The 53871-nt window shown below is 39.9% G+C and overlaps 2 protein-coding genes across 7 annotated transcripts; both read left to right on the forward strand.

The window, feature by feature from the left end:
• Positions 1-21764: 21764 nt before the first annotated feature.
• On the forward strand, positions 21765-28899 carry CNEP1R1 (CTD nuclear envelope phosphatase 1 regulatory subunit 1). Of its 3 annotated transcripts, none has more exons than XR_008825690.1 (7): positions 21785-21894; positions 24175-24246; positions 26477-26550; positions 26913-27022; positions 27144-27198; positions 27449-27549; positions 28771-28899. XR_008825690.1 is itself a non-coding variant. In XM_056360785.1 (6 exons), exons 1-6 carry the CDS (start codon positions 21870-21872, stop codon positions 27488-27490), a joined length of 378 nt encoding a protein of 125 aa, XP_056216760.1. In that variant the 5' UTR covers positions 21765-21869; the 3' UTR covers positions 27491-28739. The 3 variants fall into 3 exon arrangements, 1 of the variants encoding a protein (XP_056216760.1); XR_008825691.1 differs by lacking the exon at positions 28771-28899 and adding an exon at positions 27978-28219; XM_056360785.1 differs by lacking the exon at positions 28771-28899 and having other exon boundaries at positions 21765-21894; positions 27449-28739.
• Positions 28799-51671, forward strand: HEATR3 (HEAT repeat containing 3). 4 transcript variants are annotated; one of them, XM_056360781.1, is made up of 15 exons: positions 28799-28936; positions 30876-31048; positions 31848-31935; positions 32898-33010; positions 34797-34906; positions 35264-35404; positions 36167-36450; positions 37109-37199; positions 40274-40431; positions 41466-41548; positions 41799-41935; positions 44371-44459; positions 45294-45437; positions 45540-45716; positions 46659-51671. In XM_056360781.1, the coding sequence occupies exons 2-15, from the start codon at positions 31002-31004 to the stop codon at positions 46776-46778; spliced, it is 1782 nt and encodes a 593-aa protein (XP_056216756.1). In that variant the 5' UTR covers positions 28799-28936; positions 30876-31001; the 3' UTR covers positions 46779-51671. The 4 variants fall into 4 exon arrangements, with proteins under 4 accessions (XP_056216756.1, XP_056216755.1, XP_056216757.1 ...); XM_056360780.1 differs by lacking the exon at positions 28799-28936 and adding an exon at positions 29241-29401; XM_056360782.1 differs by lacking the exons at positions 28799-28936; positions 30876-31048 and adding exons at positions 32096-32290; positions 32391-32476.
• The last annotated feature ends 2200 nt before the right edge of the window (positions 51672-53871 follow it).

The following is a 53871-nucleotide window of genomic DNA, read 5'->3' on the forward strand; positions in this document are numbered from 1 at the left end:
GTGTGGCACCTGGGAAGTATCAGACAAACGCAGCCCTGACATTGGTATGCTGCAAAAATAAGTTTATGCCCCCAAACACCCATTTTAAATGAGAAAGTCACTTTCTCTTTCCTTGGTTACTCAAACTTTGCCAGACCTCGGCAGAACAACTCCAGCTCAAAAACAATGTTCTTGCTTACTCCAGTTACAACATTTAAGTCCAAAAGCAGGTCAGAATAGCACTGGGGTTTGTCTGAAAAATACTTTAAATACAAGTTTTCTGTCAGAAAAGTAAATCCAGCTGAAGATGTAAAAGCACAAGATGAAAAATACAGTGCCTTTAAAATATATCACCACATGAGCCCTGAGGACATCTAAATCAACGGTAGTACTGGCAATATGAAAAGCATTCAATAATTCAAGCACTCCGGGCCATATGTCAGCCTTAACTACAGATGAAAGTTATCTTTCCTTTCACTGGAGCAGGAATCTGCTTAAAATCTCAACTGATACACTTTCTTCTTAGTAAGATACAACATAGGCCTTGAGTGACTACAGTGCAGCTACGCAGTTCGGAAGATAAACAGCAGATTGATCAAAGGATGCGTTGAGAGTGATTTGGTGTCCACAACACACCTCCTGCAGGCCTCTGATGTGGCCACACTTTGTATTTATTCCCATCCTCAGGTGTAACATGAAGTTTTGAAGACCAGGAGACAGACAGCTGAAGTTTGCCTCCTCCACCCCTGTCCTCAGCAAGCTGGCTGTTTCACACAGGCCTGCACGCCACGCGCAGCCCATAGCTCTGAGGAGAGCAGAGACACCTCCAGAAACTCACAGGCAACTAAAAAATGAGCAGTGAACATAGGTAAATAGGAATTTGATCTATTTGCTTCTCACAACCAGCAGCCTGACTGTATTTGTGTGACAGCGTGCGCCCTGCCAGGCCCGAAGCGCCGCCTGCCCCCAGCCGCGCCTCAGCGACCTGCTGCTTGCTCCTTCAGGGAAGCGCTGCCAGCCAGGTTAAATATTTACCTGTCCAAGTTCCAGTTTGCCTTATTTTTTTTCTTTACTCACCTATATGGTTCTGCATATCGCTCTTCTTGCACACACGCCAGTACCGTGAATATTTAAGGGCCATCAGCCTTCTTAACAGATTTAAAATTGAACATACTCCACCCAAGCACCTCACTGAAGGAGAAACAAACGGTTTTGTTTGTCTGTAATACAGTTTAAGACCAGAGGGTCAATGAAAAAAAAAAAGTATCTAAACTACTCTCAGCTGCTCAGAGGTTTCCTCAGGGAAGCAAATTCAAAGTTCACAATTCATTTAGCTTGGGTCTGGGGGTTGTGTTTCAGGGGCTTTTTGGTTTTGTTGTTTGTTTCAGGTTGATTTGGGGTTTTTGTGCTGTATTTAAATGATGTTTCAAACATTACTTACTTTGTGTACAAGTGTGCTGAGTTTAGAACTTTTGAGTTTTATTTTTCCTCTAATTTCACAGCAGTAAGGCTACCACCTTAAACCTAATTGCCTTGAAAAGTAAACACGCACAGAAATGCCCCACTGTTGTAACACAGGTGTAAACTGGCTCGGCCTTGGTTAGTCCCCTTCAATGTCCTTTTCACAGGTGAAGTCAGAGACTCAAGCTGACTCCTCAAATGGCAACAAAACACCCCTTTTCACTTTTTTTACATGTCTCATTTCTGTTCACATTCACTCTTCCTTCCCTTAGGTTATTTAGTTTTAGCACCTTCTCACAACACAGAGCGCCAGCTCCCTGGTCAGGGCTGGAGCCCGCTGCGGGGCCAGCAGGACCTGATCCATCCCTGCACATGCCGGAGCAGCACCACAGCTTCCCGCTCCCTGCCTTTCAATAGAGAGATTTTTACACCATGACAGGTAATTTGTTAGCAAAGTTCACCTCAAACCCTCAACCTCAAGTGTTAAAAAAGAAAAACCCTTAAATGATACAAGTTATTACATTTAATCCCTTTGGGGGAAGTGGGGAATGATTTTGTGATTAAGGACCTACTGCGGGGCTCAAGAGAATTAGTTCAATTCCAGGCTCGAAAGAAGCTTCCAGGTTCCCCTGGGAAAGCCTATGCAATCTCCTCTCTCACATGGACACCGGCAGGGTAATTTGTAAGTGTGCACAACCCTCAGATATTGTAGTATCAACAGACAAATAAATGCATAGGTAGGAGTTAGGTGGGCTGCAATCATTCTGAGGATTAGTTAGCTATCCCAAGAGGGCACTGCCATTAGACTATCACCACAAAAGTCATATATACATTTTTAAAAACCAGGTATTAGGGGCAGTCTTGAAAAATAGTAAGTTATTGGGCTGACAGTTCCTAATGGTTTTAGCTAATGCATTAAATGAATGAAAAAAGCTGGAAAAAAGCTGCAGGATAAAAATAAGTTTGTAGGTCTTGCAGAAAGACATTACTTAGTTCTGAAGCACGGGACTATTTTCCACAGTTTGCACTGCAGGGAAATTTTGCTCAATTAAGGTCTATAGTTGGTATTGTTTCTTGACAAAATTAAATTTATGAGTTGATTTCATTTATAGAATGAACAAATTCAATAATTAAAACACATCTGACAACATAAGTTATGACAGAGCAAATTAAGCAAGCAGTATCAGAAAAACACAATGCTGAAGTCTCTGTGTAACCACCTAGACCGCAAAGTGCTCCACTACATAATCCATAGTGAAAGCATTGGACAGCCTGTCTTGCAAAAAGAACATGATTTAATTACTCTGATATACTGATGAGTACACATATTATTCAGTACTTCACTATTCACTACCAGCAAAAATTTCCCCCAACAATTATGAAAAGCAGCTGTCATACATACCAGAAATGTAAAAAATAAGAATGACTTCCCATCTCTAAAGACATTGCAATTGTTTAAAAATTTGGCTCATTTTCTGAAATAGTACTGCGCTTATTATGGTTACAGGTAGTACCTATGATCTATTTAATGCATTACAGAATTTACTCTCAGTAATTTAATGTGTGTTTCATAGGCATATAAACTACTTTCTCTATGAAAGTAATTGTCTCTTTCAGAAGGTGGAAAAATCTACATAAAATTTCAAGATCAGTGTTGGATCAGCGTTTCTGGCATTGTTTCTTTATGTTCACTCTATAAGCAATAATTTAACCTTGATATCAGGTATTTATTTTTGTATTTATTAAATACAAGTATACTTGATATTTCAGTAGTATGGCTGTTAAATAATTTTTAAATCCGGTATTCGACTGGCTTGTATGTAACTGTATTAAGGTGGCTTTTCACATTAGTCTACTTGACTGCTTTTTAAACTACAATTATTTCAATATTTCCTTAAATTTTTCACTTCAAGTCATAAAGGAAGTGAACACATTTGAAAATACAGGATCCCAAGCAAATTTTATATTCAAGAGATCTATATAAAACTGTTTCAAAACTGTCTGTTATTAGGCAAGTAACACCAACAATTCTAGTTGAGTCTAAATCCTGTTCTTTCACCTTCATCTCTAAGGTAAAATGCAAAAACAACTGACGGAACTTCCATGAGTTTAGAGAAATTCCATCCATCCCATCCAACATGCACTGAAAGCTAGGTCTGACGGGACCTGCCCTTTCTAACTTGAATAGTCAGATGAAATTCAACAGAGTGAAACTGGTGACAACTGTGTAAAACAGGTAACTTTATTTTGTGACTGTTTAGCAGCTTCTAATTTAGTATTACAAACGTACAACCCTGACATTCATGAACATTTGTTTTAATAGAAAAGCCTTCTTAAAATTTTCAGAAGTTCTCACAGGCTGGAGCGCAACAGAAGGGGCAAGGCATGTGTGGTTACAGGACTTCCACTATTGCCAATGGTGTCAGCAGTGTCTTAGTTAAGCTCTTCATTGGTGCTGTACTGGTTTAACATGAATAGCTGTGACAAAACACAACAAATAGCGTAAGACAGTTGTAGTTTCTGTATCTCGTCACCCTCCCCCACATCTGCTTTACCTAAACAATTCCCCTCATCCGTAAGTGAAAGGCTAATTGCCATCTCAATGTTTCATTTTACTGTATTAAACCTGCTATAAACTTTTGACTGTTCCATCTCCTCAAGCAGGTAATCTAACATCTAACTTTGCACTTCAATGCAAAATAGTCCAATATGCTATTCCTTTCAAGTATCCTGCATACCTGAATCAGGTTTCAGGCAAGGGACCACTGCAAAGCTACCATACTCCTTCAGCTGACATTGTGCTGCAGAACATCATTAAAATTAAAAGCTATGTGCTATCCTACATCCAATGCGGAATTGTGTATACCCATTTTACCACTGATGGGTGTGTGTCTCACCAATTCCTGTTCCTGTCCAGGCAATGTGTTTCAGTATGAATTGGTCACACGCTTCTTCACTTTTAAGTAACCTTTGTTACAGATTAAACCAATTACTTATTCTGTCTACAATGACCACAGAGAAAAGTTACCTCCTCTTTATGACCTTGAAAGAATCAACCCATGCCAAGAGGACGAACTCTGAAAAACCCCCACACAATTCCTGTAATAATCTTTTATAGTTCTGATAACGCCTTCCAGATTATGTCAGCTCACAGCTACCGTGCTCTCTCAGATAACCCCACAGCACTGCATGCCTAACAAGCAGTAGAAACAGCCACTTCCATTCCACAACTACAGAAAGCACATCAGCAGATTTTTTTAAGATTGTATTTTATATATCTATTAAATACAGGGATGGCAAATTACTCAAACATTTAACCATCACACTTGGCTATTACTATGACTCCTACCAAGGAGGAAAACCTTCACTCCTTAAGGAGGCCAAAAAATATACTCAAAGCAACAATCAGCTTGCCCTGCTGCAAATCAAATCAATGCAGCGTCACTTGTCTGCTCCTCTCTAAGCACTGGCCTTCACTGAGTAGAAGCTCAAGCTGACTCTAAGCCTCTTCCCTCCTCTCCCTCCCCTTGTGATCGTGGCTGCTGCAAAACCTCTGTTCTAACACATCCAAATTATTGACCAACACCAAGAAGCCTGCAAGTACTGAGAGCAGATCTGACGGGCACAGTAGCTAAACTACCAGAAACAGTTACCTGCAAGATAGTCAGCATAGGTCTAATCCCTTTTTAAATTAGTAGAGAAAATAGTGTTCAGTGTCTCATTTTTCTTTCTCCATCCCACACTTGTCTACAAAACCAAAGGCAAAACCCTACAGAAAAGCTAGCCAACCTTCCTGCAGGCCAGAAGGCATTTCCTCTTGAGGTCTGCAACTCTGCAAGCAAGGACACATGTCTGCTTAGGGTCATCAAGTACTTAAAGTTGATTGTGATCTACTTTTTCAGATCTACTGTCAGTGAATTATGGACATCCAGAAAATTATTTTCCCCCCCACTATGGAAAAGTTTACACTAAGAACTTTAAACTCAAGTAGCGATGTAAGAAAATTATTTATTTACAGTTTAGCACTCATTTGTTTCTGCAGCTGTCTTAAAAATCGAGCCTTCTTCCTCTCTCCCAGTAAAAAAAATACTGAAATCAGGAAATATGCATTATTATTTTTATATTACATCTACAGCAATATCTGGGTTTTTTTCTACCTCTTTTAAATCCTAAATACAATAATATGATTTATAATAAGAGTATTTCTACTGTGAATAACATTTCATTTTGCTTGGATGACATCAGTAACAACCACACAAGCATCTATGTGGTAAGTACACTGGTTATTATGACAAAGCTAAAGAAACCCACTGGACTTGCATGTTTAGAAAGCGGTATCTAATTATCTCAATTTAGAAACAGCATCCTTCAGGCTGAGACTGGCTTGGAGATGACCATTGTTTTCATTATTTAAATGAAATAAAGTTCTCCAGTTAGAATAGATTTATGGCTGTCAGCATTGTGAAGGTTTTAACTAGAAACGATTCACAGTCAAGCCAAACCACTACAGAGCTTTGTCACTCTCACCTGGCATTGGCAAAAGACCAGGTGTCCCTCCAGGCAGTGGCCATTTTGCAGGTTGATGTTAAGAGTATCCGAGAAGTCCAAATCCTTTAGCAGGTGCTAAAACAAGAGGTGGAAGATTAGCCTTTGCATCTGACAGTCCTGTTTGGAAATGTTTTTTGGTTTTTTTTCGTTGTCAACTGTTTAAAAACAAACCATATAATCTGCTTTTGTTTGCACAGGACACTCATTAACTGTACAGGTCTAAACTCACTAGGCTTAAGAAATGCCAGTTACCTGCCTGAAAATAGGTAGACAAACTAGCACTGCAGACAAAGCAGTGACACGCCACGCCAAATGCCACAGCCTTTATCATTCAAAACACTTTAAAAGATGTAGCACCACTGAGCTACAAGTATAACCTCCCTGTACATATTTAACAACAGAGCACGCTGACCTGCAGTGTTACTAATCTTAGCATGAACACACTACAAAGTAAAACTCCCCCTGATACTAATGTTAACCTGCACACACAAGTTAAAACACAAACCAACAGATGAAGTACAGTTGGTATGGGAAGTGAAAGCTGTATTTTATTTCTGAGTGATTTTGTCATAACAAACATGTTAGGTTTCATCTGAGGCTGGTTTTAAGTGAGGATTTAATCATGACCATAAGGTAGGTCACTAGTTTTGATAGTGTGCGCCTAGTATTCATTCTAAGGAATCGGACTCAGCACTAACATCAATAGCTGTCAAGAGTGTACCTGTGGTTTCTTTTTACACTACCATTTAATAAAAGAAAGCCAATTAAGCAGATGGCACAATATTTTTTGCCGACTTACTTCAATCATTAAAGCAGTATTTAATTTACAACAAAGCACCATACTCCAATCCTATGCATCCAAGCATATTCACATTTAAAACCTGAACCGCCCTCACTGTTTCTACTGTCCTTTTGGTTTTCAATGAGCTTCAGTAACTCAAAAGAATTGCAACCAACTTGGAAACTAAAAAAGAATCCTTTGAAGAATGGGAAAAGTTCACGACAGGAGAGGGAAAAAAAGCCTAAAATAGCCAGGTGTGTTCACCTCAATCCATACCAACTTCAAACAGATGCAAGGACAGTAAATGAATCCGATTTCAGACTAAGGACATGAAAAATAAGCTTTATAAAAGTGTAAGAATATAATGTTAGAAGAAATTCATTTTTAAATAAAGAATAGTATACTCCCCTACTCTCTTATTCTTTCACATAAAGTTTGCTCTGAAAATAGCATGGCTGAGTTCCAGTCTATTAACTATTATTTCATCACTACCAAATATTTGCCAGTTTGGTTTTCTATATCCCACCCATCTACTTGATTGTACCTCATATAGTATCTACTACGTTTTGTTCTACTTTTATGAGTAAATGTACTATGGGAAGTGATCAAGCCAGTCATGAAAACAGAATTAATTACTTTAAAATCCAGAACTGAAATAGTATCGGAAGAAGAGCCCCTGACAGTCAATCACCCAAGTGAAGGTTTAACCTGAGGAAGGGGTGACTGGCCTAAGGCAGCGATCCTGCTTGGCAGTGGAAGAGGTGGAAGTTTACTTAACGTATGGGTGACAATGCTTGTACATGGCCTCACAAGCTCATGACGTGTCTTCAACTGAAGTTGAAGGATCAGTTTGTTCAATAAGACTTAGTCCAAGTGAAGTGGTAAGCAATTCTTCCAAAGACATTAAGAGCACATGTAGAAGCCTGCAAGAATCCCACTATCCCCTTATCACAAGGGAATCCAAGAATTTTCTGTAGAGTAGCTCTTAAAATCAAAAAGGCACAGATATTCCAAGTCTATAATTTAGATTTGTGGCGGGGTTTTTTAATTTTCTTTTAGAGATGTTCTGCTGGATTTTAGACTTTAATTAAAAAGTTTATACAACAATATATTATGAATTCTGTTAAATCAAAAGTTGCATTCTGCTTAATGGACTGATGGATATCACTACCTTAAATGCATTTACATGTACAGTGTTACTAAAACTTAAATACTCATCAGTATTAGAAGATAATCAAATACTCACCTTGCAACCACAACTTGCAGAGAGCAACTGCCCGTTAGGAGACTTGCGTATATGTCCTTATAACATGTCTAGTTCTGTGAAAAATATATGCACCCTGCTTCAGGACATATGTGCCCATTAATACACAGACTGGCATTTTCTACACAAACTTTTGATCTCTAGTGCCTATCATTTATTTACACATTATTTATGTGGAATGTACACAAGCTTATTTCTATCAGATTTAAAAAGATGCTTGAAGTTGTATTTCAGCCAGAAAAATATTAATGCCTTCAAGCGTATCTTCTCTGGTCTTGCATAGTCACTCACTGAGTTCAACTCCATCCAATCCAAGTATTCGCTCACACTTAACAGAAGTGTGTCCGATGCCCAGAGGCACACCTTACATCTCACAGCTCCTGCACTCAGCAGGCATCTACCAGGTCAGCAGTCTTGCATGAAACCCTGGTACACTCCTGTTGCTCATGCTCAGCAACTACATTCCTAAAAGCTTTAACTATGAAAGCCACGGGCATGTTACGATGCACTACAGAGAAGTGATAGCTGGCTTTATCAAGCTTGTGTTTTCATCTACTTCACACATTTACAATAAATAGAAAAATATAGCTATTAAGTCTACGCCATGTAACTATGCAAGATTTTTAAAGCCTTCAGTTCAGTACTGATACAGCTGTCCTGCAGCTGCAGAGGTTAGTTCTCATTCAGCACCAGTATGTGAACTTCATTTGAAATATAAATGAAAAGTTGTAATTTCTCCTTCCCACTGTCAAAACATTATTGACCTTTCATGATCTAAAGCCAGAACTAAGAGAGATTCCCAGTTTCATAGAAAGACTTTCAAACATCTACACCTAAAATAATGGTATTAGTACAGATTTTATTGTTTTCTTAATCTCAGAATATTTTTTACTCAAGTGCAAATGAGGGCAGTTACTTTCCCTCCAAGAGAAACTGACTTTTACTATTGTGCTCTTGATACAAGAAAAGATGCGAAATTTGTATACTTCCAATAAAAAGTTCTTAACAAATACAGATAAAAACTTTAAGAAGGACGTTGATTCATTTACACAGAATCAGTGCAAGAAAGTGAAATTTTAATTAAGCAATTTCTATATAATAATAATGATAAGAAGTTATATGTAACAGTATTGCATGCATTTTATACCATTTAAGCAGCAATCCCAGACAGATATTTAATCACTCCATGGGTTATGAATCATGAGAAATTCAGTGAACTATTTCAAAGCTGTCTCATATTAACTAAGTCAAATTCTGTTACCCAGAAGTGCAATGAAACAGAATTTAAAATTTTAATGGATTGAAAGACATTTAAACTGCGGTTCTGAATGGGGACTATTTTAAGTGACATCTCTCAAACAAGCTAAACTTTCTCTTGATAGAATAATGAAGCATGACAATAGCCCAAGAGGAAATTGAAAGCTGTTCCAGATTACAAAACTATAATTTTTAACTTCTTGGAAAGCAGGTGTGAGATCTGACTTATGTAAGGTATATTATTTCCACCACAAGCCCAGGTTCTTTTAACTGATTGCCTGTAACACTAGCATATTCCCCTGAAGAGAAGTTGGTTATATGTAAATAAAATTCTGTGTCATTGTTTCTCATTGCTGTGCTGTTACCATCGTGTATGTGCCAGAAGCCACAAGTATCAAGTCAGTGTTGTGAGGTGTAGAAAAAAAACTACAAAACTGTGTCCATTAATCAGATACTTCCTGATGTTGTAGAAAGTGTAACTGTGCTCTCTATTTTAAGCCACACAAAAAACTTGGAATTTGTCCAAGCATAGTAGGAAGCTGTAATATATATAAAAGGAAGTTTAGGTAGCGATTCCTGCTTGACCATGTTTTAGTGCTAGATTTGAGTGTGAAATACAGTAATTATTGGTATTATTTATATTTAGCATTTGATTCTTTTTTCATCCTGGTATACCAGAAAACATTCAACTGAAAAGAGTAGTCTGTAATAGACCATTACTCTGATATTAGTGTGATTGTTAGTAATCTGTTTTTTGAAAAAATACTGATGATTGAAGGCATAAAAATTAAGAGGTTCTGTTCTGAGATGTTAAACACTATCCTCTAAGAATTTTACTAATTTCTTGATTTTAGTCTTTTAGACTTGGAAGATTAATATCTATATTGCTATCAGTAAGAAAAGTTAAGTCAAACACTCCATTTGCTTTGGCAATTAAAAAAAGCTAACATTGATCCTGAAATCACTAATGGGACAGTAGATAGTCAATGAAGAACTATGACTTTTCATATACTGTAGTACACCTACTTTTTTAAACAGTTCTAAAAGTGTTTCATTTATATATTAAAGCAACATGTTTGGGCTTAAACCAACTGAAAACTGATTGATTTGTCAGCTTCAATTATTTTTAATAGTTTCAAAAAATTAGAAGTCAATTTACAACCTGCTCTGATTACCCCACAAGATCTTTGCATTTCAGGCACGTTAACCAATCCAGCTGCAGCAGCCGTAGTTCTTCCTACTTGGATTTCAAGTCTCTCTACTAAACATTTCAATAGACCATTAAACCATGATGGTGGCAGAGAATTTCCAGTTCACATTTGAAGGGATTACCATTACATTTCTGCAACACTCCATGAATTGAAACAGAAAGTCTCTGGTGCACTCCCAATCACATGAGTATCCGAAAGGGACATGTCAAATATGGAGGTCAGTGAGGAGAAAGGGAATTAAATACTGCATTTACAGCACCAGATTTCAATACAAAGAAAAGCAACTGTCTCGGCTTAAAATAATTTTTTTGATTCTGTTATTAGAAGATGTGTGAAGGCGGAATATATAGTTAAATTTCCTATACATTTCAGGTGTATTAAATACATAGGACAGTGACACCAATAACAAATTTGATAGCAAAGTATTTGCTATGGGGAAGAAGAGAAATGATAGTTAGAATATCAAAGCAGCAACAGCTTAGATTTCTAGTTCTCTAGATAGTCCTCTTACAAGAGCAACGAATTACGTGCATTTGAGTGGTTAAGATCTCCGTATTCAAGTTGACCCAGCTCACCTCCAGAAGCTAAACAGCAGTATAAAGAAAACTAACTCTTTTCTAGGAGTAGACACACTTGTGATAGAAGTTTGTCTTCTGTTTAAGAATGTTACTCCAAGAATTCATTTTTTCAAAGTGTTCTTCTAGTTTCGCTTCAAGTACTAAGAACTAGAGACTAGGCGAAAAAGTTCTGTGCACTTGAAAGTCCTTTTTATATAGCAAGCTTCCATTTTTCCTTCTGTTGGCAACTGTGAAAGGAATCTTTCAGATTAGAAAGGTACCTGACATACATCAAAACCTGCAGAGGTTTTTATTCAGGCAAAAACAGTAATCAAAACTACTTCTAGTATATCTAGGTTAAGAGACAAAAAAATCCAACCAAATGCAAGGTGGTCTTTAAAACAGAAAAGGGAAATTACGGTTGGATTAAGATCAGACAATTCTCAAGTCAGTTTTGTTTGTTTTTTTAAAAACCTAGACAGGTCCCTCACAGCTGTCATACTGCGAAGCATGGGAGATGCTTAAGAAATTTTAGGACTAACTAGAAGTATTAAGGAGATCCTGAAACATTAAATAGGCATGATCTTCAAACATTATCTACATATTTGCAGGGTCACATTTCTGAACTGGGTTACACTTACCTGTGTAATTACCATCTCTGTAACAGAATTAGCTGAAAAGATCTTAATAGAAACCTACTTTTACTGTTGCCGTCAGCAAGGAGCGATAGTCGGAAGGCGTCTCATTCTTTCTGCATCTGTGGTAAAACTGCAGGTATAGCTTCTTTCTACAATCATCCCTTGTGCAGTCATCTGCAACCAAGTGAAAAATCAATTAAGCAACAACATAGACTGCAACACTATATTAGAACATCACTAAGTCTCCACTACTTTACCGTATAACAATACTGTCAAAAATAATAAAAACAGTTCTTTGAAGAAAGGGTCTCCCCCCCGCCCCCCCTTGTCTTTTTCACTGAGGAAATTGTTACACACACGCAAGAAGGTATAAGAAAACATGGTTAAACTTGCCTGCAGACTTCTCAGAATTAATCTACTGAGAATAGCCTATTCATATATTCCAATCCACAGAGGAATATTTTTGTCCGATTCTCTCCTGAACTTTCTTCCATTTTGATGCTGGGACTCAAATCTCACTCCAAAGGAAAGGAGCATGAGACCAGAAAAAGCCAGACTACTGGTTTTTTGGGGTTTTTTTTGCACTATTGCCAGACACTAGGAGCTACACAGGAACATTTCTCACCTTTTACAGAACGCTTTTGCTAAATACTTTAAGAGCCACGGTGAAAGAATTCCCACACTGGACACATACCATGTAGAAGCCACCAGAAATGAGCTTGCTTGCGTATCCCCAACATATAGCCACCTTCCAACTTTTTTTGATCTGCAAAATACACACAGTTCTTCCTCACAGGACGTTTTGCAATCCCTAAGTGACTCAAAAGATTTCTGGGGGAAAGCATTCATTCTCCTCTTGAGCTGAGTGTAGTATGCTGACACTACTAACTCGCAACCATAAACCACTTCTAGCTCCTAGTTCCCAGCCACGTATCACATCTCACAGCCCCACCCCAAATAAATGGACACTCACAAGCTGGAGCCCTGAGAAGTAAGCCCTGCTGTCACCGCTTGCTTTACAGCCCCAGTGCCAGATAAACCCACCAACTGCCAGAAAAAGATGATACTGTAAAGAAATCTTTCAGAATTTTGCTTTGGTGCAAGGTGAAACTAATATAGACTATCTACTACTGCCTATTGTAATCCACACCTTCCACTTCTAGTCATTTCAACAACTGGTTGAATTCTTCAAGTGCTGAACACTGACATATAGCATTTCATTTGCACGACCTTGTCAAAACAAATTAAGAGGCAAAACCACCAGGAAAAACAGTGATTGTCACATTCTGCTCAACATTTCTCTGGAACTAATCTTCAATCTTCCTAGCAGTCTTAAAGCAGAAATTAAGCAACGAATCTAATTTCAGATCTGTTGCTCGCTGACCTGCCTGTGCAAAAAAGCAGGTAGTTAATCACACAATATCCCTCTTGTACCTTCTTGGAAGAGCTTGGACTGAGCATAGGTAAATCCATAAGCAACCCTGCAATTCAACTAGCGATTATTCCTCACACAGGTCTTCCCACACGCTACAATATTCACACCATTCATTAACTTGTCCTAGGTACCGTGGGATTAGCACCTTCTTTAGATAGTGGCAGAAAACTTTCATAAATGTTCTTCTCTACCTTGAAGAGAAGTACCTATGCATTTTTGCCATTGAGTTCTATCATAGATTAAACTTATATCTCACATTCCTACACTCAGCTGTTTTCTATTATCACAGTTCCCTTTTATTGGGCAGATTTCCCCCTACAGCTAACATAAATATGGGTCTTATTGTCAAAGCCTTTTTCCCCCTCCACCACAGGAATCTATGGTAGGCAACAGGAGTTCTTCAAGTATCTGCCTTCCTTATGGTTCCAGCATAATGGCCTGCAATAAACATCCACCTGGACTGCTGGGAACCCAAGAAACAAAAATGCTGCAGCAGAAAAACAGACCAGAATTTTTTTCACTTAATCCTAGTGTAGCCTGTAAGTGCAAGCTCCTCAGTAACAGGTTCCTGCCATACTCCCACATTTCAGAAATTTGCTGGGTTGCATCCAACTATTCAAATACAACTCATATTCCCAAGTGTGCTGCTATACCTGGATGTACCTGCCAGCTTCCCCTGGGACATGGTACTCTTTGTCCTACTGGTCATGACAGCTTTTTGCATCATAAAGGATGAGTTGCTTTCAGCGGCCACAAAACAGAAACATGCTTATTTAATAATTTTTGTGGTCATCATTCAGCAATTCAAGCCTCAACATGTATTCCAGATCCAAAGAGTGATGCCTCCTGAAGGTAAAAAAGCATTACAATTTTTCTATAATGATTTAAGGCTACTACTCACCTTGAGGAGAGACTGATGGATATTATGAACTTCTCTGTCAACTGCAGACAAAAGTGCATGCTCTAAGAAGGCGCAGGAGCTAGTTAGAATTCTTAGCTTGCTAAGAGCGCTGGTATCTCGTATTAATCTTCTTCCCCTGTTGAATGCTCATACGGCCGCCCAAATAACTCTTCAAAGCTAAGGAGAAAACATATTTTGAATGCATTCTTCACCAAGTTAAAATAAAAGGCCAGTTCATGCAAAATATTTTTCCATGCTTATGGGGGATTTAAATAAATCAGACATATGCATTTTCAAAATATTAAGTGTAAGTGAATGCTGTGAATTATATGATTCACTAAGACTGAACTGATGCAGAAGACTGTTCCCCACAACTCACACAAGCTCACTTTGCATTAGCTGCTAGTTGCTTGTCTTGCTGTTCTGCATTTTCTGTTTCTCCCACCACCTTCAGTTATCTTGCCACATAGGTTCTCTGCATTTTCTGGGTATAGAAAGCATCCTTTCACTAAACATAGGCCAGGCTAATAAAGTGAGTTTTTTGGAATCTGTTTTCTGCTTTCCTAGAAAGGTAAGAGACACATAAGCCTGGCATAATGTTGCAACCCCAAACTTTAAATAATTTGGCCTTTACAAGGCTATCATCTTCAGCACTGACACTCTTCTTTTAGCTTACAAATTCAAAGACTTAATCAAAACAAGAATATTTAAAACAATGGCAAAATAATGAGCTGCATTTCTAGAAAACATTTTGGCAAGAGATTACACCAACACATCACCTACATCAGATCCACGGACTAGCCAGTTAAAAAGTTAAAGGAGTTTATCTTAGTAAGGTCCTTTTGCTTTTGAGATTAAGTATCCCATTTTGAAAGCCACTCTCATGCGCTGAATTGCAAGCACTTGCAAGATCTTTGGTAAATAGACAAGACCGAATGGGTGAAATAAAGCCTTATATTATATCCCTAATTTTTATATCCATGTATTTTATTGTTATTCTGTAAGTTGGAAAATAACCAGTAGTAATTGATGGTTGTCTTAACTATTTATAATAGTCACAAAAATGGACATTTATAAATGGTATTTAATTTAATATGTTTTTTCTTACATTTAAAGTTAGATTTTGAGCAACAATTTAAGCCAAGAAAACCCACTTAGAGATGTAAAAGTTCAAAGAAAAATACTTTATATCACAGGTGAGAGACCAAGTTGCAAATAGAAGGCCAATCTGTTAAAATTAGGCCAAATGCAAGTTACTTTTGTGCTCAGTACAATGATATTCCTGTCAAGCTGTGCATCTCATTCTTACAAATAACTCCCTAGCAGATCATTAAGAACCTGTGTTATAGCGACTCCTGGAAAAAGCTGAGGCATTTTTAGAGGACTACATCACCTAATCCTATTCCAACATTGTTCTAAATTGTATGAACAAGAAATTAACATGAAATTTACTTAATCATAGCTCAACCCAAGTTATATGTTAAAACTTGTAAAGAAATTTACAAGCTTTTTTTAGAAGCACGAACTAGGAAAACCAAAAACTTAGAAGACTATTTCCAGACAATTAGATTATGCACTCAGCATCTTTCGTATAGCTAGATTTAGTGTCTAGTGAAGAATCATTTTCTTTTACCACTAATAGAAAGAAGAAAATTATTTAAGAAAGCGGTAATTACAAAACCCTCAAAAATTGCAGGCTGACTCCAGAACTGATAAAGTATGCATACATGCACTCTGAAAAATGAACAGGAGAAAGTCTTGTTTGCTCTTGAAAAAAGGATAATATGAGGCAAACTTTTCAAAAAATAAATACCTAGAATCAAGCTTGTACACCATAAAAGTTGTCAATTCACACCACAACAAGAACATCTACTCTTTTTGCCAAACTCAGTAACCAATTACTGATAACAGGCAGCACTTTGGAATCCAGTCTCCAAGAGCAGAGTCTAGAATTTGGTGGGCTTCAAGGCATGAGATACTCTTCTTGGGTATTTATTTATACGACTAGATTACTATTAAAATTAATGTATATTCCTGCTATAACATTACAAATATTTTTCTGTTAACACACAGGATGTTCAAAGGCTTAGAATAATTTCTATTTATGCTACTGGAAGTTTCTTACCAATTCAGATCTTCAAAATCCTTTAAATAATCATCTTGGGAAGAATGACTAACATGATTTGTAAGGATTTATATCAGAAGAGGTAAGAATACAAGGCTATGTATATGTTACCAGGCGAGTCTTTCAAAAGCTAAAATGATCCAAAATGTTAAACAATGATAAAATAAGCATATTAAATAGATTTTTATACTACATTTTTTAAAAAGGGTGTCATTACATCAAATAAAAGTGATGTACTATTTCTCCCTCACCACTCTTTCATTGACAAACTCTAGGGAGATATGAAAGAGTCTTGTTTCCTTGCTTGGGTTTGCCTAACCTACAGAATACCTTATGATACAGTATATAGCGGCTCAGTCAGTTTCTCCTGACATTGTTTAAAGAAAGCCTAAAGCAGTACACTGACATCACAGTCATTGCAAAAATTCACAGCCACAGTGGGACATCTTAAGCCAAGATTTCTGCTTATACAAGATCCTTCTACAGCTTTCTGCTTCATCCATTTTCCCTTGAGTAAAGGGGTACTGAACAGTTTACAGTAGGATGTGCCTTCATTAAGCATCAGCAACCTACAGGATCTAAAGCAACTTATATTAATATCCCATTTATTTGCTCCCCATAATAAAATCTGCACTTGTACATCACTTCCACATTCTAAACTAAGCTTTTTTTTGATTACAGTATCAAATACAGACCTTACTGAAAAGCTACATTCTAAACCCGCTGTAAGACAAGCTTGTATATATTTGCTTTCTTTGCCTGCACCAAGAGGCCTTTCATCAAGTACAGCCTTCTAAAAGAGGTCACAGGGTTCGTTTGTCCATCTGTTTGTGTCGTGTCCCCCCCTCTTTTTTTTAAATATATTTCTATTGCAGTGGTTATAAGAATCCTCCAAAACAGTGCTGGGATATGTGCTATTTGATAGCTCTGTTTGCAATAATTGCTGTACTTCCCAAAGATCCTATATTCTAAGACAAGAGACATACAGAGGAAGATTATCTAATGCATGTATTAACGCAAACAAACACCTGATAGCCCTAGGGCTATATGTTTTGGTTTTGTTTTTTGGTTTTGTTTTTCAGTTTTGTTATCAGTACCTAACCAAGCACAAATAAAGACAAACAATCAATTTAGATTCTGTATTTTACTTAGAGCATTGTGGTTTTCCTCAAAAGACTATTACTCAAAAGCCTCAAGAGAAACTATCTCCCATAACTTCGATACAATAGAGAGAAGAGCAAGGAAAGCTCACTTAACAGAGCAATCGTCGTATTTCATAATAAGCTCTTTTGGAAGTAGGTATGGGATGGAGCAATGCAAGGGATAAAAACCGTAACCAGACTTGCATGCTTGTGGTTATGTTTGTTTTTGATAAGGAGCGCTTATGCTTGGAAGTAATCACTGTTCTACAAAAGTAGTATCAAACATTAACCACACAGGACAAGCAGACAGCTGAATGCAAACAACCCTCAAAGCAGCTGCTGTGAATAGGATCTCAGGCTGAACAAAAAACCCACCCAAAACCACAGCTGGAAACAAGAAATAGGGCATATCCTGGCAAGCCAACGGGATATACGGCTCATCATTTCAAAAGTCAAGACTTCCTACTCCCATATCTAGCACAAAGCAGACCGAGCAGAAGAGTTAAAGCAAGCCAGCCACGTGACTGCAGCTGTACCAGCACCACAACCTGTCCCACCAGGTTCTGCACCCATCACAGCTTATATTAACACCTTTGGGCTACACAACTCAGCAGTGGCAGCTGCCAGCCAGGGAGAGCGATGGGGACATATCCACGGGGAATAACCAGTCAGATAGGAAATGTGGCCTCACCACCTCTAAAGGTCTGCTGACCCACAGCAAGGATACGATACAGGTACATCCAAAATGACAGAAAAAAATTTCAGCTTTCAGTCTTGGGTTCTCTACATTGTTAATAACAAAGTTTAGTTTTCCTATGACCCTTTATTATTATTCTGGTGTAATGTCCTTGCTATAAGTCTTAAGATTTCAAAGTAGAATATCCTTGTTCTAAACACACAGCTTTCAACCTTAAGGTCAACAGAACAACTCTGTAACTCAGTATTGAAGAACTAAGGTACCCCTCAAAACAAGGAAAACTCAGATTAATACATCTCCTCCCTGTCAGCTTTTTAGAAAACCAAATACAAATTGTGGGAGAGCATGAAGAGTAAGAGAAAAGGCTGAAATGACACTACTTGGGAATCAAATGGAAGGACTAAGAAAATGATTCATGAAAAAACATGATTCAAGAGTGAACGTGAAACCTATCCTAATGTAAAGACATCACAAAAAAGTGGAAGTTGTGAAGGAGTTTTGTTTACTTTGGTATTCTATGCCTAATATCCAAAGATTCCCTTTTTCCATAGGCTGATTCGTAGCAACATTTCTGTTACGTATTATTCACTGGAGTCTGTTTGGATCTATGCCTGGGCTGAAAGGCCAAGAAAGTTGGAGATTAAATATTACTGAAGACAAACAGCAAAGAACAGTCACCACAGATTAATAAAACACTGTGTTAATTAGAACAGTGAACTTGCCCAACATTCTTTTAGGCTACCCTAAAATGTGTTAAAAGAAACAAACTGGAAAAGGAATTAAGTTATCTTGGATACAAGAAGCCTGTCTTCTGAAGTGCTGTAAGGAATAAGAGGGTGGATTTTACTACTCCTGTCTTAAAGACCTAAAAGTACATGAAAACCTCACTCACTTCAGTTGAAGAACAAGAGGAAAAAACAAGAGCAGAGGAGGAAGACATATTAGGTTTACAGACCACCACAATTCAAAATGTATTCAGCATCTCAAGTCATAACTTATCGCATTCAGTGGGGCAGAACTAGTTTTATACTACAATTCTAAGAAGTGAAGATGAATCTTCTATTACATCAAGACACACAGAGAATGTATATTTTTACACTATGCATACATTGTGTAAAGACAGTCCTGTGGATTTTGTTCAGATATCCAAAAAAGGCTTTATCTTTTATACTGAAGTTGCTGCTATTTGATAAAGCTCATCTTCCAGGCTAAACTCTGAAGTATATTCTATAGGCCTGCTACAAAAAAAAAAAGTAACAGAGAAAAAAATTCTGATCAGAATTTCTGTTGTCTAAACGAAGATGTCCTGAATATAGATCTCCTAACAGAAAAAAACCCAGTAGTTCTGTGGATAAATAACCATTCTCAGAGAAAGTAAGACAGAATGAAGAAAAAAAAAGAATTTCTTTTTAAGATTTTAAGCTTCAAAAATCCACTTAGAGAAGAAATATAAAGCATGTAAATAGTATCCTCATATCGCTAAATGCAAGTTAGGATAATACTCTTCAAGCTTTGAAGGCAGTTACTACAATAAACAGATGTATAAAAATACAGGATTAGTAAATTCAAAAAGACTGTATTTTTAGCAGCCTTAAACATTTAGCACAGTATCTCTGAAGTAACATGTTGCCTTAAAAGGGAGGGACTGTTTAGAGGCAAATGAGCAGGAGAAGGCTGGAAATGCAATCAAACTAAGAAACAAGTGACCCATCTTAATTATCTCTGATAGCAGATGCTGCTAACAGATGCTCTCACATTATGCTCAAAGTACAGCTGTGAGAACCAGAAATAGATACCAAAGACTAAACTCTGATGCATCCCTTGCACCTCAAAGAGAGATACTTGAGATATCATTCTAGGCTGACAAAGCACATTTCTTCCAATCACCTCTGCAGTGTGAAGGAACCCAAACATACACTAAGCCCTTCTGCTTAACCTGTTAATTTTAAGGCTTCACAGGTGCTGCAGAAAAAGACATCAAGGATTATTAACAGACGCACTAACCTTAAGAGATTATTCAAATCAGTCATAGCTGTAGTATGATGACAGTTACGCTGCCTTGCCTTAGCCGGTCTCCAGTCAACAGAACTGTACAGAAAAGCATAAAAGCTATTTGGAAAAATATCAGGCAAATAAAAGCATTTTGAGCTGCCCAAGACATTTTACATTGCAAACAATAAAGTAATTACAATTTATTTAATTATCTCAAGGGTTAGTGCTGTTGGAATTTTTTTTGCTGGTATAGCTTCAGCTTTTAAGTGTCACAAATCATGCAAGCTTGAATAAAAGCCAGGTTGCGGGTATCCGTATCTTTTCAGATGTAAACCTAGTATCTAGAACAAGATAAGAGATCAGCAGGAGTTCCGCACATCAACAAACTCACAGAAGTATAAATAGCCTAGTGCAAATCACAACTTTCTGATGCTTTCAGGATGCTAGAAGTCTCCAAGGGCTATGCACAGCACTCCATTTTTCAGAGTAGCATCTAACTTCTTGGCATCTGATTAATCTAAGGCTCTGCCAGCTGCAAGAGTACAGCTGTAATAAGGAAGAAGACATTACTTTGCATACTCCAGTCTTGATTCAGTGAAATATTCTAGTGCTAGTACCTGCTTAGTCTTCAACAGTCAGAAAGAACACCACTGAGGTGCTTGACTTTTCCACGTGGCTGGCAGAATTCCAACCACCACCAGCCAGACCGTTCCTGTAGGTTTTTACACCAGCAAAAGCAGTATAAGCTAGCTGTGCTAAAACTATAATAAGCTGACTCACACTCTGAAGAAAATAAGACACCATCATCCACATTCAGTGGGCCATCACCACAGCAAAAGTAAACTTGACTTTTTAGGAGACAAGAGGTTTTTTGCCATTACTCTTAAAACCAGTAAGAGCAAACCGATTAGAAATCCTGTTCTTGCAGCTTTCCACAGTTCCTTTGAAGAAGCCTTTGTACACAACAACGCCCTGCCCACCCGAGAAGTGGCACCCCATCCCACCCCGAGGGCACTGCAGTGCCCAGGGGCAGCTTTTAGAGGACAGAAACACCAAACTCTTTGAGGGACCCCAACCCCCCAGCCCAGCCCCCCGTGCCGGTTAGCTACAGACGGCAGCGCAGAGAGCCTCGGTCCCCAGAGAGCTCGCTAACGAAGTTACTCCATAACGAGAAAAACCTTTCATTGAGGAAAAATAACAGTTGTGTTAGCCCTGTATGCTAACTGGGGGAGCAGCGAGGGCCGCGGGACCACAGTGAATGATCTCAGTGTGCCCAACGGGCACAACGAGCCTATAAACCCCCACAGCTTTTAAACGCCGCTCCCCTCCCCCTCTCTCCCCTCCCCCCCCAAGGCGGCAGTCACCTCAGCACAACCTGGGACGAGCGGGGCCCTGTCAGGCGGCCCAGAGCCCCCCTACCAGCCGCCGCCGCTCCAGCACAGAGCGCCCTCCGGCGAGGCCGGGCCGGGGAAAAGGAGCGACGCGCGGAGGCACCTGACGCCCCCACCAAGGACGGCAGCCCCACGCCCAGGGGAAGCCGCCCCGGGTAGGCCCAGGCGCTGCCTCGCCCGCGAGCCTCATTACCCTGAGGGAAGCGCAACCCCCAGCACCCTCCGCCGCGCTCTACCGCACCAGCCCAGCCACCTCCAGCTCCGCCGCTGCCGCTGCCGCCCTCAAACAGCCGAAGTCACGCCCCTTCCCTCCCGGTAGCCAATGCGAGTCGCGCTTGCTGCGGGAGGCGTGGCGAGCGGGAGGCTGGCCAGTAGGGTGCGGCGTTGTTGCAGGGCTGGTGGGTGTGCGGGGCGGGCTGGGCAGCGGGCGGCGGGTGGCTGCGGGGCAGCGGGAGGCACGGCTGGTGCTCGCTGCCTCCGCCCGCCCGCCATGAACTCCCTGGACCAGGCTGAGGGTGAGTGCGGTGGCACGGAGCGAGCTCGCAGCTGCTGCTTCGGCGTGCTGGGACCTTCTGGTTCCGTGCCTGGGCTGCCTGAGCGCGCTGCCTCGTCCCTCTGGAGCGGGCCTCAGCGCGGCGCTGCCCTCAGGGGGGCGAAGCGGCCGCGGGAGGCCTCGGCTCCCTCTGCACGGCGCTCCCTGGGCCGGCGCTCCTTCTCGGCCCAGACAGGCGAGCTGGGGTGGGGGCTCCGGCGCCACCTCCGCATCTTGAGGCTCGGGGGCGGGCTGTCGAGGCTCTCTGGCCGCCCCGCGGGGCTGGGGAGCGGGGCCCGCCGGGAGGGCCTGCGCCGAGGGGCTCCGTGGCGGCCCCGCCAGCCGCTTCCCTCCCCGGGGGAGGGGGGAGCTGCACAGTGGACTTAGCCCTGTCGGTACCCGTTCTCGACAAGGCTTCTTGAGTTTAGCTTGTCAAAATCTGCTCGTGCTGCTTTAACTAGTTCTCCGCTCACGGGTTTTTACGTGAAATGCATGTCCTACGGCTTTGAGTCCCATCTGGCATAGACATCGCGCTGTGCCAAAGCAGCTCTTGCATTTGAAGAACATGACCTCAGAGAGCCCTCTCATGTCTGAGAGCGTTGATGGTTTGGGTTACAAGTTCTTTGAAGTTACAGTTTACAGGATGTCAAAACCCTGAAAGGAGATTTTAGTGGCTAAAAATAAGACTGGTAGAGATTTTTAAAATGCATCAGTGTCTCTGACACCAGGTGTTTTGTAGCAGATACTGGAGGTAGACACATCAACAAAAAATGATAGTCCGGCGTTGTTACGCCTTTCTTGCTATGTCTGTACAAACTGTAGGGGTCTGCTAGTTACAGCTGCCAGGTGCCAAAGTGATGAACTCTGAGAAGGTTCTTAGAACATGGATATCAAAAAATAAGTTAAAACTTTCAAATTCCTGGTTTTGGAAAGGTTTATTTTTTCTGACTTTTCTTTTAATTCTATCTATGTCATACAAATGTTTTCCCGAGAACTGTGTTATCGATGGCTTGATTTTATGCCTACACGGTGCTATTTTTCAAGCAGCAGGTTTTCATGTGGTGCCTCATATTCCCCTTCCCACTTCAGCGACTAGTTTGTAGGGGTTTGTGCTAGTCAGGTAACAGTTAATTAGCTTCAATTGTTGGCAGTGGTTTAGCTTCCCCAGAAGGGAGGTGGAGCAGAGGCCATAACTACCAGGCTGTTAGCAGTAATTAAGACTAGTTAACTGTTTTGCGGCTGAAGTCGAGATGCTGTAATCTTCCCCCATTAATTCATCTGCAAACCACTTAGGAGTAACTGCACAGTTTGGAAACTGCGTTATTAATGATCATAATCGGTATATTTCTTCTAATCTTTTTCTTTAATTGCTTTATTATGATAGATAATTTGGCAATAGTTGCAAATTGAAGGAAAACATTTCCAGAGTAATGCGAACTGAAACATGTTAGCTGAAAGTTAATTTTATGCTAATGAAAACTTAACTCCAGGTGGTATTTTAGCTTTAACTGAAATGTTGTCGAAACACTAACCTTTTTGAACAGAATCTTAAATCTAACAGACTTCAGGTGAAACAGCTAAGATTTTTTTAAAAAAAAACCAACTCGGGGAGCACGAACTTGAAATGCTGCATGGCATTTAACAGCAATTTCAATGGAAAGACCATGGGAGAATGATGGCAATAAGAAGATCTATTTAAAGAAAAAAAAAATTAAAACAAGATAATTGGGCTAGTGTTCTCTTTGGGTTTTTTTTTTGTGTGTGTATATATGTATCATGGCACTAAGTTTCTACAAAGTCATCAAAGCCATGCTGCTACAAATAACCCCTTGAAGAGTTGGCAAATGGCCAACTTTTAAAAGTACCATTATATAGTAATAGAACTTAATTGTTTCCTGATGTACTTAAGACTCCTGTACTTTTTTCTCCTGTGTGTAAGGGCTATTTAAGCTATTTTAAATCTAACTCTTGGTAGTTTTAAAGATGTCTAAAATACTCTGATTTCTCAGGAACATCGATTTTCTTTTCTGTGAGTGAGACTGTTTCCTGCATGTAGTGTAACTTCACCATTGCACTTTTTAGCTGAAGTGGTATGAAGCTACTTCAGCTGTGTTTTTATTACATCTAAATGACTGTTGCATTTCTTTTCTCTGCCAGTTTAAGAAATGGGTGTGAAAAGAGGAAAAGTGAATTCCTTTTATCTTTTACATTAAGATTTGACTAACTAGATGATCTAATTATGCTTCATATACATCCTTCCCAGATCTCAAAGCTTTTGAAAGAAGACTTACTGAATATATTGCATGTTTGCAGCCAGCTACAGGACGTTGGAGAAGTAAGTTTGATGTTCCAAGGGATAAATAGGATTCTTCTGTCTTGCAAGTTTTTTAGATTTGCCAGTGTGTGGCTTTGATTTGTGTTGGCCCAAACAAAGATCTGTGCTTAACTGTCCTTAAAACTTCTGTTGCATACCTTCAAACACCCTGCAACAAGGTAATACAATATAACAGACTAATACTTTAGCCAGAATTAGAAAAATGAGGCCAATATTGAATTGGCTCACGGCTGAATTATTCTGGAAATAGTTGGGACAGTAAGCTGTTGTATTTATTTCTGTTTTGCTTTGGCTTTTTGTTGGTTTTGTTTTGAAGGCTCAGACTTCCCAGACAGTTGCTATAGTTACTTGAACTAAGTGTGAATGGGTGAGATAGACCCTGTAAAATTGGAGGTGAAAAAGTTGCAACAGTGTGCCATAAGGGCAGAGTATGACCTCATCTCTAACAGGCAAGTTTGAAGGAGGAGGGAAGGCAAAAAATACCACAGATATGCTGCCAGCTTTGGGATCGGTAGTCCATGGTGGAAATAGACTGCTTTTTTGTTGTGAGATTCTGCTGAAGTTTCCATACTCAAAGAATGCAGACATTTTTTAGAACATATAGAATAGTGTCTTTCCTCCCAAGAGAGCAAGAGGTTAATTTCAAATGAAGGAAGTGGAGGAATGACCAGTTAAAAAGCAAAACCAACAAAAAAACAACCCCAAAGAACAACCAACCAGCCCCCACCCCCAAAGCCCCCTTGTTTCAGAGCAATTTGGTGGAAGCAGATACTTATGGGTAGATCTGCCCAGCCTGTGTGCATCTACTGTAGGAATGTGTTTGGCTTCCAGAATTGCTATTTACTGTCATATACTACAAAAACCCAACAGAATACTGGAAACTTCTAAGCATATTTAAAAAAGGTTTGCATCACTAGTATTGTGTTCATCGGCAAACTTTTTTTCCTAACTGCTTGTTTTCCTAGTGTTGTTATTCATACAATAGAGGGACTTTTTACTTTAATTATAACAGGGTACTTAATGTTGACTTTTCCTCCTGTTATCCTGGGAAGAAAATACTTATTTATGTAGTGAAGAAGCTCTATGCTTTTGATAGGTCTTTGCCAACTTGCTTTTGAAAACATAACTAGTTAGGATTACTTTTTAATGTTGGTTTTAATTTTGTAATATCAATAAGGGTTATGCAACTCCATAGTAAATTATAGCAGTCTTACAAATCTGGAAGTAGTATTTCATGAGCATGTGGGTTTTGTTTTCAGATTCTGTCCTGTGATCCTAAAGTCTTTTTTTTGGTGGTGTGTTTTGTCTTCCTCCTCCTCCTCCGCCCCCAGGCCCAGTAAATGCCTTTATTTGTATCCAGAACTTCAAGCTCCGCAGAAAACATCCAGATCTGCCAAATGTCCACTGAAAGCTGCAAGCCTTTATGGGTGTGCGATAGAACACAAGCTTTCTCTACCTTTATACTTGTTCTGTTTTCTTTTTCCATCACCCCCTGTTTCCCAACCCCCTGTAGTCTCAAAATCAGTCTAATATCTTGTGTTACTCTGATATGTATCTAGTATTATCCATTTACAGTGAATTGATTATTCTTTCTAAGCCATTCTGGATGTGTAGAAGCTTTTGTTAATCTTCACGTGCTAATGCCAACATGCCTTCTGAATGTTGTTTAACTTTTGTGTTTTTTTCTGTGTCAGCTTTCCTTGCTTGTAATTGTGTTGGTTGGGGTGGGGTAGCATAACAAAATTTAGACGTGCCACTGAAGCTGCTGGTGCTCAATGCCTCAGGCTTTTCTTATGTAGGAGAGCTAGCAGGACTGCAACTTTAGTTCTGCTCTGCCATTTAATGGTGTTGCATTTCTGTTGCCCAGACTGCATAAGCTCAAATAGCATACTGCACATTTAGTACAACTCCTAACTCGAGTCTTCCAACTCATCTTTTTTTGCTAACCGTGTTATTTTAGAAACTTCTGTTTCTTCAAAGCATCAGGATGTTTCTACTTGACAGAATTTAGATTTTGGTACCTACTAGTCCTGTCCAGGAAACTTGTACAGAATCTTTATGGTTTCCCATAATAGAAGTTTCTTTGCCTGTTTTCATTGCTACCTTCCAAGTAGAAGCTTTTCTTCCTTCAGAAGTGGGAGAAGAAATAAATGCTTAAGAGCTGATGAAAAAAATACTTTTTAATAGGAGTCAGGATACTGTTTATGACTCTTGTTCTTTTCTTTATCAGTGATTCTGATAGTAGTATCAGTCTGCACAGCAACTGGTGCTTGGAACTGGTTGATAGACCCGGAGACACAAAAGGTAAAGATCAAGCTAATCTCAAATGTAGTCTTGTTTCAGACCTTGGTGCTGCAGTTGAACGGTATAGTATATTGAAAACTAAAAGGCTAAAGGTGGCTCTCCCATGAAGCTGGGAGATTGTTTTTGGGTAAGCTCTCAAGCTGTCTGGAATTGTTGTAGAATATGGAATATGTCCTGGGACAGTGCCTACCTAAATGCTACACCTTGAATGCTTACCTAAAGAATTCTTCAGAAGTACTTAGAAATGGCTAGGAGCAGTATTTTTTTTATTTATTTTTTTTTTTTTTGCTAAGTGAATTACGCAGCAACTTTCTGTATGTTTTAGAAAGTGAACAGTGGCACTAATCTGCTTTCTTTCCTAGGTGTCATTTTTCACATCACTTTGGAATCACCCGTTTTTCACAATTAGCTGTATTACCCTAATAGGCTTGTTCTTTGCTGGAATACATAAAAGAGTGGTGGCACCATCAATGTATCCTTCAGTCGTGTTTGTTGTAGTTACTATTGTTACTGAAGCCTGTGCTAATACTTTTTCAAATTTTATTTACTCTGTGTACAAGTGTTAGCTGCTTTCCTTGACACAGTCCACACAGTATTGCAGCCCGATGTAGAACTGTTTTGGCAGAATATAATATGTCCTGTGATGATGTAAGTCTTAGTGGTTCATTGCCTAAACCTTGTTTTTTAAAAAAATGCAACTAATTTGAAAAGGCATATTTTTTTCTCTGAACAGCACTTGTATATGACTTAATGAATTCTGTCTATCTGTAAAACTGGAATGTAGAATACTTACGATTGTTCTACGTGTCGTTTGAAACTTAGCCTGCAAAATTGAACTTGAAGTGCAGTTGTTGGGCTCAACTTTCAGGCTCTAATTTTTTTTTTTTCTGTCTTGCAGACTGGAAAGTTAATTTTGAAACCTAGGCCTCATGTTCAATAAGGGCTCTCTTCCTTCAGTTTTTTCCACTGCCATGGAAACCAAAAATGACCTTTTTTAAGGTAGTATGACAGCAAAAAAACAAACAGGACTGGTTGTCACTGCCTGGGAGTGCAAGTCTTACACAGTTGACAGTCAAAGTGTGCAATATTACTTTCTTGACTATTTATCCAAATTCTTTGTTATCATATTATCACTGCTTTTGCTACTTCCGATTACCTCTTTTTCAGTATTACTGTCACTTTTTTACTTCAGCTAGAACAGAACATACAGGTGGAGTATGTTAATCAGCTATGAAGTTGAACTTGAAAATCAAACCTCATTTGTGTTATGTGTGTTTGTAAGCTTGTAAATAGTGGATTGATGCCAATGTTCAGAAAAAGAAGTAATATTTGCTGTATGATTTTTTTTTTTTTTGTTCTCATGAACAATATTGAAAGGAATACTTACCATTCCCATGATGTTTTATTAGCACACTTACTCATTACAGCTGTCCTTGTCTCCTGGTCACTCTTTTTGGATCTGGTTGGAAGGCTTGCAGAAAGACTGTCTGTGCTGGAGAAAACTGGTTTTACTGTTTAAAACTTTGCCTACATATCGAGGATCACATTTGTCAAGTTGTGTATATAGTGCACCAGCCACTTTCATTGTGGTCATACATCGCTCCTTGTTTGATCTGGTTCACAACACTGCTATTTTAATATTTTAATACTTTAATATTTTAAAAGTTGTCTTAAATATGCTTGTATCTTCCCGCTTGTAAGGTTGTACTGTATCTTAAGTCCACCTGACCATTCTGAGTGGATTTTTATGCAGTGATAGTCTGAATATGAAACTAGTATTGCAAATGTATAACCTAAGATTTGGTAAAGAAAACAGAGTGCCACAATAAAATAACATTTGTTATTAAGAGTGTTAAAAACAAGGTGTGGATGTTATACGCATAAAGCGTAGCTTTTGAATAGCTAAAGCTGTTAAAGAGTTTTAAGAGTTTTAAGTTGTTCAAGGTGCCTTTTTAATTGTTTCAGACTCTTTTAATTGACTAAATCTGCAAAGTGGTCACAGCTTTGGTAACTCCCTGCTATGAGGTAGACTGGCTTTTAAAGGAGCCTATTGATGTAACTTTGTCAGTTGAGACATTAACAATTATCTCCTGTAATTTTTCCAGTAAGTCTTCTGCCCATCTATTATTTTTAACTGCTGTATATTTTGTAGGTAAATGTGTATAAAATAAATTCTTTGTATAAACGGATGTTATTTTCTTTTGTACTGTGCAAATACAGATCTCAAACGAACACAAGAAGAACTTCAGAAGTTTATAGCTGAAAGTCTGTAACTTTTGTACCGGACCAACATTTCCTGTATTTGATGTGGTTCATATAATCTAAGACACTGACACCAGAGAGAAAGCCCTTCCCGTTTTCCATCCTACAGGTCGTTCCTGGTTCTGTAAGTGCTTTTAGAGGAAACCGTTTCGTTCGACGTTGTATCTCGTGTGAGTCTTTGCCCCGGGGCTGCACCCGGAGCCGGCACCCTGTGCTCGGCCGCGGCGGGCCGCCGCCTGCGGTCCGGGACGGCGGGGGGGCTCGTCTGGCTGCCCTCGCTGGAGGTGCTAGCCCGCTCCGTGCCCCCGGGGCCCGTGCCGGGGCTGCCGCTCCACCGTGCCCGCCCCGGGCAGCGAGCGGGCGGCTCGGGGCGCGGTGGGGCGGGCCCGGGGCGGGGCGGCGCCTGCGCGGGGGCGCACACGTGGGTGCTGGGTGCGCCGGCGCCGAGCGGCGCGGCGGCCGCGGAGCCATGGGCAAGAGCCGGGCGCGGCGGTTCCGCCGGGCCGCCTTCTGCCCCGCCGGCCCCGAGCCGCGCCGCGACGGGGAGAGCGGCCCCGAGGAGGAGCCGGCGGCGGAGCTGCTGGAGAAGGTGCGGGGGGGGGGCGGGGGCGGGCTCGGCGCGGCACCCCACCCCCACCCCCGCCGGGGACCGGGGCAGCTCCGACCCTGCGGGGCTGCGCCCGCGGCGGGGGTGATGCGAGGTGGCGGCCCTCCGCCGTGGTGGCGGGCGAAGGACCGGGAGCGGGGCCGCCCGCTCTCGGGCGCGGGAAGACAGCCGGGGCCGCCCGCCCCTCCTGCCGCCACCGCGTCGCTTCCCCGGCGTCACGGCTGCGCCCGCCGGCGGCTGGACGGGGAGGGGCGGCTGCTGCCTTCGCCCCAGCGCCCCGTCCGGCCTCTCGTTCTCACCTTCCTGGCCGGTTCAGAGGGGCGGGGGCAGCGCGGGGACTGCTCTGTGCCCCCCGTCCCAGGGGGGGCTCCGGAGGGGCCCGTGCAGTGCTTGTCCTCGGTCCGCTCGGCTGGAGCGGCTTCCTGTAGGTAGCCAGAGCGATGAGTTCTGGAGCTAGACGTGAGAAATAACTGATAAGAAATGCTGAGAATAACTGGGTTTGGCCACTGGCTGGCCGCGTTGCTGGGTTTGGTTTAAGTATTACAGATGAAAACTAGTTTAAACCTCCTCCTGTGCATGTGACTTTAGAATCAGAAGTAAAAATCTGTTTCCATTTAAGTAAATAAATCCCCTTTGTGCGATTCAACTAACTGAACTCATTGAACAAATCACTGCTTGATTGTTCTTCTGGACTAACCTGGTTAGGCTTAAAAAAATATGAATACAGTCGCACAGGTGAGGATGAATGGGGAGACCTCTGTCAGTTTCAGTGAGGCAGGATCGGATGTCCCATGCTTTCCACTGGGCTCTTCAGCAGATGTTTATCTTTCCTGTTAGATTTTCAGCAAACACCATGACCTTCCAGGATGGGCACTTCAGCTGTTTTATTATTTTTATGGTATCCAATTCTTACATCTCACCTGAACTTCTGTTAAAGCACAAGTCAGTGTTGTCTTGTGGATGCAGAGAGCACTTGCTCCTTGTCTTTAAATAGATGTTTTTAATCTAGAGGCTATTGTGTTTTCCTGTATTTTTTGGTTTTTTAGTTTGTCTTTATGGCGGCATGTTATGTCTGTTACACTTCCTTGATGGTGTTTCCCGACCCCCCCCCCCCCCCCTTTTGTCCATTTTTTTCAGCACATGGTAATGGGAACTAGATGGGAACTAGATGTGAGGTCTCACCAGTGCCAGCTAGTGTCAAACCTGTGTCTGAACTATGGCTCTTGCTAAACACTCAGTATTTATCTAGTCGTATAGCTGACATGCATAACCCAGGAAAAGATTGAAAAGATTTATGAACTTCCATGGAAGTTAAAGGCTCTTGATTCCATTCAGGAGCAGTAAAACAGGAGCTATAGTGCTGGGCCTACGAAGCAAAAAGGCAGATCAATCTTCTAACTCAATAAAAACTTCCAGCTACCTTTGCCCCTGATCTGCCCTGTTTGTGTCTCCACAGCTGCAGCATCCAAGTGCTGAAGTGAGAGAGTATGCCTGTGCCAGCATTTCCAAGCTGTTGCAGCAGAAGCATGTAATCCCAGCCTTTTTGCAGAGAGATGTTGTCCGGTGTTTAGGACCATTGTTGATGGATCACAGTTTAGCTGTTCGTGAGACAGCTGCAGGTGCTCTTCGGTAAGCAATCGATAATACTCAGTTAGAATGAGGTATTCCTGGTATGGTAAAGAAGAGTAGGGTTTTGCTGTTAAAAGCTGTGAGCTTGAATGCCAGCCTCTCTTGCTTTAACTCCGTTTTGGGTAAGTATACCTACATTAGTCAAAAGTCCTTGAGAGAGGGGCTTTTCTCACTCCAGTAGGCTGCCATGAAACTTTAATGTCGGGAGCGGGATTTAAATTAGTTACTACCGTTTTGTCTACTCCCAGTGGAATGCGTTGCTTTCCATCCTTATCTTAAGAAAAAAATAAGCAGTAGTATGAAGAAACACAGAAAAATTGAACACTGTTAATACGGCATGTTGCGTCTTGGTAACACTTCAGGAGTGATAGGTTAGTTAGAGAATGCACATATCTGGCTCTTTGAGAAACTTGTAAATACTCAGCAGCATAATTTTGAGTTGGTGTTTTGTGATCAGACCTACAGCTTGCTTTATTTGTACAAAAATCTAATGCTAATACTTGTTAACATTCATGTTGTATCTTAACGCTGAGTAATACCTAACAGAAGTTGTGTTTTAGGACAGATAAGCTTTCTAGTTATGCTAGACAAATAACTGAAAATAATTGTTTGTTTCCTAACACCAAAATTTTATTTATGGCAGGAAGGTGGAAGACTAAAGTTACTCATGAAGCGGGTGGATTTTTAAACAAGAAGTACTATAACCTTTAGAGAAGAATAATACAGAAAGTATGTTTTTTTTTTAAATTCCTGGAAAGTATTGTATCTGATCCAAAGCATTTACTTTTTTTCCCCACAGAAATCTGAGTGCTTGTGGAGGATTTGAAGTCTGTGATGACATGGTGACAAAAGATATCATGACACCCCTTGTTGCACTTCTGAAAGAGGTGTGTTTTGGTTTTATTCTGATTTTAAAACTGATCTAGCCATTGAATTACTCCATTTTCAAAGACAGCTCTAGTTTTGTAGCTCATATCAAGATAAGATATTTGAAAGATCTTTTCAAGGAATGTTTCAGTAGGTTTAACAGTACAAAAATCATTCCAGAGATTTCAAACCACTTGCTCCTGCCTCCTGACCTGCTAACTTGGGTCCATGGTGAGGTTTGCTGCCTAGGATGATTTTTGCATAAATGGTCTGGAGATTTTGGGTCTGGAACATCAGTCAAGACAAGTCTATTCTGTCAGTCAAGATCCAGATCCATCGTTTATGTTGCAGCATTATTCTAGTGAGGTTTTCTTGGTAAGTAATTTTGTCTAAATGAAAGCTTGGATTTACAGTTGGGTAGTTACTGCTATTGTAGAATACTCTGTACTGAATACCTATTCTTTGTTTGGTCCAGGTGTTGCAGTGCAGTTTGGAAATTGCATTGAATTCTGTCACCTGCTGTCTTTGTATGAACAGCCTTGAGCAATACCATCATTTTCTGTATGTTTCTTCCCCATTTTAAAATATGAGTAATAGCATTATTGTAATGCACAGCAAGTTATTAGCTGAATTAATCTTTGTGATTAGAAAGAACTGTTGAAAATTGCATACAGACTGTATTAGCAAGAAACAGCATTTCAAATTCTAAAATTGCTAAGTATTTCTTTATAACAAAATTGCGTCTGCGGACTACGGAATGCAAAGCAAGTCCTACAAGAGTCTTTCTTCAAGAGAAAAAAGTTACCAATGATATGATTCTGTTGTGGCCCAGTTTTCACAGAGAGTAGGAAACTAGTCAGGTTTTCTGGTAATAAACACTTCATGAGAGATCGCTCCATTCACTCTGCTGCTTATATTTTAAGGTTTTGCTTTTCTTCTTGGCTTGTTTATTTCCCAACCCTGGTTCTCTTTTTGGTTGTAGTGTAGCACTGGACTAGATGCTAACCAGCTCTCTCCAAAGAAATGCAGAGAGACGAACAAAAATTATGTTGAAGACATAGCCAATGAAGCTATTAATTTGCTGTGGAATGTATGGTAAGTGCTGTGTAAACACTGGCCTTCTGGAAGAGGTAAATTAAATTGTTACTGCAAAGGAGCATGGTAATTGAGGCAGAAAAGAAATGACTCTCCTTGCATGGGAAGATGTATTTGGCTGCTGATTCTGATTTCTGATTGTGTTGCTCTTACACTTGCCTTTAATAAACGGCAAGCCCTCATTTGATCTGAAATACAAGTTTATCTTCTACCATAAATTACTTCTGTAAATGAAAGATTCTAAAAGTGCACAAAGTTGGTCATTAGTTTTAGGAGAGTGACAAAATTATTTTTTCTGTTGGTTGTTCATCTAAAATTCTGATACAGTTTTCTGAACGTGTTCTGTCATAGTCTGCGGTACAGTTTGGGTTGTAGGATCTCGCATGTAGTTCCTGTATATCCTTGTCATGATACGGGAGATGGAAGAAATGAAATTCTGATCAGTGGACTGCTGTGCTCTGGGAATATGACGAGTTCTTGTACTACTTTCTCCCTCTGCATGTCATCCCAAAAGTTGATACTAAATGTTTGGACAAACTGTGCCTTAGGGACTGAGGCACTGACACAAATTACTTAATTACGTGAGAAAGAATGTGAATTGTTCAATTAGTAGTTTACACAGGAAACACCAGGTGAAGGAAGAGAAATGGCAACGCTATTAATACAGAAATGGCTATAAACGTTGAAGTGATGCAAAGCTTTTCCGAAAGTTCTCCTTGAATGTTGTGTTGTTTGTTTTGTAATGGCTCTGTGTCATTATACACTTTGGTCCATACAGAATTTTGTACTATACAGTATTTCAGTGGAGCTGCCTCTGTGGCTGTATGGTATGGCTGCTGACTTGAGGCCTTATTTGTAAACTGTGTTTTTATTTTTAGGAATTGGAATCTAGAACAGTAGAGAGATTGCTTGCTTGGCACCTTACACAGAATACATGACCCTTTGTAACTCTTGACTCAACAATGTTTTGCTTTCATTTTTATTATTGCTTTTGTAGACATAAGTGCTTTGAAACAGGAACTAAATTGTTACGTGTGCTATAAATCACTTTAGTATTTTGAACTTTGTGGCAATAACCATGAACTGCTGACTTAGTTGCTAAGTTTGGCACTGATAAAATTTGGGCCGGTATTAATGCTGAGACATAATATTTTCAGAAGTAAATTTTTGAAGACCCTTGTAGCTAGTTAGGTCCTATGCTTTTTCAATTTGAATTTGTCTTTTATCAATATATGAGTTTAAAAATGGGAAGAGCTGTAAAAAATTGAAGAAATACAAATCTCACTATTAGATAATTAAGGTAAATGTCATATTTAGCGTTGATTTAGCATGCATTTCTGAATGTTAAGAGCAGTCATTTTCTGGAGTAAGTCGGTATTAATGTGAAAGGCAACAGCCCGCTCTGTTGTTGGTGGGTTTGTGGATGTAGTGTTCCATGGGTGCGGAAAGCCCTGGGCTGGCTTGGAGCCCACAGCTGTAAGCTGCCTTTCACACTCTGGCTGGCTCTGTCTGCATGAGACTGTACTTAGGCTCCCAAATCAGCTCTCTGTGAGGAAGCAGCTGGCAGAAGGCAGCTTTCCTCAAAGGTGTCCAGGGTCTTGCAGCTTCTCTTTCCATTTTATATAGAGTTGATCATAACCTCGATAAACAAAGAATAGCTGTTTGACTAATGTGTAGTTCTTAGGGAGGTGTTTAAAATGTGAGTAACAGTGAGTACATGTTACTTAAAATGTTGTTACAGTAATTTTTCCTGGGAAGAGTGTTATTAATCTTTTCTGTGCACTAGTGAATGCAACAATACTGCAGTATACATATTCAATAAAGAAGGATGTCTGGAGGCTGTGTTACATTACATGAAGAAATTTTCCACGAATGTGGATCTGGCTATTTCAGTAGGTAAGTGGTAAAAAGAGAAGATCAGGATTTAAAGATGCCTTTTTTTTTTTTTTTCTTTTGTGCATAATGCACCTGCCTTAGCATTACTTCACCTTTACAATTAATACAGCTAGTCCCATGTCTGATGTGGTACTGTCCTCGTCTGTTTTGTGTACAGGTTTGGCATAGAATGTCTTTTAATCTAAAACACAGTTTGTGAAGGACAGCATCGTGCCATTACAACACGATGCTACATGAAATGTTTTTTCCTGTGCCTGTGTTTTATTACTCCAGCTTTCAGGAAGATAATGCTTTTTCATTAGGAGAGTGGAAGGTACTGTTGGGTTTGTTAATTATCTTTGTTGTTGTTTGCTGCAGCAAACTGCTTGCAAGCAGTGACGGAAGATAATCCAGATCTTCTTTCTTCATTTAATGCTTCTGCACAACAAGTATTGGAAACTGTCATGTTGTGTCCAGAGAGCACAATGAAGCATATCCTTCTGAGAACACTGATAGCAGGTACAGTGCTCGAGGGCGTTCACTGCTTTGTGATGGAGAGCATGGCTGGTAAAGCAGGGTGGGAAGGAGAAGTCTTAGTCTTCTCTGTTACAGTCTGGTCATCAGATCGTCAAAAAGACTGTATAGGTGGTTCATGAGGTTGTTTCTGCCTTTTGGGGTTGTGTTTTGGAGTGACCAGATATTTGCAAGTAGTTTTAAAACTGCCTTAAATGCTTCATTCTGAATTCAGTAGCTGCTTAGTGCGATAACTCATTTTAACTGTTAATTTGGTTTTCAACAATGAAATGAGTCAATAATAAGTAGTAAGGAATTTATTTTGATCTTAATAGGTGCGGATTTTTACCTCATTCTCTACTTTGTGTTCTTTCTACCTCAAATGCTTAACCATGGTGTGATTTTTGATACTGGAGTGTAATAAATTAATTTTGAGAATCCTTAGAAAATGGTTCTATCATGTAGATTTATTATCACAGGTAAAACGTGTCACCAGGGTCACTCCACAAATACTCTGTGTATACTTACATGCTGAAATTTACTTAAGCTTAAGACGTGGGCATAACGTAGTTACTACAGATGAATATATGAAATGCTAAACAGAAAAAAATAGAAGTCTGTAGAGAAAAGACTTGGAACATTCATACTGAAATATAAGCACTGAATATTGTAAGCAATGGAGGCTGTGTCCTTAAAAATACATGGCTATTACAGAGCTGGGAATTGAGTATTTTGACAGTTTTAATGTTTCAACTATCTCATGTTTAGGTACTGTCTGGAATATCAAGGATACCATTCCACCAGGCAGTCTGGGAAGCATGGTTAATGCAATCCTGAAGATTTTTTCAGAATCGTTAGCGATAGATGCTGGTGAAACAATTATTTGTATGAATGAAGCTGAAAAAAACAGGTTAAAACTTGCTACGGAGGCAGAAACAGAGGAAAATATGAGTCATGTTACAGACAACTGTGTTTTGTGTGAAGATGATGACATGGAAGAAATACCAAAAGGAAAAGTCAGGAGAGAAAATGACATTTCAGATCTTCTTCCAGTAAGTGTGTCTGGCTGGCTCTTGGACAGCTCAGTGCATTTGGCTGAACCATCTGATTGGTTTTAATTCAGCATGAGCCAGAGTAAACTACCTATGAGTATCACTAATCCTAAATCCCAAATAGCTTGACTGTTTTAGCTAAAACTTAAAAGATGAACTTGGAGAACTTCAGCACAACTTGTTCCAGTGTGGTCAAGTTGCACAGCCCATCAGGAAAGTGCATTTCCATTTTTTTTTCCTCTAGTGGGAAGGTGTAAGCTTATCCGACACTTTTTGCTGTAGCTACCGCAGGGATTTCTGCATAAGGCGAGTGAGATTTTTAATGGTTGTAACTGTTCAGTCATGGGTGAAGGTGGCTCAGGGGTTAACAAATGCATTCACTGTTGTGTACATGAAAAGAGTAACAGAAATACTTTTCTGTTACAACTTTAATGCAGGTGGCATTTCTTGAAGGTGGTAAAATTTGTTCTGAAACATCCAGCAGAAGGATGATAGATAATGCCTCTTGTGTGGGTGGTGGTTCTTTTTTTTAAAAAATTTTGGTGTAGGATGGGAGAGGAAACGGCTGGATTGTAGTTTTTAACTGACAGCTTGGGTGCTTTAAATTGCACTGAAATGTTTTACAATATTAAATTTGGCTCTTGTTTTTATTTTTTAGTCTGATAAGTGGGAACTGAAAGAAGTGACAGCTTTACTGATGGCTCAGCAAACTGCTCTGGAAATCATTGTTAATATGTGCTGCAGTGAAGGTCTGTAGGAATCTCTTTTCATTGCAAGTGTTGGTGATGCATTTGTTTCTGGAATAGGTCATGTTTAGTTTGCTGTTTGGTGATCTTAGCTTTTAAGGGCAAATACACATAGACTTACTATGGTCCCAGATACCCTCATCTGGGGGTCACATTGGTTTCTAATTTATAATTTAAGTGGGTTTTTTTCTCATTTTAAGTTATTTCTGTTGCTTACTTTTTTTTTTTTTTTTGCATGATACTACATGTGCCAACATTTAAGAACAAACAAACAAAGCACTTGTGCTGAAGAGGTATTTCCTAAAAAGTACTGCAGCAAATGCTTTGTTCAGTTAAAGCGCGGTCTGAGTGTTCATCTGAAACAATACGGGTGTGAATCTTATTGCAGGACAGGGGGAACAATTTTTTTTTTTTTAAAGCAGATAAATCTTGTAATTTTGATTTAGTTTTGATACTACAGGTGTTGTGAAAGGAGGAGAGAGAGCTTTTGTATGCAGCTTTGGCAACAATGCAGGTTTAGGTTGTTCAGAGTTCTGTCTAGATTAAGATTTTTTTTGGAGGAGAAAGGAAGGCTGTGATTCTCTGGAGAGAGTAGGAAATAGATACAGAGTATCTTTTATAAACTTTGATACTCAGTTTTGATAGCTTTTCTCCTAATCTTCAGGAAAAAAAAATAAGTGATTCTCAAATTCTGTTTAAAAAAAAAACAACCTAGGAACAACCAAACAAAACTAATCCCACATTAAACCCCTCCAAAACTGAAAACTTTTAATTGCTACTACAGTTTGTAAGCCTGATGCAAATGTCATTGTGTAGGAGATAACTTTCTGTGTAAATCTTTCAGGTTCTAATAAAATCCACAGTAATACCCAGTTATTCCCAATGGTGATTTTTTTTTTTCCCCCTCTTACAGTGCAAGGAAATTCTGTACCTAGTATATGAAGCTCCTTTCATAACTGCTTTTCTCATCTAATGAGCTGTAATTCATAAGCTCTCCCCTTTAATTGGAAAATCTCTTGTGGATAAGCTGCATATTCTGCCATTCACTCAGTGTAATGTAAGGTTGATTGTGTTGCATTTCACTACAGTGCTTTACCCATTCATGGGCAGACAGAAACATAGTCTGTAGAAATTAAGAGGAATCCAGAGGCAGCTGTTCATTTAATTTTCGAGTTATTTGAGGACTAAAATAGCTTTAGCCATTATGCTGAGTTCATGGAAACACTTGGCTTGCCACAGAACTGAGGGAAATAACGAGGCTGGCAAGAGACACATTTTACTGGCCGACATTTGGAAGAAGCGGAGTCCTCTCCCCATAACAGGGACACGCGATGGAAGGTGGGAGACTCCAGCATTGCTGTCCAGTCTGTAGTTCTTAGGTTACCAGTGCTAGTTAAGATGGGATTGCCAATGGAAATGCCTCTGTATTTCCGAGAACGTTGCAAAAAACCTGACGTTAGTTACGGACTAATGTTCTAGAGCCGGTTCCTGCTTTGCCCTGGGCAGTCACTGTGAATGTACGACGGCTGTTGTCTTTATTGTTGCTGAATTGCATGGTCAGCTTATATAGTTATCATTTAGTTTTCAAGGAGGTTTCTTTCTTTGCTTTGTAAAGATGCAGATGGAATTTATTTAGAAGAAGCAAGAAACTGACTGAAAGGAGGGATGTTTGCTTTGTTCTCAGGCTTGTTGCTACTGTGGGTGGGTAAAGCATAAAATACAACTGTTTTTTCATGCAAAGGCTATTAACACCAGCAAATTATGGCTGTAGAATTAATTCGATAGTGCCATAAGCAAAAGAAGAGGTCCATGTGATGCAAGTTGCCACAGCCTGATGAATTATTTGCATTGGACAGAGAGTAGTCATCAAATTCTTAAGCTGCTGCACAGTGCAGGTGAAATGCATTCATTTAGACCCTTCTTGCTGTATTTTAAGTGAATGAATTTACCTTTGGCCACAGAAAAAGTGCATGGCTGTTTCTGTAGTCACTACACCACCTAGATCTCACATTAAATCTGTGTTGTCGGACAAAATTACTTGGGGGTGAATATGTTTTTTTTTTCTCACAGTGGTTAAATACCCTGATCTGTGTGTGCGGGCAGAGCTTTCACCTGTCAGTGAGGAGGTTCTGTCCAACCTGTAGACTTAGGACTTTTGTAAACACCAGTGCCACACCAGTTAAAATGTAACCAGGTTTAAAACAACTTTAGATAAATCAGTGTAAACCCTGGGGATGAGGCTCTATCAGTTTAAATATAAATGATGGACTTAGGTTGTGCTTGTCAGGCCAAGTCTGTCTTTAGCCATGAACAGATTATTCAGTTTACAGTGGCAGTGCCTGCTGGTAATACAACCTCAACCCCTCTCGCCGTGTCTGCTCTTACAGATCAGCTAGTAGAGTAAATCAGGTTAAGTATAAACCTAGTTCAGGTTTATAACTATAAACCTAGTTTAATTTACTTAAAATGTGTTGTCTGAAATGGCTAACAGAGATGATCTGGCTTGCTTTGGCTTGTTTTGCTGTCATCATTTCCTTTCAACTGGCCTTGCTGTGGAGACAGTAACATCTTTATCCAGCCCAGTTAGAGGTCATCTGTCTGTGGCTTCAGTATTGCCTGAGAAAACAGTTGCTCTAAACCAACTGCAGTTAATAAAGAAGTTAAACTGGTGTAATTGCATGTTGGAATCTACCTCAGAAAGTAAAATGGTATAATCCAAGTTAAAATCTTAGTGAACAGTTTATTAAATGTTTCTCTATACTTTTTTTGATACCTTTAAGTAAGCATAGTTAGTATCAGAAAATGAAGTACCTGTGTACAAAAGACCTGTCCTACAAGAATACTTGTTGCTTGAGTGGATATAAAAATAAATTAAAAAAAATTAAATAAAACAATTTAAACAAAAGCTGTATAATATTTTAGAACTGTGGCTTGATGGCAGTTGGTTTCTGTGGACTTCATTAGAGTGCAAGAGCTTAAAGACTCCTAAACCAAGAGGTGGAGACCTGTATAACTGAGAAGTAGAATACCTATTGCATGAGTGCTGTTATATTTACAAGTCTGTCTCTTGTTTTCAGATCCCTCTGATGATGAATGGGAAGAACTCTCCAGCAGTGATGAAAGCGACTTATTTATGGAAAACTCATACAATGAGGGGAGTGGGCTGCTTATGTCACCCCTGTGCCTCTCTGATGAGGTTAACTCAGCATTTCTGAACAACCTCATTCCAAAGAAGGTATTGTCTTTTATTTCCATCACACGGTACAGTCTTTCCCTTCGGCCTGATTTGTATCCCAGGTTAGGGAAACAAATTATCCCAGTCCCTCTGGAGAAAAGGAGTATTTTTTTATATCGGTTTAGCTTCACCTTTTTTGGCCTAGAGGTTGAGCACCATCACGAGCTGTCTTGACCTAAGTAACTTCTTCATGTAAGTGGGGTTCATGTGTTTCAGAAATCTGGTGGGGTTTTTGGTTTCGTTTTTTTTGTGTGTTGGGTTTGGTGTGGTTTTTTTTATTTGGCTTTTCCAGAATACAAAGTTTTATTATCCCTTGTCTTGGACTCCTGCAAAAAGAAAGGAAACTTTGAGTAGAAGCATGTCCGCCACATTTCCATACCGGTGAAGTGGGGTGGAAGTAACCTGTGAATGGCAACAGTCAGCACTGAAAAAGTACAAGTTCCTCTTCCACCTGTTTTATGCATAGTATCTGAAGTACAGTATTTGACACTGGCAAGAATTCAGGTGTTCTTGTTTCAGAGTTGTTTTGATCGTTCTTATTTGGGGTTGTGAAGATGAAGTTTGTCATTTGAATCAGTTATTATGCTAGTTCAGCAGCATTGTAGAATTCTAACCCAAGGCATAAAGGTGCAAGATGAAAATATTCAAGGCTTTTTGTATTTAATAGCAAGCAGTCTTAAGTTTCATGGCAAAGTCTTTTAGACTTGCAGCTATCTGAAAATTCTGTAGCAGCATCTGTAAGAGGAAAGACCTAAATAAAAAAAATAGCAGAGACCTAGAAAATCACCTTTTCTTCAGTATGGTTGGATACTTAAAATATGCCACGCTAAACCCAGTGTATAATTGCACCATTTGAGTGATTGAGGAAGATTCTGGCATTTTTAGCAGTTGAGACACTTGCTACCTGGAAAGCTTTAAAATAGTAGTTTGTAGTATCTGTTTGACATTTAGCAAAAATTTCAGTCTTCCCTCCAAACACATTTTAAAAAAGAAAAAAAGCTTTATTGCTAAACCTTTCTTTTTCCCCTCCCCAGATTCTTGAAAAAACTGCTTTTCCGAACAGTGTTGCTCTAGACATCTGTATGCACAATCCGTCTTGGAAACCATTAATTAAAAAGTAGGAATTTCATTGTCTCTCTTACTGTTTTTCATTTATATTCAGTTGTTTTAGAACTCTTAGAAAGATTGCCCATCTTTGGGTTACTTTTAAGATGTGGACGATGGCAGATCTGATACATGATTTTGAATAAAGAGATACAATTCTGTAAACTGCACAGCGGACCACAGCCTTACTTAATTCAAGATTCTTTGTATTTCGACATCTGTTGTCAAAGAGATCTGCTAAGTGCATTTTTTGTTTGTTTCAGACTGAATGCAGTGCAGTGTAGAGCTTTAACGTGTCTTCATAGCATTTTGTTGGTGTCAGATGTGGATTGTCTTGGAGGAGCTTCAGCACTTCAGTCCCTTGCACAGCATCTCTCACAGCTAGTCTTCTCTAAAACAGGTAAGATGTAATATAGCTGTAAGGTAGCCATGTACGTTGGTAAGTTATTGCCATTTTGTTACTAATTTTATTCCTTTGGTCTTTCAGAATAAAGATACTGAATGTCGGAAATGTGCTGACAAAACAGTGTATCCTGATAGGATGTGTTTATCCAAGTTGCACCTTGAGCAAGGATGCTTCTAGTGCGAGAATGTGCTTTGCATCTGTGTGCGCACAGAGAAGTAACTAAGTTTGTGGATGAGTCCTGCCCTGCTGTAGGACCGGAGCTATTTGCTTGATCATATTTGTGATCATAGCAGTTTTTCATCCATCAGACAAGCCATGAAGAACATGGGATGTTTTCTTTTTAAATGTGCCAACTAGCCTAAATAGATACGTGAGAAAAGGGTACCTAACAGTCTTTCACATCATTTTTTCTTGGAGTCTTACAAAGTTACGGCAAAGGTGGTTGTTGCAAAAATCTTAAGAATGTACATGCTTATTACAGTAGGAAAGAGAGCAGCTGCCTTATCTCCAGGACATGCTTTGTGCATATGATTTCATAGCTTTATTGAAAATATATTTGGAGTAAGAACATGTGCAAAGGTTTTATGACTTAATAGGAAAGCTGCTCAACTTCCTGTTGTGGTGGTGGCTTCATTTCAATGCAGAAGGCAGTAAATTTCATTTTTGTAAAAACACTTTTTTTCAGAATATCAGATATATCATGGTAAACACTAGAACGTATCCACTCTAGTTCATCCAAGGCACATTATTTCATAGAGATATTGTGATGGTTTCCCTATACATCTGCTAGTATCAGTATTATTGCATGGTCTAGTGTAGATACACAGCAGTTAGCGTTTCCAGCTACCTCCTGTAATCTTATACATCAAATCAGCATCATTCCTATAATACTGTCGGACCATTTACGCTATGATTTCTCTGTTTCTGACACTAGAGAAGCTCAACAGAACTGAAAAAAAACCGGCGCACACCCCCCCCAACCTGGTTCCAAGCCAGCAGTTGGTTTCTCTGATAGTCTGCGTCATTCAGACTATTCTGATAATCTGTTTTTGTTTTAAGGTCAGTGATGACGGCTTTTCAAACAATATGAGATATTCTTCAAGGCTGGAAAAGCTTGCCAATTCTCAAAATTGTTAGGAAGTGTTTTTCCTAAGACAGATCTGTTGAAGTCTAGCATATGCATGGCTTTGTTGTTTCTTGTCTCTTACAAGCTTGAGAAACTCAATTTTCTTCCTTCCTTCAAGCGTCTTCATTTGTAGCCACAGATGTGGTATATGTAGTTTTTCTTTGCTGTGGTGTATAGTATGACACTGCATTAATGCTTGAAAATGCATCTGCCTGCAAAACCTACTTTTTTTTCCTCGGTGTCATTAAAAGCGTGTGATCAGTCTATGGGAACACTATTACTGAGAGTGTAATGCTTGAAAAACCAAAATACCGGAAATGAAAATATATATGAAGACACATGCAAGGAAGTTCACACGAAATGTTTGTCTCATGCTTGAAGACCAGTCTTCCAAGATTTCAGGGTCTACATGTTACGCTTTGCAATAGTCAGAAAGTTCTTACATGATACTGGAGAAGTGGCTAACTGAAGACAGAGGGTACTAATAAATCAGTTTAATGGCCCAGGTCCGTTTTTATTAACACGGTATTTTTTTGTTAATAGTTAAATACTATGTAAGAAAAACTGCCAGATAGAGTTGATTACATACCAGCATGTAGTTAGAAGGAATGCTTTGGTTTACAGGGTGAAAAAGAGGCATAAGGATCTAGCTGCTTGCATGGGAAAGGAGGAGATACGCATGAAATAATCAGGAGGTTCTGCATCTGGAGTGGTTCAGAAAATAGCACATTAGAGGCAAATAAAAAGCTTCAAGAAATGCAGAACATGCATTGAAGATGATGGCTGTCATTGATGAATTTGTAGTTAAACAAGAATAATGTGGTGATTGAGTCATACATTTCTGAAAGGTTACTTAAACAACTGGAAAACATGCTATTCATACAAATTGGAAAGAGTCCAGTGTCTAAAGCCTGTTTTTTAGACAGAAGAAAGCAGTTAAAATACAGAGCTTCTGTGGTTTTCTCAGTTCCTGTATTACGGCCTCCATGTGATACCGGTTTTCAAGCTTCTGTTCTGATGGCAATGGTTTGTACCATATGTTAGGTCACACAAGTGTCTTAACCAGGGATGTGCCTGAAAATGAGGACTGACTGTGGTCTAACCTCCAGATGCAATTAATACTGAATTCAAACAGATCACTATGGTTACAACCTACAAAGACCAGTTTCTGAAAACCTAGCTCTTCCTGTTTGTGGTAGTTCCTGGAGGAACAATTAAGGGATTAAGGAATTTGTATTTCTTTGCTTCTTGTATCCTTTATCTTACTGTTTAACTTTTGGCTCTGGGTTCAATTCTTTGACAGAACTCCCGACAGACACAGAATTCCTGGAAGCCATAACCAGCGCTTTGAGGGCTCTCCTACAAACAATGGCATCAAATAACATCTCCCAGGTAAAAGCTTTCAAACTCAAATGCTCTGGTAGGTTCAAATTCATGTGAGATTGTGCTGGAAAGTTTTTGAAACAAAACCATTTAAATGAAGTGCTAAATTTCAGCAATTGCGAACACTGAAAGAACAGATTTAATAGCATTCACTCTGTGTCTTTCATGGATGGACCTTACAGGAATACTTGTTATGTACATCTCCTCCTTAATATGTAAGCAGATGAAAGGTATTTCAAAACCAAAATAGCAATAAACCACAGCACTATCTTTAGGAGATGGGTATAATGACAAGCATTTAGTAAATTAGCATGTAGAAATGTGGATTCTTAATTTCCTGATATGATCTAGTTGAAGTTGGTTGTCCTTCTAGAACCTCGGTTCTAGATTTGATTTAGTTTTGAATAGTGAATTAGTGAGCTAAATATAGGAATGAAACATAATTGTTTGTTATATGGAGATGTAAAACTAGATGGTCTGCTGGTCCTTTTGGCTTTAAACTGAAAAATTAGCTTCTAGACTGTAAGTTGTAATGAGTTAGAAATAGCTATCAAGCTAGGTAAGTCTGTGAAAATCCCTTTGGGCTCAGAGCATTTTCCTTCAGCTTCATGACAGCCTTGGTTATGTTCTGGAAGTAACACCTTAAGTTGAAAGGGAGAGTTTCAACAGTTTTCTCGCTAATTACATTTTCAGAATTCATGTAGTTTTAATAATACAGGACTCTGTTTCTCTGCTATAAATTTGCCAGTGTTCTGTAAAAGCAGATGTTCTGAATGTTGTATGTGAACATTTCCATGACAATGTAAATATGTCTGTCTTCCTTCTTTTCCCCTTGCTAAACAGTGTATGACTCCTGAGCAGCTATTGGCTTTATGTGAAGCTGGTATTCACAGCAGTAATACCAGTGTTAGAGTGAATGTAGTGAGCATCCTTGGAATTTCTGGCAGTGTCCTGGCAAAAGGGCAAGATACAGCTGAAACACTAAAGGTGAAAAGGCAAACTTTGCATTGCAAGCCTAAAACAGTTTTGATACTTCTTTCAATTTCCTTAAGCGTTGCTGGAAAAAATAATTTTTCTCTCTTATTTCAGATGATTGGAAAATTTCTTCTGGAGGTTGCTATGAAGGAATCTTCTCTTGTGGTAGCAGGAGAAGCCTTGGATGCACTTTTTGATGTATTTGCAGATGGTAAAGAAGCAGAAAAGGCAGCGCTACAGATCAAGTTGCTTCCAGCACTGAAAGAATTTCAGCCAGTGTTCAAAATGAGGGTAGGCATCAAATACAGCCAGCTCAGGGTCTTGACACACAATGTGGGGTGAAGCTTTGAGATTTGGGCTGGTAGAAGAGATAATTAAGCAGGAACGTATGGCTTTATAAGATGACCAAAAAAACCCCAAAACCACCCAAATAATCAAATTTTGGACATTCTACTTCAGAGGAAAGCAACTACATTTATCTTGCAGTTCATGGAACCATGAAGGTAACAGAGCAGCATCTGCTTGCAACATCTGCATTACACCATCAGCATTATTGATGTCCAAATCACTGTACTGTTCTGAAACCTTTGTAGAAGAAAATCTTGCAGATGTCTCTGGAGGAGAACAGCTAAATTGATGGGAAAGAGGTCCCTTCTGAAGCTGCATTGACATCTTTTGCTTTTAACTTGCTGTACTTGCAAGTGGACATTCTTGTTCTGTTGTTGGTTAATTAAAATTGATCAGGTATTCTGTATTTTTCAAGAATCACAAGGCCAAAACTTTAAACTGGAATTTTAGGTACATTCTTGTCTTAAGTAGAGAATGACCTTCAATATATTGCTTCATCAGTCGGATGAAGCCTGAGGAGTGACTTTCATAGTCTTAAAGCTGAGCACCATACACACAAAATACATACCTGACAGTGCTACAATTGGTTAGTTACATGTACAAAGTCTTTAATCTAAAAAGCTACAGAAAATAAGTGTGCCCCAGATTTATGAGTGAAATGGCATGCTAGTAATAGTCCAGGTTTAGGCAGGGATGTATTATAGTAAAGTGACCTGCAGAAATAATGGCTGGCAACACACGTGCACGTGTGAATGTGTTGGGAGTTCTCAAAAGGCAGGGGTAGCATGTCTTGATAGAAGACGTATATAGAATTACTATAAACTTCAGGTGATCTCCTAGGAGAAGCTTATCCATTAGTAAAGTATGTATTTTTTGGTTTTACAGATGCGAAAAGAAGGCAAAGGACAATACAGTACAGATCAGCTGTGTGTTCTTGACAATGTGAAGATGAATTTGAGAAGATTCATTGCGTATCAGGAGACACTAGGGAAAACCCCAACTTGAAACATCGAGGAACTTTAAACTAAGGTTTCCCTTATTGAATAATGTTTTCCAAAAATATAACCGTTTTGAACTTCTAAAATCTGTTGAGCAGAGCAGTTTTGCTTTCATGTTAATACTGCATTTTTTTATGTTCAGTATTTTTATACTTTTGGGTTGATGCAATATGAAAGTCAGATCAGTGTAAAAAACACAGCATACTTTGAGTGTTAGCAGTGGTAAGAATGTGCTTTTGCAGTCTTGAGGTCTGTACACAGCACCACTGTCATTGTTTAGAAATCTTTACATATCCTGGCAGAGAACTGTATTTGCAGGACAAAGTCATTTGGAGAATATTCTTGGTTATGTTTCAGATCAAGAAAAAAAAAATTAAAAGCTCAAGGTATTTTTCAGGGAATTGAGCAGTGGCAGAATGTTCGTATTTGCTGTTTGCTCTTACCTATGTCGAGATTTGCACAGGCACCTATGGCAAACTCCCCAAGAGAACTGTGTGACTAGCATGTAGATTACTGTCAGCACTTGGATCTGTTACTTCATGAGGTTTTTTGAAGAGAAAGCTGTTTCAGATTAATTTCTGATAAAGTCAGTATGATAGCTTTTTGCTGTGGAAATCAGCATAAAGAGGATCCTAGACTTAAACACAGTTCCCTGGTTTTACTTTATTTTGATTGGTACTTCTGAAAATCAAGTCTCCTGACTTACTTTCTTCCTTGTAATTTGACAGGAGGATGAATTTGAATTCAGGGAAGTAGTAAACCCAATAAAAATATCTTTATATGCTGAGGTATTATCTAAAGTAACTTTATAATTGCTTAAATTATCTTTTTCGTATATTTGTGATAGAGATTTTTAGGGTGTAAAATAGAGAAACTATTTTCAAAAAATGTCACTGAATCATGTAGATTGTATGTGAACTTCCATATATCAAAAGCTTTGGTTTTATTTCTGTGAATGAGATCCTCTCATACACATTTTTTTACGGAAAAAAGCCCACAACCAAACACGAAAACATTTTGTTACTGCTATTTTTGAAATGGGAAGCTTTTGCCTCTCTTAACATGCTGCCTTAGCACAGGCATCTAGTTTTTGGCACAATTTTGCCCATGGTGTTAGGCATGGAACTGTAAAGACCAAATTTGCTCAGTTTGTTAGATTGCAGACTCTTAGATTGGAAAGCAGGCTCAGGGACCGACCAGATAACTTGCAAATGACTGACGTTATGAAATCCTGACATACAGTATTTTGTCAAATGCAAGAGAAATTGAAAAATAAGTTTAAGCAGCTGTACTGCTTGGAAGTCCTGTTATTGCTATTACTTTACAGGAGTTGGATGAAATGTGTGATGTGATGTGATGCCTGCTAATCAAATGAATGAGTGAGAATGTGGGATCGGGAGGGCTCAGGGGCCATTGAGCCAGGCCTGGAGAAGTCCAGAAGTCAGAGGGAGCACAGAGCAGTTGAAAGGTTATCCAGGGATTTGGCAGGGGCAGGCAGTGAAGAGGGCTGGAGTGTAACAGCTGAGGAAAGAGTAGCTAGGTCGATAATGGCATAAGACTGCGCGGTGCGTGGATTTTAATCCTAGTGTTTGCTTATACTTGCTGTATACTAAGGGTAGTATAATATTAGCCTGAGAAAAAGTATTAACGTTAGTTTGGAGCACTTAAAAGGACATTCACACTGGAAGTTCTGCTTTCATTTTCTGGGTGCTACATTGAACTGCAGATGATCTAGGTTGGAAAGGGTCTCTGGAGGTCTCTTAGTCCAGTCCCCTGCTCAAAGCAGGGCTGACTTTGGTGTCAGGTAGGTTGAGCAACTCCAAGGATGGAAATCCCACAGATTTCCAGTGCTTGACTGCCCTCGCTGTGCACTTTTTTTTTTTCCCTTTTTTCTTTTTCCCCTGGTACCTTCCCCTGCTGCAGAATGCACCCCTTGTCCTTTGACTGCACAGCACCAAGAAGAGGCTTGCTCCATCTCATCTTATAACCCCCATCTGCTAGTTGAAAACAATTATATTCCCCTCTTCCCCAGGCCAGATAAACTCAGCTCCCTCAGTCCTTCCTTGTACACTGTGTATTCTAGCCCTCTAACCACCTTGGTGGCCTTCTGCTTGACGTGCCCCACTGTCTTGTACTGGTGAGCCCAAAACTGGACACAGTACTCCAGGTGTGATCTCATGAGTGCTGAATAGAGGGAAGTAGTCGGTCATTTTGACCTGCTGGCTATGCTGCTGCCAATGCAGCCCGTTTTTTGTTTTTTTTGTTAGCCATCATCACTGCAAGGGTGCCTGCTGACTTCTCTTCCACGTACTGTCCACCAGGACCCTTAGGTCCTTCTCTCCAAAGCTGCTCTTTGGCTACTGGGTCAAGAACTTGCTTTGTTTCATGGAATTACTCTGTCCCAAGTGCAGGACTTTGCATTTTACATCAAGTGTAGCAGTCAGAATCTGCTTCCTGGGAACTGGTAGGACAATGAAGTATGTGATCTTTTTGTGTAGGATTTTTGTGAGGAGAAATGTTTCCTCTTCAAATATGAATCTGAAAGTTGCAGATAAACTTATAGAAGATAGGGAATCCACTAGAAAACCTGGTTTTCTTAATATAACCTATCAGACCCTGTTTTTTTCCTTCAAGTGAAAAGACACACTGTCATTTAGGTAGTAAACTATTCCAGCAGTAGCATGGATTATTTTTTTTTTGCTATGCACTAATCAGTTGAATGTCTTAAAAAAATAATGTGTCCTAATAGGATAGTTGCATAGTATGAACCATATCATTTGCAGAAATACATGACTTTTAGCACTTAAAATACTTGCTTCTGCCTTCTAGTACACATGCCATTTCTAACTAGTAGTGGAAAATGAGGACGTGCAAAGGCATTTTGGTTTCGTGTGAGTTTGTACTAAAGCCCTGACGTACAAGAACTTGAACAATCCCTTGACCCATCCCTTTCATCTGAGGAGACCACAGCACTTGAATGGGGCTGTCTGGCTGAGGGCACGAAACACTGACAAGCTGGTGGCTCTGTCACCAGCTCACCAGCTATGGTTGGGTTGAGAGACAGGTAAGCTGTCCCTGCTTTCTCTGAATGAGAGAACCTTACTCTGCCTAGCTACCAGTTTAGTGTAACTTCCTTTTGGTGTTTAATGGGCTTGCAACTGAACGAGAGGTAATAATTTTGTACATTAATTTAAAAAGCACATTCTGCTTATAAGGGACAAGATAGAGGATGATAGGAAAAGTGTGGAAGACTTTGAAGACTTTTGTCTGTAGAAAACAAGGCAACTTCCCAGTGCTTTAAAGAAGTGTCAGGTGGGGGCCTGAAAACCAGATGAGATTTATAAGTACAGAAGAGCTATGCTGTAAGATGGGGGCTATAGAAGTTGTTCTGACCCAGTTAAGGAAAATTAAGACAGCAGCAGAAGTGACGATGTGGTGCAAAAAAAAAATGTTTCAGGGGCTCTTTTGGCACTGATTTATTTAAGAAGGTTTAGGGTAAGCTTGAGATGAAGGCAAGATCCTTGACAGCCTACAAAGGCAAAGACAGATCTTGACGATAATTTGAGGGTGGCAGAAATTGGACTGATCTAGACAGTGTGCAGCATAATTAAATAGATGTTAAATAGACGTAAGTGATCTTCATCAGTTCATGTAATCACACAGATGAGACTGGTATCAAAAAAGGTATCTGAAACTGAATTTGTTTGCTTATCCTGGTCCTTAAGGCATCATCTTGTCTGTGCTTCAACTAAAAACTGCAGTCCTTTGAAAGTATGGATTGCTGCTTTATTTGTCTCCCTGTCTGACACCTAGCACAACAGAATCTGGCTCTGAGTTGAGATTTTATACCAAAATACGTACTGAATTTAAATCAGTCTATGGTACTAAGTAAAGAGTGTGAAGAAGGCTGTGGGCTCCCCGCCCCATTCAGAAACAGTACGACCGGTGGCATTTGCTGCTGCTTTGGCCTCTCTGCAGCCTGCAAAATGTTGAATCCAGCTGTGTAGATAAGACGTTATCATTGCTATGTGGTTTTATTTTTGCTCTCTATGAAAAACAACTGGTAAGGCTTAACTAAGCATTTGTTGTGCAGTACTTCTTATGTGTCACGCCTTGACAATCAGAAGATGGCTGTATACCACATTATAGTCAATAGTTCAACTATTTGGGGGTTGTGGTGTGTGTTGAAGGTATTTTTTTGCACAGTATGTTTGTTTTTTTTTTTTTAAAAAAAGATTGTTGTCTTAGAGGAACAAAAATAACTTTAACCAGTATTATTTGGCTTGGGTTTATGTTTTGTGTTTTGAGATAAAATATTAAAAAAACCCCAAAGCACAGTAAAATTACGAAGTGAGAACTGTGTTACAGAACAAATTAATTAAGATCTGCTTGTAGTTTAAGTATTACAAGTGAAATGCATATCTTGTGGAATATTAACGTAAAACAACCAACCAAAAATGTGCATTAATTCAAGTTCTGTTTCCTTAGTAAGTAATTTTCAGTAAAAGCATTCCCAGGGGATTGCATAGAAATGCCTAGCTGCACATTTAGTGTTGCAAATTCAAATTCAGGCAATGGTAGTGGTAATTGAAAATAATGTTCCTCCTTTCTGGTGCAGGCGAATTGAGCAAACAGTGTAAATACAGTTTGCGCTGGACATACTGTTAAGATATGTAACATTAGGGTAACTGGCAAAACCTGAAAACTGTTTAACAGTCACTGTAGAATAAGGAATTTGAAGATTTTCCACAAAGGCTGAAACATGGTGAGCCTCTCTGTCTGAAGAAGCTTATACTTGAGCAGTGGGGTTTTTTGTCTAATTTTGAAATAAATTCAAGCCATTAACTTTTGTACCTTCCAAGAAAAATAGCGTGCGTTTAAATGAATTCACTCTAATTTCGTTTTGGTTCTGTATTATTTTCATAAGTTCCTTGTTTCTATGAAAGGCATTTTGTCTGCCATAATTCAGTGACCACATAAAAACATAGTTTGAGACTGGCACACAAAGGATATAGCAAGATGCTTTTTTTTCTTTCAAATCTGAGTATCAGGAACTTCTTGCATTACTGTTTTCTTAAGGGCTTAAATGAAACTGCTTGTGAACTGACATAAGATACCATTGTAATAATCTGTACACTGTTAGAATGACTGCGGCTGTTACGTGTTCTCAACACAACGGCAGGTCCGGATGCAGCCCTGGGATTGCGAGGCGCTCACACAAATACCGATACCACTCTTAAAGATTATTAGGATGTCGGTATACCTTCTCCCAGTTTTGTGTTCCTTTTGTTGACAGAAAAACCCTGTGATGATTCTTAGTTTTCTTTCTCCTCTGACACGTGAAATTTTTTTTGAACTTTTAAGGAAAATTGCATTGGCCTCTTCCCTCCTTCCTGCCCCTTGAGGGAGAGTGAAAGGCACTTCCAGAATTTAACTGAAGAATGACTGATTCAGCTAGAAAATGCATGATGCTTCTAAATAATATTTTCTGAGAAGTGCTCTTTTTAGTAAGCAAAGAGTTAAAAATTCAAAGTCATCATTAAAAAATCACTTTGACCTTATTCATAAGTGGGATTTTTTTGTTGGGTTGGTTTTTTTCTTCTCTTCTTTTTTAGTGTTTTGGGTTGGTTTTTTTTTTGTTTTTTGTTTTTTTAAATACGCTGTAGGTATATTCACCAATCTAAAGCCTTTGTGATACTACACCACTTGTGTCCTGGCTTTATTTGCTTGGGACTGGGGTTGCTACTGAGGAATCCTGTTAATAAACTTCAGTCCTACAAAAAAACCTTGTTTACATTTGTGTGCTATGAGTGTAGAACAAATTGTTTTTTGCAGAGCTGGCTTAAAAAAAAACAACCAGGAAACTAAGAGGTATATTTTTCAGTTACTGCTGTCTCTTGAAGGGTAATATGCAATCCTTTATTAGATTTATGCTCACTTTTCTGTGTTGTGTTTTAAAAAAAATGTTTACGAACGGAAACTTTTTTTGCATCTTTGATGTAAGAGGAACATCAGGCTAGTCATTTTCTAGTTACCTTTTGCTGGTATATATGTAGTTCTCAGAATAACTGAAGAACATGGGTATTGGAAAACAGGGTTATTCGGGGTGCTTTTTCTCTGCTTCCAAGCTATGCTCAAGTCCTGCCCGTTTCCACTTGGCTTTTGGTGGTAGTTGTAGGTACAGATCCTGATTCTCAACACAATTCAGCATGTCAACTTGGAAGCCAAATTCCACCCGCTGTAGCTGGGTTTCTGTGACCATGCAGATGTGACACCCTGGGACAGACTGGGAGAGGGCTGGGGACACAGTGTGCTGCTCTGGGCTGGGGGGGTGGAGAAGCCGGAACTTCAGGCTTGGGTTGTCATCAGGGAGTGATGCTGGGACTACTGCTTTGCAAAGGGTCCATCTCACGTGATTCTTGGCATTGAAACGCAGCTTTTTCATTCCAAACCCTCCACCTCCGTCTGCCTAAAGAGAAATCCTCTTCCGTGCAATTCTGAAACTATGGGAAGCACCAGGCCCTCCACACACACACAGTATGCTGGGACCGTTCTAGCCCCTATTAAAGATGTTCTAAGGCTGTAGAATGGAAACGCTAAAAATAAAAGCGAATCTGACCAGAACTTGTACTACTCAATGCCGTTTTGCACACGTAACGTGTTTTTTTCCATCTGCAGAAGCGCTGGCTGTACGAGTACGGCACCTAGGCTCCTTTTCCCTCCTTTCGAGCCCGGTGAAAGGCAGGAAGACCCCGAAGTACCCGTGAGCGCCCCAAAAACAGCCGTAGGGGAGCGCAGCGGCCGCGGGCGGTGTGCGCGCAGGGTAACGTGCGGCAGCGCGCCGGCCCCGCTCCGCCCGCCGATCGCGCACACGGGCCCGAGCCCGCAGCCCCGGGCGCGCCTGGGCCCTGCGGCCGCCGGGCCGGGCCGGGCCGCCCGCGCCGGCGGTGCTGCCCCCTGCCGCCCGCCGATCCCGCCTGCACCTGCCGCCGCCGGAGCCGGGCCGCGGGCTCGTCCTCCCGGCGCGGCGCGGCCCGGCCCGTCGCTGCCGCCGCGGCGAGGCCCGGCGGGGCTCCCGGCAGCCTGTGCCGTGCCGCGGG

Source organism: Falco biarmicus, chromosome 15, assembly GCF_023638135.1.
Source record: "Falco biarmicus isolate bFalBia1 chromosome 15, bFalBia1.pri, whole genome shotgun sequence".
NCBI classification, from domain to species: domain Eukaryota; kingdom Metazoa; phylum Chordata; class Aves; order Falconiformes; family Falconidae; genus Falco; species Falco biarmicus.

Excerpts from the sequence above, each read along its gene's own strand:
- CNEP1R1 (XM_056360785.1), top strand. The coding sequence starts at position 21,870 with ATGAACTCCCTGGACCAGGCTGAGG. Across the intron at positions 21,895-24,174 it reads CTCCCTGGACCAGGCTGAGG|ATCTCAAAGCTTTTGAAAGA; the intron begins GTGAGTGCGGTG and ends CATCCTTCCCAG. Across the intron at positions 24,247-26,476 it reads AGCTACAGGACGTTGGAGAA|TGATTCTGATAGTAGTATCA; the intron begins GTAAGTTTGATG and ends TTTCTTTATCAG.
- HEATR3 (XM_056360780.1), top strand. The coding sequence starts at position 29,282 with ATGGGCAAGAGCCGGGCGCGGCGGTTCCGCCGGGCCGCCTTCTGCCCC. Across the intron at positions 29,402-30,875 it reads CGGCGGAGCTGCTGGAGAAG|CTGCAGCATCCAAGTGCTGA; the intron begins GTGCGGGGGGGG and ends GTGTCTCCACAG. Across the intron at positions 37,200-40,273 it reads TAATATGTGCTGCAGTGAAG|ATCCCTCTGATGATGAATGG; the intron begins GTCTGTAGGAAT and ends TCTTGTTTTCAG.